The sequence below is a fragment of the Coffea arabica genome, chromosome 9e (genome assembly GCF_036785885.1).
Source record: "Coffea arabica cultivar ET-39 chromosome 9e, Coffea Arabica ET-39 HiFi, whole genome shotgun sequence".
Classification (NCBI taxonomy): Eukaryota; Viridiplantae; Streptophyta; class Magnoliopsida; order Gentianales; family Rubiaceae; genus Coffea; species Coffea arabica.
Genome location: NC_092327.1, coordinates 25,084,888 through 25,156,976, shown reverse-complemented (window position 1 = coordinate 25,156,976; position 72,089 = coordinate 25,084,888).

The following is a 72,089-nucleotide window of genomic DNA, read 5'->3' as shown; positions in this document are numbered from 1 at the left end:
GAATATAGGAAAGTTTCCTAAAATGGATGAGAGATTATAGGAAAGTTTCCTAAAATGGATGAGAGAATATATACAAGTTTCCTAAAATGGATGAGAGAATGCAGGAGAGTGTTCCTAAAATATAGGTGAGAATGTAGGAGAGTGCCCCAAAATATAGGAGAGTGTCCAAGTGAAAACAAAGAAACCCTAGCGCAAATGAAACCCTAGCCGCAAGTAGACACCCTAGCCGCAAGTAGAAAACCCTAGCCGCAAGGAAAACCCTTGCAAGAGAAGGAAACCCTAGCAAGATAAGGAAACCCTAGCAGCCGTCACGTTATTGTTCTTGCTGCCCAAGCGACAACCAATTAACGAGACAGATTTGGGAGCAACGTTGAAACACCAACAAACCAGAATTTTTTTGATGCACAAACGACTCAAACGCAAGAAACAAGTTGTGGACAGAAATTATCAACAAACTAGACACAACACAAAGGAGATAACACACTAACAGATTTTGTGTTCGGATGAACAGTAGCGGTGAACAGTGCCTGATGAACAGTAGTGGTGAACAGTGCCGGATGAACAGTAGCGGTGAACAGTGCCGGATGAACAGTAGCGGTGAACAGTGCCGGATGAAACAGTAGCGGGTGAACAGTGTCGGATGAACAGTGACGTTTTTTTTTTTTTTTTTTTCTATAAAAAAGGCAGCGGAGAAATAAGGAAAACTAGGACAAGACTACGGATATAACGGAAGATACCTCCACCAAAGCTCTGAAGCCAACTGATACGTTCCTCGATCCGACACTGAGTTTTATTGATGTTCGGAGCAGGATTTGTCCTCAAATCTGGATGGAAATGAATGACACGAACAAGGGTTGGTATCATGGCTCCAGTGGCTCCTCTTGTTCGTATCATTCCCCCCCTCTTGAAAGCAATTTGCCCACAAATTGAAGCACGAATGGTGACAAGACGAGTTACATGCCTTCGACTCAATCTTGTTATGATGGCTACAGATGGCATCCAATGCAAAGCCCATGGGCAAAGTTGGAACATAACCCTTGTCGAATCTTGAATCTCACAAACCATCTTCAATGTATGCTCAACTTGATCGTTTGTGGTCATGAGGTAAGGGTCCTCAAAGTGGTATGAAGTGTATCCCATGAAATCGAACTCCGGCTCGAACACACTTGCAAGACACCAAGGCGGATTTGGTGATGTTGGAGCTTCATGTGGACTAAGAGCAAGACGAAAATCATAATGGTCATTGAGGTACTTGTTCTTTAAACGAACCCTTGGTACACAACGATCCCCAAAATGTGGAGTGTTCCCTTCAAGACGAGCTCGAATCAACTCCCCTTTGGTGTGGACTGATTTGAGTTGACATTGTTCCATGAATGGATACCAACGGGGTTTAACTCTTGGAGTGCCAACTCCATGGAGGCTTGCAAAGTCTACAATTGATTTTGGAATGGAACACACCAAGATCAACTCAACTTGCCTTTGCTTGATCTGTATAAAAGTAGAAACACTAAACAAAGCGAAGGTAAGTTCGTTAGGAAAATAATAGGCCTTCACCGGGTTGCTCAAGATCAGCCCACTTTCTCTCTTTTCTTCCTTTTTACCACCCATCTCATTAGATTTTTCCATCTCTTTTTGTTCAACAGCTGACCCTTTCATCTCATTACTTTCAACTCCCTCGGGTTTTACCTCTTCAGGCACAATTCCCTCATCTAGCTTTTTCTCCATTCTATAACGCTCAATCTCACTTTTCATGCATGCTAGATCAATACAAAGTTGGTCATAAGTAAGTGATACAAGTGCAAGACGACGACTATTAAATAAGAAGGAATACTTATTAGTATGTTCGTCATATTTAATTTCTCGCCTCGACATCCATGCTTTGCCCAACAACACATGTGTCACATGAATTGGGACTACATCACACAACACCTCATCCACATATTTGCCGATTTGAATAGGTACAAGTGTGTACTTAGTAACCCAAACATTACCATGAGTGCTCGTCAACTTGTATGGTTGAAGATGATCAATGGTTGGAAGATTTAATTTCTCAACCATGATAGCACTTGCAAGGTTGACTTCACAACTCTCATCAATGGCCAAGCTACAGATTTTATCTTTGACACCACAACGAGTATAAAACCAACCAAGCAACTGAGATTTGACGATGTCCAATTGCTCATCTACACCACGTAATGCCACTTCTTTGACTCCCTTAGGATCAGGAAGCCAATGTGGTGAGCTAACTTTTATGCGTCTTGTACTCGCCATGAATGTATGAGGGAACCTGTTGGGTTAGGTAGTTGAGAAAGGCCGCTCAAGTCCAATAAATGTCACCAACTTCTTCCTCAAGAGTAGTCACGGAGATGTAGGAGAAAGTGTAGGGAAGTGTTCCTAAAAACTAGGAGAAAATATAGGAGAAAGTGTAGGAGAGTGTTCCTAAAATCTAGGAAGAGAATATAGGAGAGTTTCCTAAAATGGATGAGAGAATATAGGAAAGGTCCTAAAAATAGATGAGAGAATTTTAGGTGAGTTTCCTAAAAATGGATGAGAGAATTTAGGAAAGTTTCCAAAAAAAATGGATGAGTGAATTTAGGAAAATTTCCTAAAAATGGATGAGAGAATTTAGGAAAGTTTCCAAAAAAATGGATGAGAGAATTTAGGAAAGTTTCCAAAAAAAAATGGATGAGAGAGTTTGGGAAAGTTTCCTAAAAAGGTAGGAGAGAGAGTGTCCAAGTGAGTACAAAGAAACCCTAGCCGCAAGTAGACATCCTAGCCGCAAGTAGAAAACCCTAGCCGCAAGGATAACCCTAGCAAGATAAGGAAACCCTAGCAGCCGTCACGTTATTGTTCTTGCTGCCCAAGCGACAACCAACTAACGAGACAGATTTGGGAGCAACGTTGAAACACCAACAACCAAAATTTTTGATGCAACAAACGACTCAAACGCAAGAAACAAGTTGTGGACAGAAATTATCAACAAACTAGACACAACACAAAGGAGATAACACACCAACAGATTTTTGTGTTCGGATGAACAGTACGTGAACAGTGTCGGATGAACAGTGTCGGATGAACAGTAGCGATGAACAGTGTCGGATGAACAGTGACGTTTTTTTTTTTTTTTTTTTAAAAACAAGGCAGCGGAGAAATAAGGAAAACTAGGATAAGACTACGGATATAACGGAAGATACCTCCACCAAAGCTCTGAAGCCAACTGATACGTTCCTCGATCAACACGTTTCGAGACACGTAGCACGTTTGCCCAAGGATCTAGCGAGGATGTCCAACGCTTGGAATTGCGGGATCTAGAACCAAACGGACGACACGATTTGATTCAAGACGGTAGACGACACTCCAATGAAGGTGAATACTCCAGGGGAATAGGTCGGTAGAACAATCTAGGACAGGACGCAAGACTGCTCAAAACCCTTGCCAAAGCAAGTAAAGGGGTCGAATCTCTCTCTCAAGAAGAATCGAAAATATGCAAAACTTTATTGATAAAACGTCTCCCTTTATGCTTACAAAGGAAGCCTTTATATAGGCAAAACTAACGAAACCCTAATATCGCAAGGCTAGAGGGTCGGCCACTCTTTGGACAAGGTGGGCCGATCCATGGACTCAATAAAAAGGGCCTAGTGGTTCGGCCATCCTTAGACAAAGGTGGGCCGAATCCATGGCTAACAAAAGGACTAATCTAAACTTAAGACTCCTAACACTAAGGCTTATGGCCCTATTCGGCCAACTCACTTGGAGGCCCACTTGACTCTTCATGGCTTGGATCATGGTGTAGATAACTTGACTCTTCATGGGCTTGGATCATGGTGTAGATAACTTGATTGTCTCCTTCCAAGCCTTCAATATCTCTATGAAAGCCTTGAGTCAGGGCCGCCATCCATCTCGCTATCCATGCACACATCACCAGTCTTGTTTGTTTTGTTTTCTTTCTCACGGTGGTTGAACTGAAGTAAAGAAACAAGAGGAACTAAATTTGGGTTGGTCAACTTTTGCATGCTACTTGGACTTGGTTAAAAATGGAGGCAATGGAGAAATATGTCTCTCTCTGTTGGGAAATTGGAGCAAGACAAGGAAACAAAATCCTGCAGCTTTCCTTAACTTTTTCCACTCTCTTGGCTGGAAAAATGAAGAAGAGATATCTCTCACCTCCCCTCTCTTTAGAACCGGCCAAAGCAAGAGAAAAAGAATGAGGAATAGGGCCGCATGAAGCTTCAATTGGATAGACATAACTCTAGTGTTGGTCAAGATTAGTTGATTAGGTGACAAATAGTAAAATTGCAAGGTAAGTCTATCTTTACTTGTCAAACATATGTGAGTTGTCAAGAGTTATTCTAACAATTACCCCTCACTTCTATATTCTCATGTTATGTTCCTACTAATTTCTTATTCTAGTGTTAATTTCTATAAAGGTTAATCCAACACTAATATAGGGTACATCCAAGTTATTTAATCACAAGAAACAGGTAACAAGTAAACACAACACCCTCAATTCTAAAACAAAAGCATGAAATGCACAACAAATTTCGGGCTCTCACAATAATCTCACGAAAGAACGAGTCATGGCCTTTCCTAGTTCTAGGCAAACCAAGTATAAAATCCATGGATTTCGGCTGATTTGAGGAGATATTTAGGGCTGATTAGCTCAATTAATATCAATAAGATTAAGGTAATAAAGTAGTGTTTAAGTGGTGCACTCAATCGGTAGCAAACGGTGCACGTTAGTTCAACTCTATTTTCCTTAACTCGCACATACTTGTGTTTTTACTTATGGTTCACTAACTTATTATTATCACTTCTAATCACACACTTTTTGTTATCTAAAACTCACTCTTAACCACCAAATGTAGTACACACACCTCACCAAGTAATCACACTACCAAAATGCACCAAAGACACACCAAAAACCCTAGTATGCACAAAAAATCCTAACCTATGCCCTTCCTTTAGAAAAATCATAACTTGAGTTATAAATATCAAAAAGTCATACAACTTGGCCTATTACAAACTAGACTTCAAATGCTAATAGTCTTTAGAAGACACCTCAAAGAGATTCAGTTCATAAGTTGGTTCAAATTGAGCCATAAGCTACTACAACATTCCTATGTTTACTTGTGCAGGGCAGAATTTTCAGTCAACTTTGCCAATTTCCTAAAATTTATAGAGATTGAATCAAACTCTAAATTTTATACCGTAGGAAGCCCTATGAATCTAGTTTCAAATGCAACAAATGAAACCCAATTCCGACTTTCCTATAAAAAGTTATAGCCAATTTCCCAAAGCTGCGCAGAGCCTCCTGCGAAAATTTCTAGATTTTCTAACAATTTGAGATTATGAAACTTTTCTTAACAAAATTCACTCCCTTGGCTCAAATTCAACCATTAAAACAACCAAGAATCTAAGGCAAGTAAGTTCAAATAAGAGCTATAAAGACAAGTAAAATTTTGGGGTCTCACACTCTCTCCCCCTTAAAAGAATTTCGTCCTCGAAATTCGAACCTTTACTCGCACAAAACTTGATGTTACAGGATTTTCCTCCAATTCCTAAGTGGCTTTCTCTTACTCATAGTACTGCCACAAACTTACCTAGAGAGAAAATCTCACCAACGTAATGGCTAAGTTGATATGCTAAGGAAGTTCAATGAAGGCGTCAAATTGTACAAAGCGATATAAATTTAGGAACTTGATGAAAAGGACAATTCGTAACTATGGAACTTGGTTACTACTCTTGCTAAATCGTGAAATAAAACACTATGCATTGATAAATAATCTCCAAAGTACATCTCCTCTCATGACTACAATTAAATCGCTAGACACGTACTACCCTCCATGCCTCTTTTGACAAAAAACAAAAATAGACTATAGAGGTATAAGCAAAATAAAGTAGCTATAAAATTCGGTAAAAACATTTCCAAATCGTAAAGTGAAAATAACAGAACACATTTAAAGTAAAACACTCTCCTTATATATATAGTCACATACCCAATGGGACATTAACCCTAGGTATTGCTCAGACACTACACTTAATCAAAACTTGAAGAAGTACAGCCAGGTATGTACACTTGCATACTAAGGGTCCCAATTCTCACTAATATCTTCAATATATCCCAAGTTTAGACTATTTGCATTCCCCCGTGAGGACCCAAATTTTCTTATTTTTATTTTATTTTATTTTTCTGGTTTATTTAATTATTTACTCACCCATTTTCTCTGAATAATTTATTTCAATCATTTTAAACTTATTTACATGGAATAATGTCTCAATTATATTTTTAACACGTCTCGTTAGTAAAATTAATTTTTCTAGAGCTCGTTTAGTGAGAAATAAGGAGTACACGTTTTTTGAGGCTATGTTTGATCCGAGAGTACATTAGTCTTGAAGAATTAAGAATGACCAGTAGTAGACTAACAAAAGTTAATTGAGAAATTAGATGTGATTGAGTTAAAATTAAGCGTATACCGTGCGCGTGTCAAAAGTTTTTCGAAAGACGCGTTGGTACAAATTAATTGGAGATTTGAGGAATTACTACTAGACTCATGTGAGGACTCATATTTTTATTTCTAAAATAGTTATTTTCATGATTTATTACCTTAGTATTGGTTAGTTATACTATCGTTATAGGAATTTCTTGGAAGTTTCACCGTAACGCGTGCAAATCGAAAGTTCGCGTAGATCGAGCTGGAGCGGTTAATTGGAGATTTAAGGAATTTATTCTAGACTATTAAGAGTGAATAATTATAATGTTTAAGAAAGTGCATTGGAGGTTTAATGCACAAGTGAAACGAACTCGAGAGGAATCGGGCACAAAACGTGCGCGAACGCGCACTATTCCTAGTTGACTTTTGGAGCACTTTTGGGCCACACACTTAAGCTTCCTCAAGAAGTTTTCTCATCAGCACACAACAGTCTCTCTCTTGCTCTTGCTGGCCGAACAACAAGGAGGAAGAACAAGACCAAATTCCTTCATCATCTTGCTTCATTTCTTCATCAAATCACTTCAAAATTTACACACAGCTTGCAAACCACTTGGTGATCAACCTAAGCTAGGAAAGGAGCTTCTTCTCACAATTTTTCTTGAGCTTAAAGTGACCGAAAATTTCTGATCTAGCCATCTAAGGAGGTAAATGATGATCAACCTCTTGAATCTTGGTTTATATAAGTTGTATTGCACTTGTGAGCTCATAAATTCATATGGGTAGCTTTATATTGTTGGAAATCTTGTGAGTGGGCTCTATGAAATCCCACAATGGCTTGATGAACTGATTTGATGAGATTTGATGTTATTTATGTTGAATTAGTGCTTAATCTAGTGAAAATAAGTTGTGTTGTGAAAGAAAACTCAAAGGAAGTGAGATGAGCAAAAGTGACGATTCTGCCCCTATTTTGCTGTGACCCTTAGTGCAGATACGATTTTTCAAAGATTGCTTGTCAAAACTGAAATTTCCGAACTTAAAGGAAATTGAGTTTTTAGAACTCACCTTTTTCCTTCAAGATTGCTTGATTGTTTTACACTTGATTTCAAGATGAAAATCGGATTTTCCTTGTATTATTAAAACCCCACTTCGAGCCTCGATTTGCGAGAAATTAATGCTCATTCTAGGATATCTTCTTAGATTGTACATGAGTGCAATCTTCCTTGGTAATTAGGGGTTTTAAGCGATAATAGGTAATAGTTCATTATTATTTGCTCAGGTGCTCAAGGGGACCTTCAAGAGGAACTCGAAGCCGACGCCTAAACACTTGTTTGAGCACTTACTCACTTGTTTTGAATAGGTGAGTGTTCCATATAGGAGTACGTGATTTGAATAGTTTTATGACATGTTTACTCTATGGTCATTATGTGTTTAACTGTTAAGTGCTACCGATAATTGCTTCTGTGAACTTTTCCACAATTTTAAGGCGAGTGTGTACTTTATCGCACTCGACTTACTAAAATGATAAATGTCTTCAAATTAACCGTGAACTATTACCGTTTATTGTTTACCGTTTACCGTTAACCGTGATTACTTACCGTTTACCGATTTACTTGATTACCTGCTTACTTGATTACTTGATTATCGTAAATTACATGTTCATATGAAATTACCGCATATTGCTTATGTGTTTAAGTGTTAAATGTTAATGATAATTACTCATATGAAATCAGCCACCGTTTTAAGGCGAGTATGTACTTTATCTCACTCGACCTATTAAAATGATAAATTTTTACCGTACACCAATTTACTCGATTACTTGTGCATGTTGTAAGCTCTAAGCTGAACTGGGCCCTGCCCTTGGTTACTAACCTACTCGAGCCAGGACTGGGCTCGGTCGGGTAGGTTGGAACCCTGGGACACCGTTTCGGTATACTCGAGTACTACCACTGGAGGGATAAGGTGATGACCAGACAAACCGAGGGGACAAGGAGTTATAAGGTGAAGTTGATCGAAATGGTTCCACTAGAACACCGTATCCTTCAGTATGTGTTTGTTTCTGTATCATGAAAACTGTCTTATTGTAAATGTGCCAATGTGAAACCTTGAACCATGCTTATGTTATGCTCAAATTACTCGTACAATGATAACTATCTCATGTTAAGGTGCCAAATATGCAACCTTGAACCATACATGTGGTATGCTCAAATTACTTGATTTATTAGAACTGCTAGAGTGTCTTGGAACCTCACTGGGCTGTGTAGCTCATTCCACGTTTTTGTTTTCCTTAACAGGGTTCGCGACCAAGAGTGCTCATGAATGGTACTAGATTGTTTTCTTTTGAAGACCTCATGTCGTATTATAGCAGATGGTTGTAGTACATATTCTCTTGGATTGTATTAAGCTTGAAAGCTAACCAATTGTAAGCATGCAATATTTTGGAGTACTTTAATTATATATTGAAGTTATTTAAAGTATTTCGAGCTTTTGAATTGTGGATTGCAGTGAGTCCTGGCGAGAGCTGGGCAAGCGTTCCACGGATACCCTTTGGTTCACCTTAGGGAAAAGTGGGGGCGTCACACAATCCCCACAGTCCGAGAACCCTCTCCCGACACGAGCTCTGTGAGGACTTGTAAACTTCCTTATATTTTTCTTAAAATTCCCTTTAATTTGGAATTTATTACTTTACAATAACTTTACTACACATTCACTTCTCCAATAGCTACAAATAATCATAGAAACAAGGGTTTCCTTTTTATTTTCATTGTTATGATAAATTAGGGTTTTTACGTCTTTTCGTAGTATGAGTAATCGGTATGGTGTGTGTATTAAATTTAGTGATTAAGAGTGAGTTTTAGATGATATTAAACGTGTGACTAGAAGTGCTAACACTAAGTGTGTGAATCATACATTAAAACACTAGTATACGCGATTTAAGGAAAAACGGTTGGAACCGACGGGTACTGTTCTCTACCGATGGAATACACCACTTGACCACCACTTTATTACCTTAATCTGTGAGGATTTGTAAAATCCCTTAAATTTTTCTTAAAATTTCCTTTTATTTGAAATTTATTACTTTATAATGGCCTTACAACTCATTCACCCCACAATAAGTGCAAACAAACATAGAATCAAGGGTTTTTCCTTTCGTTTTCAAGTTATCGCAGATTTGGACTCCAAACCCGGAGTGATACCCGAACATGACCTATAAAGGCACTACATCTTTTGGTGAGTGCTTTCAAATACAAAATTGAACTTGATACTTGTGTTTAATACGTGATCAATGTGATTACATGTTATATAAGTGGACAGATAGGGCAAGAGTGTACTTTATCGCACTTGCCCTAATGTAATTTTTTCTTGTTCATCGATTTCAATTGAATTGATATACATGCATATGAATTATATATTGTCTGGAATTCCAGAAACCCTGTGGCTAGTCAATCGAGTCGAGCCGGCAAGGACCTGGTCAATTAGATAACGAACCCTGGGTAGTTAGTGATGCCGAGTGGAGTGCTATCTCCTCGACTAATCGGTATACTCGAGTATTACCACCAGTGTTTATCGTGGAGTTCGGGCCCGGTAAGGGGTTTGGTTGGTGGACGGAGATTGGAGTTAGGTGGTGTTCTACTGGACTAGTTACTTTATTTGAAAGTTGACGAAGTGTCAACTACCACTCGATCAAGCTACGGTGGAGCCAATTTACAAGAGCAACTGTATCCTTTTACGTGAAATGCTGAATATTTATTGTTTGGCTATATGAAGTGTTATTGCTCACTTTCTCGACTTGTTATGCTCGCTATTTCACTCTCATGTTATATTTACTGTACTTAATGGGCAATTTGGTATTTGGAACATCACTGAGCTTTAGTTCATTCCACGCCATTTGTTTTCCTTACAGGGGGTACGAGCGAGCGCGTGAGACATGTACAGACTAGCGTAGTCTAGTTGTTTTGAATTTTGTAATTGTACTCGCACGAGTCGCTCGATTAGGGTTGAATGTATTGGGAACTTAAATCTTTTGATGTATTTGGGATTGTATGCATGGTTGAGATAGAAATGAATGTATTTGTATGTTCCAAACTTGGGAACTGTTATTTCGTTTATTATTGAGGTTGTACCCTATTTTATTTGATATGAGTGAGTGAGTCCTGGCGAGAGTTGGGCAGGCGACCCACCGAACCCTGGGGTACGCCGCAGGGGGAGGTGGGGCCGTCACAGATGGTATCAGAGCTCTTATCGAGCTCGTGCCGGGAGAGGGTTCTCGGACTGTGGGGATTGGCTTATTAAGTGTGGAACAAATGTTTATTGTTGGGGGCATTAGATATGTATGTTGGGTAGAAATCTCAAAAGTGTTTAATTTCCTCTTGAACCTGGCCAGTTCGAGTGGTGAATTATCACATTTTTGGATACTTGTACCCGAGTACCAAAGAGTGATTCCTTTCTGATAAGTCGATATCTCGAGTACTATTAGGATAGGTTTGGATGGCGAAAGTCAAGGCACGGCGAATGCGAATAATCTGGACTTGGGATATATTGAAGATATTAGTGAGAATTGGAACCCTTAGCATGCAAGTGTACGTACTTGGTTGTACTTCTTCAAGTTTTAATTAAGTGTAGTGCCTGAGCAATACCTAGAGTTAATGTCCTATAGGATATGTGAATTACTATGATAAGTATATAAAGAAAGTATGTTTTTCTATATGTTTTATGATTTGACAATGCTTTTATCGAACTTTATAGTTAATTTATTTTGCTTATACTTATATAGGCTATTGTTCAAAAGTGGTATGGAGGATAGGCGGAATCAAGGACGTGGAACTACCCGAGGACGCTGTTCTAGCCGTGGCCGTGGGGGTAGACAGGCACAAGAACCAATGCAAGAACCGAGAAGGGAAAGAGGTGAAACGGTTGGACCGCAACTTGGACCCCGGATGGAAGGGGCGGATCAGGTGGCAACCGCAATTCAACAAATGACTAATATTCTGGCCGTTTAGTAGAGCAACAGGGTCAAGCCCCTGTAAATCAACCTAGGAATCCTGAAATGGGGCAAGATAGGGGCCCTAGAAAGATTCCAAAAATTCTCTCCTCCTAATTTCTTGGGAGGACGGGACCCTGAGGGAGCGGAGAGATGGTTAAAAACCATGATCAATATATTCGCCCCTCTAAACTTGCTGAGGATAGACAGGTGCAATTTGCTGTTTTTCAGTTTGAGGGTTCAGCCAGGGCTTGGTGGAATGTAGTTAGAGCTAAGTGGGAGAGAGAGGGAACCGCATGGACCTGGTTGAACTTCGTGCGGGAGTTTAACGAAAAATACCTCTCACCTGTTGTCCAAGAGAAGAGAGAGGACGATTTTATTAAACTCCGTTAGGAAACTTCGAGTGTAGCTGAGTATGAGACTCAGTTTACGAAACTATCCAAATTTGCTCCCGAATTGATAACTATGGAGCAAAGGAGGGTAAGGAGGTTTGTGCAAGGGCTCAATGTAAAGATACAAAAGGCCTTGGCGACGGCCCAGATTAACACTTTTACGGAGGTTTTGGAAAAGGCCCAAAGAATAGAGACTGTCAGGGCACAAGTGAGAAATTTTCATGCAAAAAGGAGAGGTGCGCCTGGTGGAAGTCAAGGGCAGGGACAAAGTGATCTAGATATGCCACCCTCTAAGGTGAGTCGAGGAGCTGGTGGTGTACGAATTTCGGGGACACCCAAGGAAGTTACTTCAAGAGATGCCTCACAATTAGACCAAATCTCAACCCCTCACTTATTTTGTGCATATTGTGGGAAGACTAACCATATCGAGGATAACTGCTGGAGAAAGGCTCGGAAGTGTTTAAGGTGTGGGAGTACGGAGCACCAGATTGCCAATTGCCCACTAATCAGCGATACTCAGTCGGCTGGCAAATCAAACCCGAAACCGACCAATGTAGGAGGGACCAGGTCAAGGGTGCCAGCCAGAGTGTATTCGTTGGACCAGCAATCGGTACCTGAACCGATGGAGGTAGTGGAAGGTACGATTCGTGTTTTCCATTGTTTAGCTAAATTTTGGTTATGGTGAGACCTGGGAGCTAGAAACGAATAGGCAAGGAAAATACCTTGAGTTATTTATGAATACACGTATGAATTTCAAGGTCGAAATTCTCTTAAGGGGGAGAGAGTGTCAGGACTTGTAAACTTCCGTATATTTTTCTTAACTTTACAAATAAGAATTTATTACTTTACAATAACTTTACTACACATTCACTTCCCTAATAGCTACAAATAATCATAGAAACAAGGGTTTCCTTTTTACTTTCATTATTACGATAAATTAGGGTTTTTACATCTTTTCGTAGTATGAGTAATCGGTACAGTGTGTGTATTAAATTTAATGATTAAGAGTGAGTTTTAGATGATATTAAATGTGTGATTAGAAGTGCTAACACTAAGTGTGTGAATCATACATTAAAACACTAGTATACGCGATTTAAGGAAAAATGGTTGGAATCGACGGGTACCGTTCTCTACCGATGGAATACACCACTTGACCACCACTTTATTACCTTAATCTGTGAGGACTTGTAAAATTCCTTAATTTTTTCTTAAAATTTCCTTTTATTTGAAATTTATTACTTTATAATAGCCTTACAACTCATTCACCCCACAATAAGTGCAAACAAACATAGAATCAAGGGTTTTTCCTTTTGTTTTCAAGTTATCGTCAATTAGGGTTTTTACGCCTTTTCGTAGTGTGATTATTCGTTACGGAGTGTGTATCAAATTTAGTGATTAAGAGTGAATTTTAGATGATATTAAGTGTGTGATTAGAAGTGATAATAATAAGTTAGTGAATTATAAAGATAAAACCCTAGTATACGCGATTTAAGGAAAATCGGCGGGTACCGTTCACTACCGATTGAACCCACCATTTGACCACCATTTTTATCAAGTTAATCTCATTGTTATTGGAGTTTAAATATCAGCTCTAAAGCTGATCAAGGGGGCCAAAATATTTGACCTTAAAAACCCAAGGAAAAGAAAAACATTGAGATGTGATCTTGTGTGGACAAGTGGAGACTATCCAAGAACCTTTGACCCAACTATGACTAAGCCTTAAAACCATCTTGGAGCTTCATTCTTCTTCATTTTTTTTCAGCTTGTAGCTGAAACCTTGAGAGAGAAAATACAAGGAAAGGAAACTCCATTATCATCTTGTAGCTTAGTGTTTGTGAGTGAAAAACAAGATTCTAAACCGATTAAATCTTTCTTTGAGCACTTGGAAAGCTTGGTGTGCAAAAGGTTTACAAGGAGAGGTGGTGGATAACTCTTCCAAGCATCTTTGAGAGGTATATTGGCTGCCCATCACATTTATTTACCTTCATCTTGTTTAAGTTGAGTAGTAACTTGTAATCTTGCTTGTGATGCCTAATTCAAGTGATTTTGATGATTGAGGTGATGAATTTTGAGTTAGGGTTTTGAATGGTTCACTTATAATTCTTGTGTTTGGATGGTATATGGTGTATATAATCTTGTATAGGAGGTTGTAGTAGTGATTTAAGCTAGAAAGGTGAAGTTATACCTTGAACTCCTTAAATTCCAGAAATGAAACTCTTCACTGCCCTGTTCTGGCCGGTTCTGTTTGACCATGAGGGAGGCCGAATTAGGCTTAGCGCAAAACATACAAGTTGTAGATAATGATATTTTATAGCTGCCTGTAAAATTTCAGCTGAATCCAAGTCATGTAGCACATGAAAAGACAAAACTACCCTGACTGCCATAGGTAGAGCTTTGTGGCCAGTTTTGACATTTCACCAATCTGACCGCATTTGTTCACCCTGATCCATACTGAATTAGCATTTCACCAAACCACAGAAGTTGTAGTTCTATGTCTTAGCTTTCCAACGGCCCTGAAAATGCCTCAATCGGACTTTGGTAGCCTGAGTTATTGTCGTTTACGCATAGTGCGGTTAACTAGCCTGATTGTGAGATTCTGGTTCTGTAATTTGAAAGTTTGACCTAGATACACTACGAACTGGACTGAGTGGTCTTCATAAAAGTTGTAGCCCTTTATCTTAGCTTCAAAATAGTATAAATTGCACCCCAATCCGATAAGCGTAGCTTTGGTTGTGTCCGATACGCTAAGCGACGTCAAATCTATCTTTTGTTTTATGTCATAAACTTCATTTCCGGACATTTTCCTAGCTTGATTTTGTACTTGTACGATATTGAGCCTATTGAACGGCTATTGAAATGAGATTATTTTGTGTGTGACATTGGGGCTGATTTGAGGAAAATAATGAAGTCATAAATGGCTGGAAAATAGGTAAACACAAGGGGTATGCTGCCCAAATCTTCACTCGCAGGCTAGTTGGATGTACTTATGACTTGAGTGAAAGGTTTTTAGGGTTGTTCAGGTTTTAAGACCAATTGCTACCTTTTTAGTCCAATGTCACATTGTTATTTCTTTGCACTAGTAGTTCACTTGGCTGGGCACATGACTTATAGTCGAGCTTCATTTGTGCATTTCGTTTCCTGGGTTAGTGGATGGGAGAAACCATAATTGTTCTATCTTGGTTGTTGATAGGATGTGACGGTAATCAAAGCCATCCTTTGGGAAAAAATTTTTAAATTATCTTTGCTTGAACTGGTGAGTGTACCACTCCCCTAATTTGTTGGTTATCTGGTTTATCTATCTGGCTTATTTGTACTTGCAACTTGCAATCTGATTATCTGTGACTTTTGTATGCTCTGTATGAAACGAGGTTGTACTTTATCACACTCGTTCTCTCATCTGTCTATTCTGGTTCCTGTATATGTTTTAATTTGTTATCTATATCTGTATCTATATCTATTTGATGTCATTTGGAGGTTTGTATCCAACGACCCTTCTGTGGCCTCTGAGCTCAAAACCTGTGGCTAGTTATTCGAGGCGAGCTGGCAAGGGCCTGGTCGATTAGATAACGAACCACGGTAGTCTGTTTCTGGGAAATCCTTCAGTATTGGAGACTTTGGATTTTCGGTATATTCGAGTATTACCATTTCTGTTCTGTATGTGGTGTTTGGGTCCGGCAAAGGGTATGTTCGGTGGACAGAATTTGTTGACAAGTGGGGTCTACGGTCATGTATGTTCTTTAAACGTTGACGGAGAGTCAACGAGGGTGGATCAAGTACTGCAACGGGAATTTGGCTCCTGAGAGCCACCTGTATCCTTTCTATCTGAGGTGTTTGTTCATTTCCTTATATGTTGTGTATATGTGCCTTAAAAGTGAAATGCCATGATTCTTTACTACTTGTACTTGTAGTACCTCATTGAGCGTAAGTTCACCCCGTTCTTTGAGAGCTATGATTTTGAAGATAAGAGTTGAGCCAGTTCTAGACGTTTCCTTTGATTAGGCTCTTCTGTACTGGCAAACCCTAAATGCAGTTTATATAAGTATGACTACTATGGTTTGTACTTCAAGTTAACTGGTTGAAAACTCCGATGTACATATGTAAATAAGTGTTGATCAAGTGTTTCACGCATATTCATTTGAGATTGTACGTTTCTATAGCGATGTGAACTTTCTTGTATCCATTGGAAAAAAAAAAGAGCGAGTGTGAAGCTTGAACGAGGAAGAAAAATTTTGGTCGGATTTTGACGCAGCTGCGGTCCTTAGCGCTTTCCGATGATTCGTTTTCTTGATGATTTGATCCATAGTCCTGGCGAGAGTTGGGCAGGCAGTTCGCCGACCCTTTGGTTCGCCTTAGGAGGAGGTGGGGCCGTCACATAATCCCCTTGTTTTTACTTGACTAATCAGCCCTAAATTACCTCTTAATCCAGCCATCTTTGTTGACTAAGGAAAAGGAAAGAAAAGAAAAAAAAATGAGATTGAATCCTAAGGTGACAAGTGGCAACCATCCAATGGTTGTTTGACCAGTTAATTTCCTATCATCTTATAACCAAATTAACCTCATTTCTTTACCATTTCTGGCTTGTTGGACGAAATTTTGAGGGGAGAAAAACACGAGAGAAAACTCCAACTCTCACCTTGAATCCATCTTGTTTGAGTGAAAAATCAAGAAACTAAACCGATTAATCCTTTCTTTGAGCACTTGGGAAGTTTGGTGTGCTAAAACTTTACAAGGAAAGGTGGTGGATATCTCTTACAAGCATCTTGGTGAGGTATATTGGCTGTCCATCATCTTTATTTCCCTTAATCTTGCTTAAGTTGCTACACAACTCATATTCTTGGTTAATTGATAGCTATGCAAGTAGTTTTGATGATTATGGAGAATTTGTGAGTTAGGGTTTTGACTTGTTCAGCTATATTTCTTCTTGTTTAGATAGAATTTGATGTGAATAAGCTTAGATAAGGAGGTGAAGTAGTGTTTCAAGCTAGAATTGTGAGGATTAGCACTTGAATGCATGAATTCCAGTTTTTCGATTTTGTATTACCCTGTTCTGACCATGATTAGTCGGCCATGATGGAGGCCGAATCAGCCTTAGGTTAAATCATGCAAGTTGTAGAAAATGATGTTTTATAGCTGCCTGTAAAATTTCAGCTCAATCAAGCACTGTAGCATGTGAAATGACAAAATTACCCTTGCTGCCATAGGTATAGTTTTGTGGACAGTTTTGACATTTCCCCATTCTGGCTGCATTTTTTCACCTTGATCCGTATCAAATTAGCCTTTGACCAAAACATGAAACTTGTAGCCTTATGTTTCAACTTTCCAACGCAACTGAAAACACCTCAAACGGAATTGTGTAGCCTGAATTATTGTCATTTGAATTCAGTACTGACAACCGTACTGACAATGACATTTTGGTCCTGTAATCTGTACTTTTGACCTAGATCAATTGTGAACTGGATTGAGTGGTCTTCATGAAAGTTGTAGCCCTTTGTCTTAGCTTCACAGCGGTATAAAATGCATACCAATCCGATAAACATAACTCTAGTAGTGACTAAAATGTTATAAGCTGTCGAATCTGCCATTTAGTCATTTGCCTTCAAAACTTGATTTCCGATTGGATTATTATACTTGTGTTGTACTTGGATGATTGTGGAGCCTATTGAAGGGCTATGTTGGTGATATTGTTTGTGTGTTTTTTGGGGGCTGAAATGAGAAAAATAATGAAGCCATAAATGGTTGGAAAATAGGTAAACACAAAGGGCGTGCTGCCTAAATTTTCACTCAAAAGATAGGTAGATATACTCACGACTTGAGTAAGGGTTTGAGGACGAATCGAACTTGAATCGTTTAGGGTATTCAAGTTTTGTTTCATAGAAGTCTATAAGTTAGCATTCAGCCGAAACTTGTACCCTTGGAAAACATGAAAGAACGACTACTCGAAACACATTTTCTCTATTCCTTCGACTCAAATGGTATTTCAAAGTATAATTGCTTTAAATTTCCAAAGTTTTAAGAGCGAGCATAAGTTTTACGAATACTCTCTAAATGAGTTTCAATTCTTGATTCATGTTAAACGAAACGTTTAAGTTTCGAACCTTAGTTACTTTTGAAAGCTCTTAAACAATGTTTTATCGCAGATTTGGACTCCAAACCCGGAGTGATACCCGAACGTGACCTATAAAGGCACTACATCTTTTGGTGAGTGTTTCAAATACCAAATTGAACTTGATACTTGTGTTTAATACGTGATCAATGTGATTACATGTTATATAAGTGGACTGATAGGGCAAGAGTGTACTTTATTGCACTTGCCCTACTGTAATTTTTTCTTGTTCATCGATTTCAATTGAATTGATATACATGCATATGAATTATATATTGTCTGGAATTCCAGAAACCCTGTGGCTAGTTAATCGAGTCGAGCCGGCAAGGGTCTGGTCAAATAGATAACGAACCCTGGGTAGTTAGTGATGCCGAGTGGAGTGCTATCTCCTCGACTAATCGGTATACTTGAGTATTACCACCAGTGTTTATCGTGGAGTTCGGGCCCGGTAAGGGGTTTGGTTGGTGGACGGAGATTGGAGTTAGGTGGTGTTCTACTGGGCTAGTTACTTTATTTGAAAGTTGACGGAGTGCCAACTACCACTCGATAAAGCTACGGTGGAGCAATTTACAAGAGCAACTGTATCCTTTTACGTGAAATGCTGAATATTTATTGTTTGGCTATATGAAGTGTTATTGCTCAGTTTCTCGACTTGTTATGCTCGCTATTTCACTCTCATGTTATATTTACTGTACTTAATGGGCAATTTGCTATTTGGAATATCACTGAGTTTTAACTCATTTCACGCCATTTGTTTTCCTTACAGGGGGTACGAGTGAGGCGTGAAACGTGTACAGACTAGCGTAGTCTAGTTGTTTTGAATTTTATAATTGTACTCGCACGAGTCGCTCGATTAGGGTTGAATGTATTGGGAACTTAAATCTTTTGATGTATTTGAGATTGTATGGATGGTTGAGATAGAAATGAATGTATTTGTATGTTCCAAACTTGGGAACTGTTATTTCGTTTATTATTGAGGTTGCACCCTATTTTATTTGATGTGAGTGAGTGAGTCCTGACGAGAGTTAGGCAGGCGACCCGCCAAATCCTGGGGTACGCCCCAGGGGGAGGTGGGGCCATCACAAGCTCAATAAGAGCTCTGATACCATCTGTGACGACCCCACCTCCCCCTAGGGCGTACCCCAGGGTTTAGCGGACCGCCTGCCCATCTCTCGCCAGGACTCACTCATTCACTTCAAATAAAATAGGTTACAACCTCAAGAGTAATGGAAATAACGGTTCCCAAACTTGGAACGTACGTGTACATTCATTTCTATCTCAAACTTCCATACAATCCCAAATATAACAAAAGATTTAAGTTCCAATACTTTCAGCCCTAGTCGAGTACTAGTGCGAGTACAACCGTAAAATTTAAAAAACTAGACTATGCTAGCCTGTACTAGTCTCACGCCCTCGCTCGTACCTCCTATAAGGAAAACAAATGGCGTGGTATAAGCTAAAAGCCCAGTGAGGTTCCAAATAGCAAGTTGACCATTATTCAAAAGTACAAGGATCAACGTAGCAAAATAGCGAGCAGAACAAGTTCATAAAAGTGAACCATAACACTCCAATCGACTGAATCAAGATAAAAGTACAGAGACGGGAATGAGAGGCACCTCCCACTCGGATTGAGTGTGGTACATGCTGCCGCTCCAGCACTTACAAATCAAGCACAAGTATATCAAGTCAATTGCACCAGTAAACAAGTACATATCACATTAGGGCAAGTGCGATAAAGTACACTCTTGCCCGACCATACCAATCAAATATCATTCGATCACATTAGTCAAGTATTGAAAACAAGTGTCAAGTTCAATCAGGTATTTGGAAGCACTCACCAAAGATCTAGTACTTTTCAAAATCACGTTCAGGTCCAACTCCTTGGTTGGAGTCCAAATCTGCGATACAATATCATTTCAGAGTTTAAAATCCACTAGGATTCGAAACATAGGAGTTTCACTTCAAGAAGATCAAGTAAATGAAACTTGTTTAAGTAGTAGTCATATGACTTCTTAAACTCTCGAAAATTCGTGCTCGCTCTTTTAGTTTCGGAAGGAAGCGATTAAAACTTTAGAATTCCCATTTTAGTCGAAAAGACGAGGAAAACGTATTTCTATTTTTCCAAGGGTACAAGTTTCAGCCAAATTCTAGCTTACATACCTCCATGAAAGAGGACTTGAATGACCTAGACAATTCAATCTCAATTCAACCCCAACTCTTCGCTCAAACTACAAGTGCACACGTCTAGTCCTCGAATGAAAATTTGGGCAGCACGTCCTTTGTATTTACCTATTTTCCAACCATTTATGGCTTCATTATTTTTCTCAGATCAGCCCCAAAGTCACACACAAGCAATGTTACCATTATAGCCCTTCTATTAGGCTCCAAAATCATCCAATTATAACACAGGTCTAATAATACAACCGGAAATCAGTTTTGAAGACAAAAGGATAAACAGCAAATTTGACATCTTATAACATTTTGGTCACAACTAGAGCTACGCTTATTGGATTGGGGTACACTTTATATCGTTTTGAAGCTAAGACAAAGGGTTACAACTTTCATGAAGACAAGTCAACCCAATTCACATTTGATCCAGGTCGAATTTGCAGATTACAAAACCAGAATTTCAATGTCAGTTTGGTTGTCAGCACTGGATTTGAATGGCAATAACTCAAACTACAAAATTCCAATTGAGGCGTTTTTAGATGCATTGGATAGCTGAAACATAGGGATAAAATTTTCATGTTTTAACCAAATGCTGATTTAATACGGATCAAAGTGAAAAACGAAGCAAAAAATGTGAAATCTCAAAACTGTCCACAAAACAGTACATTTGGTAGTCAAGGGTATTTATATCATATCACATGCCACAGTTCTCCGATTGAGCTGAAATTTTTCAGGAAACTATATAACACCATTTCCTACAACTTTCATGTTTTGACCTAAGCCTGATTCGGCCTTTAATATGGACGAATTAAACAGATCAGAAACAGGGCAGATTCCACTATCAATGTTGGAAATTTCTCTACTAAAGCTAGAATTTTAGAATTAAAGCTGGAAAACCATATAACAAAGCTTAAAAGTTCACATCAAAGTTAAACCATCTCATAGCAAAACTATCAAGTTCAGCTCATGGCTGGAAAATGCATATCAAAGCTGGACAGTGAACATTAAAGCTGGAAAATGAAACCCTAGGCTGAAATTCCATCAATCTTCACCAATCTAGGTTTATCATCCATAAAACTTCTAAGTTTCAAGTCATCTATCCAATAAAATGTAAGATAAGAGGGAGAAGAAGAGTTTCTTAGCTTAATACCTTCAAATCTCAAGGAAATACACAAAGTCAAGGCTGCCCTTGCAAAATCACTCCACCCAAAGCTTCCTTGTCACCTTGTTGAAGTTTAATCGGTTTAGTTTTTGTGAATTCAACTCAAACAAGGTAAAATATAAGATGAAAATTGAAGCTTTCACTCTCTTTTTCTCCTCACTAGGTTCGACCAACAAGGGAATAAAATGGAGGAAAATGGAGCCAAGAAGAAGATAAGAAAGAAAGAAAAATGCTTGGTCAAAGTTTCCTATATTCCAACAAGTGTCACCACAAGAATAATTCTCATTTTTCTTTCTTTTCCCCTTTCTTTTAGTCAATAATTTTGGCTGATTTGGGGAGATATTTAGGGCTGATTAGCTCAATTAACATCAATAAGATTAAGGTAATAAAGTAGTGTTCAAGTGGTGCACTCAATCGGTAGCAAACGGTGCACGTCAGTTCAAGCCTATTTTCCTTAACTCGCATGTACTTGTGTTTTTACTTATGGTTCACTAACTTATCATTATCACTTCTAATCATACACTTTTTCTTATCTAAAACTCACTCTTAACCACCAAATGCAGTACACTACCAAGTAGTTCACACCTCACCAAGTAATCACACTACCAAAATGCACCAAAGACACACCAAAAACCCTAGTATGCACAAAAAACCCTAACCTATGCTCTTCCTTTAGAAAAATCATAACTTGAGTTATAAATATCAAAAATTCATACAACTTGGCCTGTTACAAACTAGACTTCAAATGCTAATAGTCTTTAGAAGACACCTCAAAGAGATTCAGTTCATAAGTTGGTCCAAATTGAGCCATAAGCTACTACAACATTCCTATGTTTACTTGTGCAGGGCAGAATTTTCAGTCAACTTTGCCAAATTCCTAGAATTATAGAGATTGAATCAAACACTAAATTTTATACCGTAGGAAGCCTTATGAATCTAATTTTAAATGCAACAAACGGAACTCAATTCCGACTTTCCTATAAAAAGTTATAGCCAATGTCCCAAAGCTATTGCAGAGCCTCCTGCGAAAATTTCTAGATTTTCTAACAAATTGAGATTATGAAACTTTTCTTAATAAAATTCACTCCCTTGGCTCAAATTCAACCATTAAAACAACCAAGAATCTAAGGCAAGTAAGTTCAAATAAGAGCTATAAAGACAAGTAAAATTTCGGGGTCTCACAGGAACGCCTGCCCAACTCTCGCCGGGACTCACTACAATTCGAAATTCAAAAGATAGAAATACTTCAAATATTTTCAATATATAATTAAAGTACTCCAAAAAATTTCATACTTAATATAAGTTAACCTTCAAGCTTAAATACAACTCAAAAGAATATGTACTACAGTCATATGCCACAATACAACTTAAGGTCTTCAAAAGAAAATAACCTAGTATTATTCACGGGCACTCTCGGTCTTGAACCCTATTAAGGAAAACAAAAGCGTGGAATGAGCTAAACAGCCCAGTGAGGTTCCAAGACACATTAGCAGTTCTAATAAATCAAGTAAATTGAACATGACACACATACGATTCAAGGTTGCACATTGGCACATTAGAATGAAACAGTTATCATTGTACAGAAATAAACACACATTGAAAGAATACAGTGTTCACTTGGAACGATTTCGATCTACTTCACCTTATAACTCCAGTGATCCCTTCGGTTTGTCTGGTCATCACCTTATTCCTCCAGTGGTAATACTCGAGTATACCGAAATGGTGGCCCAGGGTTCCAACCTACCCGACCGAGCCCAGTCCTGACTCGAGTAGGTTAGTAACCAAGGGCAGGATCCAGTTCAGCAGTAACCAAGGGCAGGATCTAGTTCAGCTTAGAGCTTACAACATGCGCAAGTAATCAAGTAAATCGGTAAACGGTAGTAGTTCACGGTTAACAGTAGAAATTTACGGTTAAACGGTAGAAATTTATCATTTTAGTAGGTCGAGTGAGATAAAATACACACTCACCTTAAAACGGTGGACAGTTACATGGGAGCAATTATAGGGTGCATTTAACACTTAGGCACACAATAACTATGAAGTAAACATGTAGCAAAACTGTTCAAGTCACGTACACCTATAAGGAACACTCACCGAAATCAAGAGTGTAAAACAAGAACGAGGCAAGATCAAACGAGTTCCTCGGGATCGTCTTGATCACCTGAGACATGTACAATTACAATTCACCTAGGTATTCAACCAAGGTCTAGTAGCATTCCCGCTACTCTCACTTAAGAGATAAGGCGTTCAAATCGAATACAAATATCACTTAATAACTTAATCCATGAGTGTAGCATTTGAAAATACCCAAGAATAGATTAATCCAAGTCAAGTCATGTCCAAGATTCTCCAAGTTGAAGATTAAACAGATCTTTAAGTTTTGGCACGAAAGCCAAGAAAGATGGATATATTTACTTGGAAGCTTGGCCAAAGCATTCTGCGCATTACTAATTAAGTTCATAAGAAACCTTTCAAATCATTCTTTTAAAATACTTGTATAATTGCCAAATCTAGTACAATTATCAAGGCCGTAAGAATAGGGGTTGAAGTCCCTAAGTTGAGTACGAAATCATTAACCAAGAGAGTTATATGACCAAGTAAATGCATCAAGAGAGGTTTAACCTTCAAAAACCAAGATTTGAAATAAAAGTTCAAAGTTTCAAAGAGACCTTGTATTAAACCATGGAATCAAACTTAAAACAGTCCAACAATCACAAAGGAAGGTGGAAAGTTCTTAAAGGAGTAATTTGGTTGAAACAGAAATTTTCCAGTTTAGAGTGACACTACTTTAAAAAATCGTATCTCGAGTTTCGTAAGTCCAAAAACAGAAAAATTTATACTGTTGGAAACTAAATTCAGAGTACTAAAAGTTCTCAGAAGACACTTTTCCACGATTCTAAACGGAAGATGATCATTTTTCAGCTCAAAGTGACTGATCTGAACAAGCAAGGCAGTTTCGGTCATGTTTTTTGGCAAAGTTTAGAAATTCGGTAAAATTCACAGAAAGTGAACTAGCCTCTGAAATTTGTAACAAAATAAGAGTTCCTAACAAAGTTTCAAACACAATAAACGGAACTAAATTTGGAGTTTTGAGTATCGAGATACATCAGTTCAAAGTTGGTCGCGTTTTGCAAACTGTTCAGTCATTTTCCAGATTTGAAAAGCTATCTTTGAAGTATCATTGAGCCATCGAAATGGCATTGAAAATACACCAAAATTGGTACAATAAATCTTCCATATGTGAACTATATCTTTACCAAATTTTAGGCAAAAACTCACATGAGAAGACAGTTAACAAAATAGCCAAAGTTTGGGAAAATTTCAAAGCAAATCTGCCGTCCGTGGTTCTCTTTCCTTTTCAACCATTTTGTCCCACACAATCAACCTCAATTAGCTCAAATGTTGAAACTAAGGTTCCATAAACATCCAATGAGCAATTTAGAGGTAATTGACATCAAAGTTTTCGAAACAAAACATTCCAAACAAGTTTGACCATTCGGCCAGCAAGAAGGAAGAAACTTTCCAGTTTCCAGTTTTGCTGCAATTTAAAAATGCCATATCTCACTCTATACAAACTCAAATAAATAATGGTTGGTGGCGTTGAAAACTAGGTTCAAAATGCCACATTTCATCAGAAGAAATCATTTCCAAAATCAGTTCACAAGTAGTTCGAATTCAAGCCACAAGTTACAGCTTCTCATTTCCATTCGAATGAACAGGCTGAACAGAACAGCCGAATTTATCAGTTCACTGCAGTTCACACAAAATGAACTAGACAGTGATTTTTATACCATTGGAAAGTTATGAATGTCTAGTTTCAAATGCCGTAAACGGCACTCAATTTTGACTTTTGTACAGAGAGATATGTTCAATCAAAGATACACTATTCAGGCCTTCGGATGACCATTTCCAGATTTCTTTCAAATTTTGAAAATTCAAGTTTTGCTCAACCAAATCAAATAATTTTGGTACACACTTTCTATACACAATATACAACATATATACATCAGTTTCACAGTTATTTGAGTATAAAAAATTCGAAACATAGGCAAGGCAATAACAGGACAGATTCGGCCAGCTTACTTCCTCTCACGATTTTCTCTTTTTCTTTTTCCTCTTCTAGTTTCTTCTAGTAAAACTCATCACAAACACACTAACACACACATAAACATCATGGCAGCCCTTATATAACCAAGGTAGGAGTTCATAGAGCCCACTTCAACCAACCAAATCCAAGCAACAACAACAATAAGGAAGCTACAAGCTTCAAAACCAAGAAATGAAACAAGAAAGTAAAAAGCTTTGGTGGAGATGTTTATACCCTCAAAACTCAAGATGAAACTCTTGATGAAACCAGAAATTTCTCACCGAAAATCCTCCAAGAAATTCCTCAAGATGATGTCTTTCTCCAAGATGAAACTAATCTCCAAAGTGTTTAGGAGTTGGGTGAAGATTTCTCAAGTGAATGGAAGCAAAATGGAGCAAAAGTTGAAGTTTTCTCTTGTTCCTTTTCTTTCTCCTTGGTCTGGCCAAAAATGAGAGAGTGAGGAGAGAGAGATGAGGGTTTGTTTGTGTGCTAAAACTTGAGAAGAAAGAATGGAATAGTAGTCATAAGTGTTGGGCAAAAAGTCAACCTTCAAGGTACCACCAATTTCTCTCGGGTTTGATACACTCATGCACTAATCCTCCAAGGTACCTCCTTTAATATGGTAATTATTCACCCTTAGTAGTCTAGTATTAATGTGAGAACCCGAAATTTTTCTTAATTTCTAGGCATTATTTTATTTCTTTGCGCGCCTTTTCTATATTTTCTTTTACTATATTAATTTTCTAGATATTTTTATGAGTGAATATAGTTTTTAAATCATTTTTCTAGTATAAGTTAGTTTGTGAGATTTTAGGAGTGTATATTGGACGTGGGACCCGCTAGTGTGTTAAGTGCGATAAATTTCGACGATTAGGTTAAGTTTTCCGTAAAGGGGTTAATTTACTAGGTGTTAGGAGATGATTAGAGGTTACCTAAATGAATTAACCATGGAGAGACAAGAAGATAGGTTCAAACAAAAAAATGTGCCACGTGTCGCTTTTCTATTCGAAGGTGGACTTTTGACCAAGATGATTTACCTTTCTTAAAATCAATTTTGACCTAAAAATCATCTTCATTTCACTCCTTCTTGGCCGAGCTTCATAGAGAGGAAAAGAGAGAAAAACCTTCATCTTGTATCATCCATTTCTTGCTTAAACTTGAGATTCAACCAACCAAACCTCAAATTACTCCATAAAAGTGACTTGCTAAGGAAGACTAAAGAAGGTGGTGGAGTGGTTTTGGCAAAGGAAGCTCTAAGTTGCTACCTTTCTTGAGTTTTATGGTAAGTTGTTAAGGAACTTCCTCTTTGTTTTTAATAATGGTGAATTAGCGGTTTCTAGTGGCCAAAATTGCTATTTTGTGGAAGATTTATGGTTGAGAGTAGAGTTTTGATAAATTTCAGATTTATTGATGATTTTTCTGATTTTATATGGTAGTTATTGGTTAGCCATGGAATGATAGATTTATATGGGGTAAAATGAAGCTTGTGTATGTTAGTTATGATGGTTTGTGGAAAATTTCCGGTTGTAGGGTAAATTTCGGATTTAGGGTTTCCAAATTAGGGTTTCCTATGGTTGGTTATTGAACCCTTGATTGACTAGGATTGAAGGGTATTGTAGCCTTTATAAGGTGTGTTGAGTAGCCTATATTTGGTAGGTGTACTTGTGATTGTTTTGGATGAAGTTTGGTGGTTATTTATAGGATGAGAAAGTAAGAAATTTAAGGGGAAATGCTGTCCAAAATGTGAGGATATTGGGTTCCTTTGAGTTTAGATGGAGATTGGGTAGAAATGAAAGGTTTTGGGGTTGTGTATGCTTTTAACACCAAATGTTTCTTATTTTTCACTTTCTAGTTATATTTGGTTTTGCACTAGTAGTTCGTTGAAGACGTATATGACTCGTATTCGAGTCTCAATTATTGTTTCTTGTTTGTTATAGGACGTGTCGGTGATCCAAGGCTTTCGTCGAATGGAAATCTGTGAATTTACTTTGGTTGAACTAGTGAGTGTACCATTGTATGATTTGATGCTTACATGGTTGTTGTATTTGAATCTTTGGCCTGAATGACTGTGAATTATGTTTTTGAGACGAGAGTGTACTTTATCACTCCCGTTCTCTTATTTGTATAACTGTGCAACTGTACCTGTACATGGTTTGGGGTCGTTTGGAGCATGTGTCCAACGACTTTACTGTGATATCTGAGCTCAAACCTCATTGGTCGTTAATCGAGTCGAGCCGGCAAGGGCCTGGTCGATGAGATAACGTACCATGGGGTACTGTTCGTCGAGTGGAGTGTTATCTCCTCAACTTTATGGTATACTCGAGTGTTACCCTTTCTGATTCTGTGAGGTGTTCGGGCCCGGTAAGGGGAATGTATGGTGGAAGGTAATTGGTGCAAAGTGAAGTCTACGGTCATGTTCGTTTCTTCGAATGTTGGCGGAGTGTCAACAAGTTGAGATCAAGTAATGCAAAGATAGGAAAGTGGCACTTGAGTGCCATCCGTATCCTTTAAATGTGATGTTCCTTGGTATTTAAGTAAGGCTTATGTGATTGTTCAAGTGTACTTCTGTGATTCATGACTATATAACCTGTTGGTACCTCATTGAGCGAAAGCTCACCCCTCGTTAATTTTGTTTTCCTTACAGGATCAACTTTTGGAAACTATAATTTTGGGAGCGAGTTGAACTAGTTAGATATTCTTTTGTTTTGTAAAGCTCCTCGATTGTTGGAAACCCTAAATGTATCTCATTGCGATGGTTCATTTTGATTTGTAAATGTACTCACGGGTGTATATATATAAAAGCGTTTCTTCATGACTCATGGCCTATATATTTGTGAATGTATGATCTCTAGTGACTAGATAAAGTTTATATGTTTTGGTAGGGTTTCAGACGTGTTCGGAATTTAAACGAAGAAAGCAAAATTTTCTGGCGGGCACTGTTCACTAAATCCGGCCGAGAATCCGGCCAGTTTTTGGCCGGATATGCAAGGGAAATTTTTGAAATTTTTGAGCTGGCCACTGCCTCCAATCCGGCAGGGTATCCGGCCAGAAACCGGCCGGATTGTGACAAGGCAGTTACTATTCGTCTTTCGTTTTCATTTTCGTTTTTCCGTTTCGTGGTTGTTGAATCGTTTAAGCACACTAATATATTTTGGAACGTTTTAGCTTGTGTATAACCGTCTTAGTAGTCCTGGCGAGAGTTGGGCAGGCAGTTCGCTAACCCCTTTGGTACGCTTGAGGGGAAGGTGGGGCTGCCACAGTTGGTATCCGAGCCTAGGTTTGAAGTGACTTGGGCAAGTTAGAACTATGTTTCTTAGGACTTGTGAGGATTGTATTAAGGCGCCGTTAAGTGTGATTACCTTGTGTAAGATATAAATCTTTGTTATCCTTGTAGGTTATGGCTGGAACGAGTGGGGAGGGTGGAGGTGAGCCGTCGCTGAGGCGTTTTCGTGTCATCAATTACCAAGAGAGGTCTGGAGGTCCGATCCGGCTTTGGTATACCGCTAGTCGGACGCGACGCTGTAGCCGTTGCCAAAACTATTCGTATATCGACCATGTGGTTGTGGCGGTTTTAGATGAAAGGAGGAGGCTTAGACGTGACACCGCCAGGGATCACACCGAGATGATTAGACTGAGAGGCATCATGAGGATGCAAGCGGATCGAATTGAGGAGCTCCAGGGGGACATAACCATGGAGCAAGAGCGGACGAATGCTCTTAGAGAGCAGTTACAGGTAGCCAATGACCGTCTTACCAACGTGGTCAGGGAAGTTAGAAATCGGTCTGGCGGTATCATTAATGAGTACGAGGCGCTAGTCCAGGGGGTGGTTGGCGCGAGCGTACAAGTGGAGGCTCCGAGTGTTGGGGCACCTGGAGAGGGGAATGCACCTAGTTCTAGCCACGGGGGAGAATCCGTGGGCTCAATCGGGAACTAGGTTAGAGCTTTTTGAGCTGTGTTTCAATCCCATGAGGGAAATAGCTAGGGAAAGCTCTTAGTTAGCTGCTTTTGTGTTTTGACCTAGCCTTGTATATTGTATTTTGGGATGACCCCGCTACTATCATGGGATTACTTTTGTCTGCTATTGTATGACTTGTTTGATACCTCTGTGTGTTGTTATATGTATAAATGCTTCTATTTGGTGCCTATTTTTTGTTATTTGTTTACGTTTATATATTGCTTAATATTATACTTGTGCTTTGACCCTAGATTGGATATTATCGATGGAAGGTACTCGTAGTGGTCGGGGTCGTGGACGTGGAGTTAGGCAACCTGTGACTGAAGGGGGTAGTCGTGAAACCATGCCTGAACTAAATCCTGAGCCTAGAATTGACCCTAACACCTAGGTAGCCACTGCTATTCAGTGAATGACTGACTTGTTGGCCCACGTAGTGGAACACCAGGGCCAACCCCTGTTCATCAACCTGGGAACCCAGGCAACTATATAGAGAATGAGGATCGAGCCCTCGAGAGGTTCCAAAAATTCTCCCCACCAAAGTTTCTAGGAGGGCCAGATCCTGATGTAGCCGAAAGTTGGTTGGAGAAGATGGTGGATATCTTTGCGGCCTTACATTACTCAGAGGAGAGACAGGTTACTTTCGTTGTCTTCTAACTAGAAGGGGTCGCCTGTTCTTGCTGGAATGTGATACGAACCAAGTGGGAGAGAGAGTAGATGCCGAGAACGTGGGTGAACTTCATGAGGGAGTTCAACGCCAAGTACTTTTCGCCCTTGGTCCAGGAAAAGAAGGAGGACAAGTTTATCCGACTTTGCCAAGGAATCCAATCGGTGGTTGAGTACGAGAGCCAGTTTACCCGACTATCCAAATTCGCCCCTGAACTTATTATGACTGAACAAAGGAGGGTGCGACGCTTTATTCAGGGGCTCAATGTGGAAATTCAGAAAGACTTGGCTGTGGCCCAAATAAACACCTTTAGTGACGCGGTGGAGAAAGCTTTGCGAGCTGAGAATGCAAGGCTTCAAGTTAGGAACTTCCAGGTAAGGAAGCGGGGATTCTCTGGAAGTAGCTCTACCCAGGGGGATAAGGGTACCCCTCCCAAGTTTGGAAGGGGAGCCAGAGGAGGAAGGCTACCAGGAACGGCGAGAGGGACTCTGCCAAGAGGTGGTCAAACTGGACAAGGCCAACAGAGGAGTGCCTCACAAGGGAGTTCTGTTACTGTTTCTTGTGGTCCATGTGGATTCTGTGGGAAGCCAAACCACACGGAGGAAACTTGTTAGAGGAAGGAGAGGAAATGCTTACGCTGTGGAAGTGCGGAGCATCAGATAGCCAACTGTCCGGTCCAACCACGAGAGGTGACAGGAACTACACAATCATCGAAGGCTAATTCGGGGCGGTCGAAGGTGGAAGGGACAAAATCGAAGGTGCCTGCTCGGGTGTACTCTCTCGAGCAACGTCCGGTCCCAGATTCTGCGGAAGTGGTGGAAGGTACGATTCCTGTCTTCCACCATCTAGCTAGGATTTTGATAGACCCCGGTGCCACCCATTCCTTTGTTAACCCCGAATTCATGTGTGGAATTGATATAACTCCTGTTAACCTGCCCTATGATTTGGAAGTGAGTACTCCTACGGGGGACCAGTGTTTGGTTACTAGTAAAATGTATGCAAATTGTGAGATTTGGGTAGGAGAGAGGAAGCTATTGGAAAATCTTATCAGTTTGGCTATTAAGGGGTACGATGTGATATTGGGCACGGACTGGTAGCTAGGTATGATGCCCAACTTGACTATAAGAAGAAAGTAGTGGAATTTCGTATACCGAGGGAGGCAACCTTAAGGCTAGATGTGAGGGGTAGTCTAGTCTCATCCGCATTAATTTCGGGTATTCGAGCTAGGAAACTACTGAGTAAAGGGGCACAAGAGTTCCTAGCTTTCCTTGTTAACACTCCCACCGATAAATTGAATATAGAAGATGTACCTGTTGTGGGTGCATATCCAGATATGTTTCCTGACGAATTAGCAAATCTACCTCTGGAGCGAGAGATAGAATTTGAGATTAACCTATTACCGGGGACGTCACCTATCTTTAAAACCCTATATCAAATGGCACCTGCGGAACTTAAGGAGTTGAAATTACAGTTGCAAGATTTATTGGAACTAGGGTTTATCCGTGAGAGTGGATCTCCTTGGGGAGCCCCTGTGTTGTTTGTGAAAAAGAAAGATGGGACCCTGAGGTTGTGTATAGACTATCGGGGGTTAAATAATGTGACCATTAAGAATAAATACCCACTACCCCACATTGATGAGTTGTTTGATCAGTTGCAAGGTGCAGTGGTATTTTCAAACCTAGACCTCCGATAGGGGTACTACCAATTGTTAATCCGGAAGGAAGATGTGCCTAAAACTGCCTTCAATTCTAGGTATGGGCATTTCAAATTTGCCGTTATGCCCTTTGGACTAACCAATGCCCCTGCCGCATTTATGGACTTAATGCATCGGGTTTTCAAACCCTATCTAGACCGATTTGTCATTGTGTTTATCGATAACATTTTGGTCTACTCAAAAACCCGAAAGGAGCATGTACAACACCTAGAGTTGGTCTTACAAACCCTGAGAGATCATCAGTTATATGACAAATGTAGTAAGTGTGAATTTTGGCTGGAGAAGGTTTCTTTCTTGGGGCATGTGATTTCGAAAGAGGGAATTGCGGTAGACCCGGTGAAGGTGGAGGCAGTGACTAAGTGGAAGAGGCCTGAAAGTCCCACCGAGATTCGAAGCTTCTTAGGGTTGGCAGGTTATTACCGTCGGTTTATTAAAGATTTCTCGAAACTTGCCAGTCCTTTAACCGATTTGACAAAGAAAAGTGGTCAATTTCTGTGGGATGCCCGGTGTGAGGATAGTTTTCAGGAATTGAAGCGAAGGTTAACCATGGCCCCTATTCTGGCCTTGCCTAATGGGAAGGACAGTTTCACTATTTATACTGATACTTCGAGGGAAGACTTGGGGTGTGTATTGATGAAAAATAAAAATGTGATAGCCTTTGCCTCTAGGAAATTGAAAATCCACGAGCAAAACTGTGACGACCCCACCTTCCCCTAAGGCGTACCAAAGGGTTCGGCGGACCGCCTGCCCAGCTCTCGCCAGGACTCACTCACTATCTCAATCGAGTCATGTACACACATCCATGAACCATAAATAATATCCGCAATTCAAGCTTATAATTTACATTGATAGAAATCGAGGTACAAAGCCTCAAAACACCAAACTAGTTCAAAATGTATACAATCCAAGTACAACATGTTCCATTCAAGGAATAGCGCGAGTACAAGACCAAAAGTCAAAAGTCAAAACAAAAGGCTACGCTAGTCTTTTACAAGTCTCACGCGTCACTCGTACCCCCTGTAAGGAAAACAAATAACGTGGTATGAGCTAAAAGCCCAGTGAGGTTCCAAATAGTAAATTGACCATATTAAAAGTAGCAAAAGATAGCGAGCTTAACAAGTTCAGGAAGGTGAACACCAACACTTCAAGTAGCAAATTTCCAAATGAACTAGTGTAAAATGCTTTTGGTTTTCAAAAGAAACATCAATCCGATAAGCAATAATCATTTTCAAGTATAAGGATACGGAAGGCTCTCAGGAGCCAAATTCCCATTGCATCTCCAGAGCTTGATCAAGTAACAGTTGACACTCCGTCAACTTTCAAGTAAGTAACCAATCCAGTAGAACACCACTTAAACGACTCTCCGTCCACCGTTCAACCCCCAGCTGGGCCCAAAATCCTCAAGAACACGGGTGGTAATACTCGAGTATACCGATTAGTCGAGGAGATATCACTCCACTCGACAATACAAGAGACCCAGGGTTCGTTACCCAATCGACCAAGCCCTTGCCGGCTCGACTAGAGTAACTTGCCACAGGGTTTCTGGAATTCCAGGAAGTGCGCGCATCATAAACAAGTATATCAAGTCAATTGCAACAATAAACAAGTATATCACGTAAGGGCAAGTGCGATAAAGTACACTCTTGCCCTTACAATTCACGTATATAACATGTACTCATATTGGTCACGTATCAAGTTCAAGTATCTAGTGCAATTCGGTATTTGAAAGCACTCACCAAAAGATATAGTGCCTTTACTGGTCACTTTCAGGTTATACTCCGGGTTCGGAGTCCAAATCTGCGATAAAACTCAGTTTGAGAACTTTGAAACATGATTAAGATTCGAAACTTAGACGTTTCGTTCAATAAAATCAAGAAATTGAAATTCGCTCGGATAGTAGTCGTGAAACACTTGCTCGCTTTTTAAACGGTAAAACTTTGTAACATTTATACTTGAAAATGCCATGCGAGTCGAAAGTACAAGAGAAACATATTCCGAGCAATCATTATTTCATTTCTCCAGGGTACAAGTTCGGCCAAGTCCTTACTTATATACCTCGAAACAAGAAGACTCAAGTACCCTAGATGGTTCAAGCAGTAATCACTCTTAACCCTTACTCAAGTTGCAAATAGTTCTCTAGTCTTCGAGCGTAAATTTGGGCAGCATGCCCTTTGTGTTTACCTAATTTTCCAGCCATTTAGGCTTCATTATTTTTCTTCAACAACAAACCAACATTACACATAAGAGCAATTCAAGCCAAGAGCCGTTCCATAGGCTCACAATATCATAAAAACAAGATTCACAACAATTACAAGTGCAGAAATTTAACTTAGCACAAGACAGATTTGACGTACAAATGCGGAAATAACATATCCGAGGCTACGCTTATCAGATTGAGGCATAACCTATGCCGTTTCGAAGCTAGGACACAGGGCTACAATGTTCATGAAGGTCACTTGGTCCAGTTCCTAATGTAACTTGGTCAAATTCTCAAATTACTAAACCAGAAATCAATTCATCGGCTGTTTAATCGCATTCCACTGTAATGGACATAACTCAGTGTACAAAAGTTCAATTCAGGTGTTCTTATAGGCATTTTAAAGCTACTTCAGAAAACTACAACTTTCATGTTTTGGCCCAGAGCTAAAACAGAATGGATCCTGGTCAAAAAACGTGATAAACTGGACTTACTGATGAAACGGACTGCTGAGAAAATATTTGAAACAGTAAGGGTATTTCGGACTTTTCATGACCTACGTTGCTCCGATTGAGCTGAAATTTTATAGGCATCTACAAAATACCATTCTCTACAACTTTCCTTCTTTGACCTAAGGCCAAATCAGCCTCTAACACATAGATACAAATTCGGACAGAATGTAAGCAGGAATTTCCAGAAATCTGAAATCTTTAGTTTTTAGTGGAACTTTCCTTAATTTCTTGGTCTAATCACTACCAAAACACCTTATGAAACCTCAATTGCAACATATAAGCATCTTACAACAATTTGGGCAGAATTTCCATAAGCCCTAGTTCATCAAATAAATTGGGGAAAAACCTCTAAAACATGCTAATCATCCATGATTCCACCACTATAATCAAACTACTAAACTTAATTTAACAAAATTGAAAGTAAAACTTAGAGAGATAAGCTCTCTTACCTTGAATAGAGATTACAAAGAGCAGCCCAAGCCTTCCCTTTCCAAACTTTCACCACCAAACACTAACTAACCACTCAAGAACAAGATTAATCGGTTTAGTTCTTTGGATTTCTCACTTTGTAGCTTGAATCAAGAAGAAATGAAGAAGTTTTTCTCTTGGTCTTTCTCTCTCTCTCTTATTTCGGTTATGAAGCAAAAAAATGAAGGAAATGGAGCTTAACTTGTCTTATAAGGAAGTAAGAAGATTAAGGCTAATTGTGTCCACAATTTTTGGCCAACACTTGGACTAATCTTGTCCACAAATTTTTCTCTTTCTTCCCTTACATTTCTAGCCTTATAATTTCGGTCAAACCAGCTGCAAATTAGGAAGATATTTTGTGCAAAAGTCAATAAGCTTGTTTGGTAAGAAAAATGGTGGTCAAGCGGTGCGTTCAAACGGTAGTGCGCGGGACCCGCCGGTTCACGCCGTTTTTCTTAAAACTCACGTACTAGGGTTTTTACTTCCCATTCACTAACCTTATATCATTGCTACTACTCACATATTATTTCTCACTTAAAAGTCACTTTTAATCACCCAATTTGGTCCTTGTTCCGTACCGAAAATTCATCCGGCGGAAAATCGCGAAAACCCTAATTTTGCTCAAATCTTGAAACCGAAGTGTAAAACCCTATTTTCCAGGTTCATCTGCACTTATTGTTGAACAATTGGGTAGTAGGGCTTTAATAAATAATAATTTTCAAATAAAAGGAAATTTTTAAGAAAACGTGAGGAATTTTCCAATTCCAGTAATTAAAACTAGGGTTTCAGTTAAAATATGAGAGATTTAGGAAAACCGGTTAGTCGCAAGTAAACTAGGGTTTTTGGCTACAATATTAGGGTTTCTAGTCTTTTTTTTTTTTTTAAAACAAAATTAGGTTTTAAATCAAACCCTAAAGAAATACACTTTAATAGTTTCTTCACAAACAACCTCCTAATATTCGGGATGTTACAATCTCCCCTCCTTAAAAGAATTTCGCCCTCGAAATTCCAACGGGTACTAAGAGTCCTTCAAAGTCAGTCAGGTACTAGAAATCACTCCAATCCCTTATTTATGACCTTATCATTTAGTAAAGAGCTAAGAGATAACCAAATAGAACATGCAAAAAGGGCTCAATTCGCATAACTAGCCCTAAGTTGAAAGAAAAGTCTCAGATATTTGAAAATTTTAAAACATGGCTTAGCCTCAAGTCGAAAATTTTTACCCCTGGCGGTGCTTGGAAACACAACAGGCAAAGCCACACAAATACGAATAAGTTCAAAAGCAAGGTCAAAGCAGGGTTCAACCATCTAAGTTCAAAAGTAGTTCAATTACTTCAAGTTCAAGAAGCACGGGTACAAGTAAGAACTCACTCGACTAGCCTATACCCAGCAATTCACATTCTCAAATAGTCACCGAATTCAAATCCACTCCACATATAGGTCATATTACTTATGTGTAAAATCAAATCAGGTCCATTACATGTACGTAAGAGCACACTCGGAAAAACAAGTTCAAGTCCCAAATGAGCTCATTTTAGTCTGTCTCAGGCAGTTCAAGTATTGCAAACCCCTTTGATCAGTCCAATAACAAGGTTAAATGTTAGAATCATCCACACTTTAACCTTTTCCATCAAAACTCACCTTAAGTGCAATCAAGATACAGACCCTTATTCTAACGCTCTTCACTATGTGATACCCAAGTACAAGAATCCACAATAAGACAATTCACAACTCGAGCCGGCCGGTCCCAAGAGTAAATCATCCATATTAGAGATTCCTACCTGGCATAAGTAACTAAGGTCCCAAACAATAGACAATTGTTCCACACTTAACAAGTCAATTCCCACAGTCCAAGAACCTTCTCCCGGCACGAGCTCAAAAGGAGCTCTGATACCACCTGTGACGACCCCACCTTCCCCTAAGGCGTACCAAAGGGTTCGGCGGACCGCCTGCCCAGCTCTCGCCAGGACTCACTCACTATCTCAATCGAGTCATGTACACACATCCATGAACCATAAATAATATCCGCAATTCAAGCTTATAATTTACATTGATAGAAATCGAGGTACAAAGCCTCAAAACACCAAACTAGTTCAAAATGTATACAATCCAAGTACAACATGTTCCATTCAAGGAATAGCGCGAGTACAAGACCAAAAGTCAAAAGTCAAAACAAAAGGCTACGCTAGTCTTTTACAAGTCTCACGCGTCACTCGTACCCCCTGTAAGGAAAACAAATAACGTGGTATGAGCTAAAAGCCCAGTGAGGTTCCAAATAGTAAATTGACCATATTAAAAGTAGCAAAAGATAGCGAGCTTAACAAGTTCAGGAAGGTGAACACCAACACTTCAAGTAGCAAATTTCCAAATGAACTAGTGTAAAATGCTTTTGGTTTTCAAAAGAAACATCAATCCGATAAGCAATAATCATTTTCAAGTATAAGGATACGGAAGGCTCTCAGGAGCCAAATTCCCATTGCATCTCCAGAGCTTGATCAAGTAACAGTTGACACTCCGTCAACTTTCAAGTAAGTAACCAATCCAGTAGAACACCACTTAAACGACTCTCCGTCCACCGTTCAACCCCCAGCTGGGCCCAAAATCCTCAAGAACACGGGTGGTAATACTCGAGTATACCGATTAGTCGAGGAGATATCACTCCACTCGACAATACAAGAGACCCAGGGTTCGTTACCCAATCGACCAAGCCCTTGCCGGCTCGACTAGAGTAAATTGCCACAGGGTTTCTGGAATTCCAGGAAGTGCGCGCATCATAAACAAGTATATCAAGTCAATTGCAACAATAAACAAGTATATCACGTCAGGGCAAGTGCGATAAAGTACACTCTTGCCCTTACAATTCACGTATATAACATGTACTCATATTGGTCACGTATCAAGTTCAAGTATCTAGTGCAATTCGGTATTTGAAAGCACTCACCAAAAGATATAGTGCCTTTACTGGTCACTTTCAGGTTATACTCCGGGTTCGGAGTCCAAATCTGCGATAAAACTCAGTTTGAGAACTTTGAAACATGATTAAGATTCGAAACTTAGACGTTTCGTTCAATAAAATCAAGAAATTGAAATTCGCTCGGATAGTAGTCGTGAAACACTTGCTCGCTTTTTAAACGGTAAAACTTTGTAACATTTATACTTGAAAATGCCATGCGAGTCGAAAGTACAAGAGAAACATATTCCGAGCAATCATTATTTCATTTCTCCAGGGTACAAGTTCGGCCAAGTCCTTACTTATATACCTCGAAACAAGAAGACTCAAGTACCCTAGATGGTTCAAGCAGTAATCACTCTTAACCCTTACTCAAGTTGCAAATAGTTCTCTAGTCTTCGAGCGTAAATTTGGGCAGCATGCCCTTTGTGTTTACCTAATTTTCCAGCCATTTAGGCTTCATTATTTTTCTTCAACAACAACCCAACATTACACATAAGAGCAATTCAAGCCAAGAGCCGTTCCATAGGCTCACAATATCATAAAAACAAGATTCACAACAATTACAAGTGCAGAAATTTAACTTAGCACAAGACAGATTTGACGTACAAATGCGGAAATAACATATCCGAGGCTACGCTTATCAGATTGAGGCATAACCTATGCCGTTTCGAAGCTAGGACACAGGGCTACAATGTTCATGAAGGTCACTTGGTCCAGTTCCTAATGTAACTTGGTCAAATTCTCAAATTACTAAACCAGAAATCAATTCATCGGCTGTTTAATCGCATTCCACTGTAATGGACATAACTCAGTGTACAAAAGTTCAATTCAGGTGTTCTTATAGGCATTTTAAAGCTACTTCAGAACACTACAACTTTCATGTTTTGGCCCAGAGCTAAAACAGAATGGATCCTGGTCAAAAAACGTGATAAACTGGACTTACTGATGAAACGGACTGCTGAGAAAATATTTGAAACAGTAAGGGTATTTCGGACTTTTCATGACCTACGTTGCTCCGATTGAGCTGAAATTTTATAGGCACCTAAAAAATACCATTCTCTACAACTTTCCTTCTTTGACCTAAGGCCAAATCAGCCTCTAACACATAGATACAAATTCGGACAGAATGTAAGCAGGAATTTCCAGAAATCTGAAATCTTTAGTTTTTAGTGGAACTTTCCTTAATTTCTTGGTCTAATCACTACCAAAACACCTTATGAAACCTCAATTGCAACATATAAGCATCTTACAACAATTTGGGCAGAATTTCCATAAGCCCTAGTTCATCAAATAAATTGGGGAAAAACCTCTAAAACATGCTAATCATCCATGATTCCACCACTATAATCAAACTACTAAACTTAATTTAACAAAATTGAAAGTAAAACTTAGAGAGATAAGCTCTCTTACCTTGAATAGAGATTACAAAGAGCAGCCCAAGCCTTCCCTTTCCAAACTTTCACCACCAAACACTAACTAACCACTCAAGAACAAGATTAATCGGTTTAGTTCTTTGGATTTCTCACTTTGTAGCTTGAATCAAGAAGAAATGAAGAAGTTTTTCTCTTGGTCTTTCTCTCTCTCTCTTATTTCGGTTATGAAGCAAAAAAATGAAGGAAATGGAGCTTAACTTGTCTTATAAGGAAGTAAGAAGATTAAGGCTAATTGTGTCCACAATTTTTGGCCAACACTTGGACTAATCTTGTCCACAAATTTTTCTCTTTCTTCCCTTACATTTCTAGCCTTATAATTTCGGTCAAACCAGCTGCAAATTAGGAAGATATTTTGTGCAAAAGTCAATAAGCTTGTTTGGTAAGAAAAATGGTGGTCAAGCGGTGCGTTCAAACGGTAGTGCGCGGGACCCGCCGGTTCACGCCGTTTTTCTTAAAACTCACGTACTAGGGTTTTTACTTCCCATTCACTAACCTTATATCATTGCTACTACTCACATATTATTTCTCACTTAAAAGTCACTTTTAATCACCCAATTTGGTCCTTGCTCCGTACCGAAAATTCATCCGGCGGAAAATCGCGAAAACCCTAATTTTGCTCAAATCTTGAAACCGAAGTGTAAAACCCTATTTTCCAGGTTCATCTGCACTTATTGTTGAACAATTGGGTAGTAGGGCTTTAATAAATAATAATTTTCAAATAAAAGGAAATTTTTAAGAAAACGTGAGGAATTTTCCAATTCCAGTAATTAAAACTAGGGTTTCAGTTAAAATATGAGAGATTTAGGAAAACCGGTTAGTCGCAAGTAAACTAGGGTTTTTGGCTACAATATTAGGGTTTCTAGTCTTTTTTTTTTTTTTAAAACAAAATTAGGTTTTAAATCAAACCCTAAAGAAATACACTTTAATAGTTTCTTCACAAACAACCTCCTAATATTCGGGATGTTACAAAAACTATCCCACCCATGACTTGGAGCTAGCTGTAGTTGTCTTTGCTCTGAAAAAGTGGAGACACTATCTGTATGCGATAACCTTTGAGGTCTATTCCGACCATAAGAGCCATAAGTACGTCTTCTCCCAAAAGGAGTTGTATATGAGGCAACGCTGATGGATGGAATTCTTAGAAGACTATGACTGCACAATCAACTACCATCCGGGTAAGGCTAACGTAGTAGCTGATGCCCTAAGTCGAAAGGCTCAATATCTGGGTTAATGGTCAAGGAGTGGGAAATGTTAGGAGCCGTTGGTGAGTGGAATCCTAGGTTGGAACATAAGAAGATAACCTTTGGAAATATCCGTGTGACATCCACACTATTGGGTCGAATCAAAGAAGCCCAAACTGAGGATCCGATGGTTCAGAAGTGGGTGAAAAAGGTGGAGAAAGGAGAAATTCCTAATTTTAACTTGAGTTCTGAGGGAGTTTTGAGATTTAAGAATCGAATAGTGGTGCCTAGGGATGAAAATTTGAAAAGGAAGGTTCTGGAGGAAGCCCATCGATCAAAATACACCATCCATTTGGGTAGTAATAAGATGTATCAGGACCTACGACGGTTGTACTGATGGGATAAAATGAAGAGGGAGATTGCTCAATATGTACAAACCTGTGTAATCTGCCAGCAGTTTAAGGCTGAACACCAAAAATCTTCTGGACTACTGCAACCTCTTGAGATACCTGAATGGAAGTGGGAAAATATTACGATGGATTTTGTCTCCGGATTACCAAGGACTCAGAAAGGACATGATGCCGTTTGGGTGATCGTTGATCGGTTAACCAAATCGGCCCATTTCTTACCAGTGAATATGAAGTATTCCATGGACAAGTTGGCTCGGTTGTACATGGATGAAGTTGTGAGGTTACATGGGATCCTAGTGAGTATAGTTTTAGACCGAGATCCTCGTTTTGTGTCGAGATTTTGGCAAAAGTTTCGATAGACCTTGGGAACTAAACTTAACCTTAGTACCACTTATCACCCTCAGACGAATGGACAATCGGAGCGAACAATTCAAACCCTTGAGGATATGTTAAGGACTTGTGAGGACTCGCAAATTTTCTTATTTTAAATCCCTATTTGCTAGCTCATTTAAATATTTAATTGCCCGTTTACTCCGAATATTTTATTTTAACCTTTTTAGATCTAATTGCATGGAACTATGACCTACAAGTATTTTAAAAATGCCTTGACTCGAAATTTTATTTTTGAAAGCTCGTTTAGAGTGAATAGTGGTCGCACGTTTGGAGACAATAATCGAATCGAGGATACAATAAGGATGAAAAATTGGAGACTTGTACATTTGTCTTAAAAAAGATATTTTTATGTTTAAGTGTTCAATTATTAGTTAGTGATACTATCGTTATAAGAATTTCTTAGAATTTCCACTTTACTGCGCACAAATCGAAAATACGTGTTTTCGCATGCGTGATTAATTGAGGAACTTTAGACCTTTATTTTTAGATCATTAAGAGTGAATAACAATAGTATAAATGGAAGTGCATTAGAGGTTTAGTGCACAAGTGAAACAAACCCGAGAGGAATCAAGCACGAAACGCGCGCGTGTGCGCGCGGGGAGAGAGTTGACTTTTGAGGCATTCTTAGCCACACATTTTAGCTTCTCAAGGAAGCTTCATTTTTCATCAAACACACACACTCTCTCTCTCTTGCTCTAAGCTGGCCGACCATCCAAGGGAGAAAAGAACCAAATTTCTTCATCAAGTTCTTCTTCATTTCATCACTAAATCTTCACCAAATCACCTCAAAATTTACATACACTTTGCTAACCACTTGGAGATCACTTCAAGCTAGGAAAAGAGCTTCATCTCACGGTTTTTCTTTAGCTCCAAGGGACCGAAATTTTCTGCCTTGCTCATCAAAAGAGGTAATGAACGATCAACCTCTAAAATCTCAGTTTATGGAAGTTATCTTGCACTTGTGAGCTTATAAATTCATATGGGTAGCTTTGGATGGTTGGAAATTTTCTGTGTGGGCTCTATGAAATCTCACTATGGCTTGATGGACTGATTTGATGAGATTTGATGTTGTTTATGTTGGATTAGTGTTTAATCTTGTGGAAATGAGTTGTATTGTTGAAGAAAGTTCAAAGGAAGTGAAGAGGAAAATTTTACCAGTTCTGCCCTTGCCATTGCTGTGACCCTTAGTGCATTTTTTTGTGGTTCAAATGACTAGATTTTGATGTAAATGTGTAATAAAAGTTGTGTATAAAGTTTTCTCAAAAATTTACGTGATTTGGATGAGTGAATGATGAGATTTCAAAAATTTGCCAAAACTGGAATTGTGTCCCGTATTGCTCTGGCAGTGATTTTGTTTCGGCCATAACTCTTTGTCCAACGTCGAAATGGAGGGCTGTTTGTGGCACTAGAAACTAGACATTCCCAGTTTTCCAATGGTATAAAATTCATGCCTGGATTCCACCTGAGTGAGCCGTACCAACCTTGTAAAGTTGCTTGTTCTGTTACGCGTCTGTACTGGAAGCTCTGTTCTGAGCTGTGATTTGATGCTCAAATATGAGCTAGTTGTGGATAGAATTTTAAAATGATTCCTTCTAAGAAATTGTAGCTTTATGAATGTAGATTTCAATGCCACCAACCATGCTCAATTTCGAGTTGAATTGAGTGAGATGTGGCCAGATTTCAGAACTGTATTCGTGAAAGAAAACCCTAATTCTGGACTGATCTATAGTTAATGGGACTTGTTATTCGAAATCCTTGGTGTTAATCACCTATCAAACATATTTTGGATGTTTCCTAGACTTTGTCCTCATAAATGAAACATGTCTGAGGATTTTTCATTGGCCAAATGTTTGAGAAAAGGAAAACAAAAGTACAAGGCAGATTTGCCTTGGAAATTCTTGAAACTTCAATGGTTTTGTTAACTGACTTCCCATGCAATTTTTTACATGCAAATTTACAGAGGAATAACCCCTATATGGTAGAGTAATACTACCAAATTTGGTGCCATTCCAAGTTCATTTAGATGCTCAACTAAAGTACCAAAGCTCAAGCTTTAAACCTGGAAAACTCCTGTTTGAGGAGGAAATTTCAGTGACTTTGAGCCACTATATCTTGGTGCTCAAAACTCCAATTCTTGTTCTGATTGTTGTGTTGAAAACTTTGATTGTAACTCTAATTGAGTTCCAAATCTCAGAGGCTAGTTCGCATTTTGTGAATTTTGCCAAATTTTCAAAATTGGCCAAAAACCAACCCCGAAACTGTCTCGATGGTCCAAAACAGCAACTTTGAGCTGAATTTTGAATATCTTCCATTTGGAATCATGGAAAGGTATCTTCTAAGAACTTTTAGTACTTTGGAAGTAGTTTCCAATGGTACCAACTTTTCCAAATTTGGACTTATGGAGAGTGAGATACGATTTTTCAAAGATCGCTCGACAAATCTGAAATTTCCGAACTTAAAGAAAATTGAGGGTTTCGAACTCTCCATTTTTCTTCGATTCTGCTAGACCATTTTACACTTGATTTCGGAGATGCAAATCAGATTTCTCTTGTACTTTTAAAACCCTACTTTTGAACCTTGATTTACTAGTAATCCAGACTCGTACTTGTGAAATTTTCTTAGATTGTACTAACGTGCAATCTTTCTTGATACTTAGGGGTTTTAAGTGATATTGAGTGGTGGTTTATTATCAATTACTCAGGCACCCAAAAGGACCTTCAAGAGGATCCCACGGTGAACGTCTGAACCTTCAAGTGGACACACTTCCTTGTTTCTTGTATTGGTGAGTGTCAAGTGTATGAATACTTGATACATGCTTAATTGTTATAACTGATTGGAGTTTTGAAAATGGAGACGAGTGTGTACTTTACCGCACTCGTTCTTATTTGAAATGAATGACTCATGATTGAAATGAAACGAATGAATTATGAATGACCCGATTCAATGAAATGAAATGATTAAATGCTTGAATGAAATGACATGGTATGCTATGGCTGCATACGTCATTGGAGTAAATCTCCTCGACTCACGAATGTACATGGGGGACGCCCAAACTCATAGGCCGACCTTGGGACTCGAGCCGGCATGGGCTTGGTCGGGAACCTCAGTGAGTCATGAGAATTACATGATAAGCTTGATCTATTGGAGAGATCTCGCTTGGCATACTCGTGGAGTATCGTCTTATAAATGTCATGCGAGCCCGGTGCGGAGTACGGTGGACGGACATGAGAAGTAAGTGGAGTTCTACGGATTGGAAATATCGACCCGGTTGACGGAGAGTCATCACGGGAAGATATACGAATGAAATTTGCAAAGCAAGTGGAAATTAGCTCCTGAGAGCTACCATATCCTTGAATTGTTTCTGTTTACATTTCACTGAATTGTTAATTACTCGAATGTTATTGTTTTACTTATTGTTTGGAATTGTTATTTGGACAACGTGCTTGCATGTGTGTTTCTTGGCCTCACGAGCGATTGCTCATCTCGTAGATTTGTTTTCCTTAACAGGAATGGGCATGGAGTAATACTCGAAGAAACCCTCGGGATGTACTTTTGTATTAGGGTTTCAATGTAATTGACTAGACATCTTGGCTGTTGTATATTTTGGGAAATGATGTATCTTTTGAGAACCCGATATAAGGATTGGATGATTGTTATATATTGTTAAGTTCGAACGTTTCCGCATTTGCTTATTTTACATCGTGGTACTGGCTAGTATCGTATTAAGCTTGAATGGAAATTATATCGAGTCCTGACGAGAGCTGGGCAGGCGTCCCGCGGATATCCTTTGGTTCACCTTAGGGGGAAGTGGGGGCGTCACAGTTGGTATCAGAGCGCTAGGCTAGAGATCTATTTGGGAGATATACTAGAAACCTTACCTTTAAGATTTGAGATAGGATGACTAAGTCATACTTTAAGTGATACTTGGGCAAGTTAGTGGCTAAGTTAGTCATGCCTTAAGTGACATTCGTGCGAGCTAGTGCTTAAGTTTCTAACCCGAAAAATGTAATTGTTTTGTAGGGATGGAAAATGGAAATGGGACTCCGGCAGCTAATGGGAATGGCCATGTAGAGCCCCCTAGATCTATTTACTACCGAACTCTTGGTGGAGGGGCTCGAGTGCGCTATTCACCCTCTAATAGATACCCTCGTTGTTCGTGTAGGTTGACTTTTGCCTACCCGAACCACCTCGTGTTAGCCTTGGATGATTAACATCGTCAGTTGGTGAATGCCAAATTAGATTTACAGGCGGAGGTGGACGAGCTGAGACAGATGGTTAGTGCTCAGGGGGAGAGGATAAGGCGGTTTGTACAAGGGCTTAATGTGGAAATCCAGGATGGCTTGGCCGCAGCCCAAATCTCTACATTTACTGAGGCTTTAGAGAAAGCGCAACGGGTTGAAAGTGCGAGAATGTAAGTTAAGGACTTTCATAATAGGAAGAGGAACTTTTTTAGTCGTACTTTTGGACAGACTAGTAAGAGTTCACAGCCTTCCAAAATTGGGAGAGGAATGGGAGGATTAAGGACTACTGGAGCTTCAAGGGGAGCTTTATCTAGAGGTGGTCGTAGTGGGCCGGTTCAAGCTAAGGGAATGCCTTCTAGTGGTTCGGCTGTGACACCTCAAGTTACTTGTGGGTACTGTGGTAAGCCCAACCACTCTGAGAATGATTGTTGGAGAAAGTCTGGGAAGTGTTTGGTTTGCGGAAGTACCGAGCACCAACTCGCGAACTGTCCAAGTAAAATGAAAATAGGAGGTAGCACTCAAAGGACAGAAAAATCAACCTCTAAGCAGACCAGTGCTGGAGGAAGCCGACCAAAGGTACCGGTTAGAGTTTATGCATTGGACCATCAGCAAATACCCGATGCAACTGAGGTGGTTGAAGGTACGCTTCCTATCTTTCACCGCTTAGCTAGGGTTTTAATTGATCCGGGTGCGACACATTCCTTTGTAAACCCTAATTTCATGGACGGAATAGATTTGAAACCAATTAAGTTACCTTATGACTTAGAAGTTAGAACGCCTACTGGGGACCAAAGTCTAATTGCTAATTTGGTATATAGAAATTATGAGATCTGGGTTGGAGAACGTAAATTACTAGTCGATTTGATAGGTTTAGCAATTAAAGGGTATGATGTGATCCTAGGAATGGACTGGTTAGCTCGTTACAATGCCCAGTTGAATTGTAAGACGAAAATAGTAGAATTGTGCATTCCGAGAGAGGCAACCTTGAAATTGGATGTAAGGGGTAGATTAGCCTCATCTACACTTATCTCAGGAATCCGAGTTAGGAAAATGTTAAGTAAGGGAGCTTAGGGATATTTGGTTTTTCTAATCAACACTCCTAGTGATAAAGTGAGATTGGAGGATATGCCTGTAGTGAAAGAGTTTCCAGATGTCTTTCCTGAAGAGTTAGAGTCTTTACCCCCGGAAAGGGAAATAACTTTTAAGATTGATGTGATTCCAGGAGTAGCACCTATCTCTACGACGCCATATCGGATGGCTCCCGCTGAACTGAAGAAATTGAAATTACAACTGCAAGACTTGTTGGAATGGGGTTTTATAAAAGCGAGTGATTCACCGTGGGGAGCCCCGGTCCTGTTTGTTAAAAAGAAAGATGGGAGTCTAAGGTTGTGTATAGACTACCGAGGCTTGAATGATGTCACCATTAAGAATAAGTACCCGTTGCCCCACATCGATGAATTGTTTGACCAATTGCAAGGGGCGGTGGTATTCTCCAAGTTGGATTTGAGATAGGGTTATTATCAATTGAGGATTTTGGAGAAAGATGTACCCAAGACTGCTTTTAACTCGAGCTATGGGCACTTTGAGTTTGCCGTAATGCCATTTGGGTTAACGAATGCACCTGCTGCTTTTATGGATTTGATGCATAAGGTCTTTAAGCCTTATCTGGACCAATTTGTGGTGGTCTTTATTAATGATATCTTGGTGTACTCTAAGAATGTGGAGGATCATGAGAGGCACTTGAGGATTGTTTTGCAAACCCTGAGGGAACACCAATTGTATGCTAAGTTCAGTAACTGTGAATTTTAGTTGAAAGAAGTGACATTCTTGGGGCACATAATTTCTAAGAATGGGATAAAAGTGGATCCAGCCAAAGTTGAAACTGTTTCAAAGTGGAAACGATCGGAAAATCCTACTGAGGTTTGAAGTTTTATAGGATTAACAGGGTATTACCGGAGATTCATTAAGGATTTGATACGTTCCTCGATCAACACGTTTCGAGACACGTAGCACGTTTGCCCAAGGATCTAACGAGGTTGTCCTACGCTTGGTTTGCGGAACCTAGAATCAAACGGACGACACGTTTTGATTAAAGGCGGTGGAACGACGACTCCGATGAAGGTGATTACTCCAAGGGATAGGTCGGTAGAACAATCAAGGACAAGACGCAAGATTGCTCAAAAACCCTTGCCAGAGCAAGTAAGGTGCTCGAAAATTCTCACAAGAAGAATAAACGAAAATAAGCAAAGTTTATTGATAAAACGTCTACCGAAACCTTACAAAGCAAGCCTATTTATAGGCTAAAGTTACTAAAACCCTAAAGGGACTAGGAAAGGGAAAAGTCGGCCCATGCTCTTGGAACAAGATGGGCCAGCCCATGCTCTTACTTCAACACTAATCAATTGCTAAACAAATACTAGGGCCTAAGGCCTTATTCGGCCAACTCTCTTGGCGGCCCATTTGACTCTTCATGGGCTTGGATCATGGTGTAAGTGACTTGATTGTCTCTCTCCAAGCCCTCAATATCTTTGTGGACTCCATGCTGGTCTTGGACAACTCTAACAAGGGCTTGGAGTGATTCTTTGAAAAGCTTGGCTCGTGCATGTGTGACTGGGCCCAATGGAACTCGGACTGGGTCATTACGTGGGCCAAGATCTGTGCACACATCAATCCCCTCCTCTTGAGAAGGATTTACCCTCAAATCTGGATCCTCCTCGTCAAGAAAAGGGCTCAGGTCCGCGACATTGAATGTCGCACTAACATTGTACTCCCCAGGTAGCTCCAGTTTGTATGCGTTGTCATTGACTCGTTGGAGCACTTGAAATGGTCCATCACCTCTTGGGGATAATTTGCTTTGACGTTGCTTGGGGAATCGCTCTTTCCTCAAGTGTAGCCAAACCCAATCTCCAGGCTCAAAAATCATCTTGCGACGGTGCTTGTTGCTTGCTGGATGTATTGCTGTGTACGCCTCTCAATGTTCGCTCGCACGGCTTCATGTAACCTGCGCACAAAATCAGCTTTCTTTTTCCCATCTAAGCTTGTGTGCTCAGAGGAAGGTAAGGGCACCAAATCAAGGGGGGTCACGGGGTTGAAGCCATAAACAATCTTAAAGGGGGAGTATTGTGTGGCACTATGCACAGTTCGATTGTAGGCAAATTGAACATGAGGGAGACACTCTTCCCAAGTCTTCAGATTCTTTTTAATCAAGGCCCGAAGTAGAGTGCCAAGTGTGCGATTGACAACTTCAGTTTGTCCATCGCTTTGTGGATGACTAGTGGTGGAGAATAATAACCTAGTGCCAAGTTTGGACCACAAAGTCTTCCAAAAGTAACTCAAGAACTTCATATCTCTATCACTAACAATAGTCTTAGGCATGCCATGCAGACGGACAATTTCTTTGAAGAACAGATTAGCAATATGAGATGCATCGTCAGTTTTGTGACAAGGGATAAAATGAGCCATCTTAGAGAATCTATCAACCACAACAAAGATGGAGTCATTACCCCTAGGTGATCTAGGCAATCCTAATACAAAGTCCATAGACAAGTCAACCCAAGGATGGTGAGGGATAGGTAATGGGGTATACAAGCCATATGGATTTGTCTTAGACTTTGCCTTGTGACAAGTAGCACACCTACCAACCATGCGTTCACATCTCTACGCATATGAGGCCAGTAAAAGTGCTCTTGCAACATGGCCAGAGTCTTGGTAATGCCAAAGTGGCCCATGAGACCACCACTATGTGCCTCTCGAATCAAAAGATCATGAATGGAAGAATTAGGCACACAGTTTATCTACATGGAAGAGAAATCCATCATGCAAAAAGTACTTTCCATGCGGGTTCTTCACACAAGTAGCATAGATCTCACCAAAATCATGATCATTTGTGTAGAGTTCTTTAATCATATCGAACCCTAATAACTTAGCATCAAGAAAGATAAGCAAGGAATATCTACGTGACAAGGCATCGGCTACCACATTCGTTTTGCCAGTCTTATGCTTAATGACATAAGAAAAGGTGTCAATGAAGCTTACCCATTTGGCATGTCTCTTACTCAACTTCGATTGCCCTTTGAGGTACTTCAATGACTCGTGATCAGTGTGTATCACGAACTCCCGAGGGCGAAGGTAGTGTTGCCAGGTCTCCAAGGCCCTCACCAACGTGTACAACTCCTTGTCGTACGTGGGGTAGTTTAATGCAACTCCTCCCAACTTCTCGCTAAAGAAGGCACAAGGCCTCTTGTCTTGCATGAGGACTGCTCCAATACCTACACCAGAAGCATCACATGCAATTTCAAAAGTCTTGTGAAAGTTTGGCAATGCCAAAACAGGTGCATGTGTGAGTTTGTTTTTGAGGGTAAGGAATGCTTGTTCTTGGGCTTCCCCCCAATAGAACTTGTCGTTTTTCTTGGTCACGGCAGTCACTAGGGCAACAATGGTGCTGAAATCCTTGACAAAGCGCCGATAGAAACCCGTCAATCCAAGAAAGCTGCGCACCTCAGGGACGGATGTGGGCGTTGGCCATTGCTCGATGGCCTCAATCTTGGACTTGTCTACTTTGATACCCTGCGAACTCACTACATAGCCCAGAAACACAAGTTTATTAGTACAAAAGGTGCACTTCTTAAGGTTAGCGTATAAACGCGCCTTTCGAAGTGTTTCAAGAACTAGTCTCACATGCTCCAAGTGCTCCTGTTCACTGCGACTATAGATCAGAATATCATCAAAGTAAACTATGACATATTTGCCAATAAACTGTCTCAAGACATGGTTCATTAATCGCATGAAGGTGCTAGGGGCGTTAGTCAACCCAAAAGGCATGACTAGCCACTCATAGAGACCATGCTTGGTTTTGAAGGCCGTTTTCCACTCATCGCCTTCTTTCATCCTAATTTGATGATAGCCACTCCTTAGATCGATTTTGGTGAATATGACAGCACCATCGAGTTCATCAAGCATATCATCTAATCTAGGGATGTGATGACGATACTTAATAGTAATGGCATTGACGGCCCTACAGTCAGTGCACATTCGCCAAGTACCATCCTTTTTAGGGACGAGTACTACAGGCACAGTACAAGGACTGAGACTCTCTTTTACCCAACCCTTACTTAATAGGCCATCAACTTGCCTTTGAAGCTCTTTTGTCTCCTCAGGACCCATGCGATAAGCAGGTTTGTTGGGTAGTGGTGCTCCAGGAATGAGGTCGATTTGATGTTCAATCCCTCGAATGGGTGGTAAACCATCAGGGACCTCGTCAGGGAATACATCCTCGAATTCCTACAAAAGAGCAACCATACTCGAAGGCAATGCCTTATCGAGTTCAGCAACATCTAAAAGCACGTGCTTGCAAATCATGAGAAGTACAGGCTGATCAGAATTGACAACTTTTCTAACGTCCTTAGCCTTAATAATCATGTTTTGCTTCCTAGTGGTAGGTGTAGTGGGTGATTTGTCATGGGTAACACTAGGTGTGCTTACTTGACCCTTGGTCGATGGCTCACTTGCAGAAATGGAGCCTTTGCCAGGGTCGACCGCCTTTTGTTTCCTTCTTTGACGGTCTTGTTCACACTCTCTTTGCAACTTAAGTTGGTCCTCATACACTTGTGCAGGTGTGAGTGGTGTGAGGACCTTGCGTTTGCCATCATGCAAGAGTGTGTACTTGTTGGCCCTTCCGTCGAATGTGACGTGTTTGTCAAATTGCCAAGGTCTCCCCAAGATGACATGGGTAGCATGCATTGGCACGACGTCACAAACAACTTCATCAGTGTAAGTTCCAATGGAAAAGGGAACGCGTACCTGTTTGAAGACACGTACCTTTCCATCCTCACTCAGCCATTGGAGGCGATAAGGGTGTGGATGTCTAGTAGTTGGGAGCCCTAAGCTCTCAACCATGAGTAAGCTTGCCACGTTTGTGCAACTCCCACAGTCGATGATGAGGCTACATACCTTGTCACCCACCTTACAACGGGTGTAAAATAAGTTCTCCCGTTGTAGTTGCTCGTCTTCCTTAACTCGGGCGGTTAGCACTCGTCGTGCTACCAAGCACCCTACTTCCCCTTGTGTAGGCGAGCAATCTTCCTCAGCAGAGTCTTCATCCAGGCAATCGCCTTTGGTCAATTCGGGTGTCTCCTCACAGTCATCATCATTGGACACGATCTCGCCATTGTGAGTGATTAGCATGACCCGTTGGTTCGGACATTGAGATTGAATATGTCCAAACCCTTGGCACTTAAAGCATTTGATGTCCCTACTCCTAGTCTTAGGAGTCTCATGTGGTGGGTTGGAAGTAGACCTGGATATATCGGTAACTTTGTTAGGAGTGGAATTGGAATTTCGGTTAGGCACATTACCTTGTATTCGGCTTGAAGAGGTTGGTGTGGTCGAATATCCAGCTTCGTGGGTCGCCCTCCGTGGTTGGTTGCCCTTCCATGAGGTCGAGTTTGAAGGCTGGAAGGTACGGGCTCCTCGCCTTAGTTTCTTTCCCCTCTCGGCCTTGATAGCGAGTTTAAGAAGGTCATGCATGTCCACATAGTGTTGAAGCTCCAAGGCTTCTTGAAGGTCTGGGTTGAGACCTCGAAAGAATCTAGCCATGGTTGCTTCGCTATCTTCTTAAAGGTTTGCCCTCATCATGGCCATCTCGATCTCTTTGTAGTAGTCCTCCACACTCATGTTGCCTTGAGTGAGGGTTTGCAATTTGGAGTGGAGATCTCGGTTGTAGTAGTTTGGAACGAATCGCTTACGCATCAATGCCTTGAACTCTCGCCAAGTTCGGACTCGCGGTTCCCCCATTCTCCTCCTATGGGTCCTCACTTGGTCCCACCAAACTAGGGCGTAGTCGGTGAACTCGACGGTGGCAACTTTAACCTTTTGTTCCTCGCTATAGTCGTAGCAGTCGAAGACCATCTCGATGCGGCCTTCGCACTCCAAGTAAGTTTCGGGATCACTCTTGCCTTTGAACATGGGTACGTGAATCTTAAACCCTTTGAGTTCGTTCTTAGATGTGTCCCTTCGAGGCCTCTCGGGTTGCTCCTCATCCTCACTAGCGGAGTACTCTTCGCTATTCGCCTCTTTGGTGCCATGGTTATTCCGGTTGTGGGATCTCGTACGAGAGCCTCGTTTGAGACTCTTAGATAACTCGTCGAAACGAGTGTGCAACTCCTCCATTTGTTGCTCACTGACGCGTCTAAGCTCATTCTTCATGGCAGTGAACATCAATGAGTAGTCAATGGTGGGAGGCTGTTGCTCCATGTCCTGCAAAGGTTAGTAACAAGAACAATGCAAATATATATCTCACTTCACTCCCTGAGTATACACTCACGTTCGTTTATAGCACTCAAAACACTCAATTAAACTTACCAAGCACCTTTACCTGTGGGTTAGGTAGTTTGAGAAATGTGGCTTGAGTCCACAATCGTTACCAACTTTCCCGTAAGAGTAACCAAGAGTGTATGACACAGATGGGGATGGAAAATGAAGTGAAATGGATAGAATTGGGGAAGAAAGGAAAAAAGGAAACCCTAGCTCTCTAAAGTGTAGGAGTAGTTTCCTAGAATGGATGAGAGAGTATAGGAAAGTTTCCTAAAATGGGTGAGAGAATATAGGGAAGTCTCCTAAAGTGGATGAGAAAATATAGGAGAATTCCCTAAAGTGGATGAGAAAATATAGGAAAGTTTCCTAAAGTGGATGAGAAAATATAGGAAGAGTTATCCAAGTGTTGTACTTAGTTTCCTAAATTGATTTGGAAAACAAGTTAGTGTTGGAAACCGTTTAGAAAATCTTTCCTTGAACAACTTTAATTAGTTTCCAAATCCCAATCTAATGTGGATTACCAAATCAGATTTGGTTTCCTAAAAATTACAGATTTCCTCCTTCCTAAACTCCTCTCCAAAGTCGGCTAATCCCCTATAATTAACCCCCTCTCACAGCCGCACCCTTTCTTCAAGAAATTCGGCTTGATCCTCCAAGAGACAACACAATTTGGCTCCCTCCTCTCAAGACACAACTGACGGCCAGCCTTGGTTCTTGTCTCAAGACAATGGCTTCCCAAGACAACGTGAGCAATATTATTACCCAAGGTTCACCCAAACGGTCAGCCCAAGAAACCCCCAAGAAATTTATTCCTAAGCCAAGAAAGCCCCGTATGGATGCACGAACGTTCAAGAAACTGTTTATTCGAAGGGAGGTGCAAGTGTTCAAGGCTCAAGATGATCAAGAACCTCAAGAATCGCAAAGGGTGATACAAGTGATCAAGGCTCAAGGTGATCAAGATTTTCAAGAAGAGGTAGGCCAAAACTTTTGAGTTCCTTTCTTTGTGCGATTTTCTGTTTTGGGTAGGAACTTGATGTAAGAAACTGATTTGGAAATAAGACACGCCTCTCCTTGCGGGATTTCCCTTGTTCTTGCCAATCGGCCCTCTCTCTTTTCTTTTGTTTTCCGTTTCTGTTTTCTCTTTTTTTTTTTCTTTTTTTTTTACTTAAAGAACAACTAAACGACAACTTGACCGAACTTGGAGTTGAATTCCAGAATTGATTCAGTCCTCAATGCACACGTACAAGCCTCCAAGAATTTCCCACGCAAGTTTCAAGAACTCCAACTTGTATTTCTGTTTTTTTTTTCCCTTAACAAGCGGCACAAGCCACTTGGCTGAATGTATCTAGATCAAAATCTGGTCAGCCCCTCTACTCGCAATAATGTACAACCCAACTCTCTCAATATACTTTCAAGAATTTCAAGAACTTCTAGGTAGTGACCAAGAACTTCAAGAAACCCTAAAAATCTCGTAGGTTCACTTTAGGATTCCCAACCCCAACAAGTTTTAACCCAAAAGTCAGTTTAGGAAATTAATAACAACTCGGACAACACATGTAGCTACTTCGACAAATTTGAGCACAAGAAGAAACCCTAGCCGCACTCAAGAAACCCTAGTTGCAGCTGCTATGTTTTCTTGTTGTTTCGGCTTGGACTCTCTATTTGGACAGAATTGGGATGCAACAAGGACACAAGCTATGGTCAGATTATCAACGACAACATCAACGCATGCATGGACAGATTTAGACGTAACAATGGAGCAACAAACTTCGACGAACAGAATTTTTTTTTGACTAACAATGGCGCAACAAGAACAACAACTACGACCAGAATTTTATGACAAGGGACACGACTTGGAAGAAGAAATTACACGGTCAGATTTGTTTTTTTTTTTGTGTAAAACAAGGCACAAACGGACAAATTTGGACTCGACTTCAACAACAAAACAACGACCAGAATTTTTTTTTTTGAGACAATTGCAGCGGACACAAAGGAAACTAACGATAAACAAGGACAAACAACGGATATAACGAAAGATATCTCAACCAAAGCTCTGAAGCCAACTGATACGTTCCTCGATCAACACGTTTCGAGACACGTAGCACGTTTGCCCAAGGATCTAGCGAGGTTGTCCTACGCTTGGTTTGCGGAACCTAGAATCAAACGGACGATACGTTTTGATTAAAGGCGGTGGAACGACGACTCCGATGAAGGTGATTACTCCAAGGGATAGGTCGGTAGAACAATCAAGGATAAGACGCAAGATTGCTCAAAAACCCTTGCCAGAGCAAGTAAGGTGCTCGAAAATGCTCACAAGAAGAATAAACGAAAATAAGCAAAGTTCATTGATAAAACGTCTACCAAAACCTTACAAAGCAAGCCTATTTATAGGCTAAAGTTACTAAAACCCTAAAGGGACTAGGAAAGGGAAAAATCGGCCCATGCTCTTGGAACAAGATGGGCCGACCCATGCTCTTACTTCAACACTAATCAATTGCTAAATAAATACTAGGGCCTAAGGCCTTATTCGGCCAACTCTCTTGGCAGCCCATTTGACTTTTCATGGGTTTGGATCATGGTGTAAGTGACTTGATTGTCTCTCTCCAAGCCCTCAATATCTTTGTGGACTCCATGCTGGTTTTGGACAACTCTAACAAGGGTTTGGAGTGATTCTTTGAAAAGCTTGGCTCGTGCACGTGTGACTGGGCCCAATGGAACTTGGACTGGGTCATTACATTGGCCGAGTTACATTGGTCATTGGTCATTACACTGTTACATTGGTCATTACATTGGCCGAGTTACATTGGTCATTACACTGTTACATTGGCTCGTGCATACATCAGGATTTTTCTAGAATTGCTGGACCCATGACTGAGTTGACCAAGAAAAGTGGGAAGTTTATATGGAATCCTAAGTGTGAGGAGAGTTTCCAGGAATTGAAGAGACGATTGACGAGAGCGCCTGTGTTAACTCTACCGAATGGGAAAGATAGCTTTATGGTCTACACAGATGCTTCCAAGGAAGGCTTGGGATGTGTTTTAATGCAAAATGAGAAAGTGATAGCGTATGCCTCTAGGAAGTTGAAACCTCATGAAAGAAACTACCCGACTCATGATTTGGAGTTGGCAGCGGTAGTGTTCGCTTTAAAAAAGTGGAGACATTATTTGTATGGAGTAACATTTGAGGTTTTTACTAATCATAAAAGCCTTATGATGTGTGCACGGATGGTGGCCTTGACTCTAAGCTTTTAGAGAGATATTGAAGGCTTGGAAGAAGACAATCAAGTTATCTATACCATGATCCGAGCCCATGAAGAACCAAGTGGGCCTCCAAGTGAGTTGGCTGAATAGGGCCTTAGGCCTTAGTGTTTAATAAAATTGGATTAGCTTGCTTTAGTAGAGCATGGGCCGGCCCGTCGTTGGCCCCAAGATGGCCGGATTTCCTTTTCCTGTCTTCCTTAGGTTTTTAGTAACCCTTAGCCTATAAAAGGGCTTGCTTTGTAAGGTTTAAGAGATACAAGTTTGATGAATAAAATTCTTAGTATTTTCGATTTCCTCTTAAGAGAGAGTTCGAGCCTTTAACTTGCTTTGGCAAGGGTTATTGAGCAATCTTGCGTCTTGTCCATGATTGTTCACCCAACCTATCCCTTGGAGTAATCACCTTCAACGGAGTCGTCGTTCTACCGCTTTAAACCAACTCATGTCGTCCGTGTTGATTTAAAGTCCCGCAAACCAAGCGTAGGACAACCACGCTAGATCCTTGGGCAAACGTGCTACGTGTCTCGAAACGTGTTGATCGAGAAACGTATCAGTTGGCTTCAGAGTTTTGGTAGAGGTATCCTTCGTTATATCCATATTTTTCGTAGTTGTGTCGTAGAATTCTTAGTACTTTCAGCTGCCTTGTTCAAAAAAAAAAAAATACTGTTCATCGTACTGTTTCATTGTACTGTTCACCGACACTGTTCATAGTTACTGTTCATCCGAATACAAATCTGTCCAGCCTTGTTGTTTGTGTTATCCAACTTGTTTACTTGGTTTTCAAATCTAGATTTTGGCAAAACTTGTTGGAATTTTGTGAATCTTGAAGAGAACTTACAATAATCTTGAGCTTCTTGAATTCTTGACCACAATCTTGAAATTTCTGAAGTTCCTGACAACTTCCTTGAAAGTTCTTGAAAGATCTTGGAGTTCTTGGTAGTTATTATTTGTGGACTTCCTTGTTTTGTGTCGTGGTTGATAGTTGTAGTCAAGAAAAAAAAAACAGAAAACAAAAACGAAAAAAAAGAAAGAAAAGAGGAATCGGTTGGCAAGAGAAAAAAAAAAAGGAAAGGAAAGAAAGGGGCAACCGAATTGTTTTGGATAGGGAACCAAATCTGATTTGTGCAATCTTTCTTGGAGTAGAATTTGGAAGTTACCAAAAGTTGTTTCAAGAAGACTACCAAAGGTTGTTTCAAGAAGGTTACCAAAAGTTGTTTCAAGAAGGTTACCAAAAGTTGTTCAAGAGGAAAAGGATTTTCAAAAGGTTTCCAAAAACTAACTTGTTTCCAAAATCAATTAGGAAACTAAGTAAAGCACTTGGATAACTCTTTGTACTCACTTGGACACTCTCTCTCCTACCTTTTTAGGAAACTTTCCCAAACTCTCTCATCCATTTTTTTTTGGAAACTTTCCTAAATTCTCTCATCCATTTTTAGGAAATTTTCCTAAACTCTCTCATCTATTTTTTGGAAACTTTCCTAAATTCTCTCATCCATTTTCAGGAAACTCTCCTAAAATTCTCTCATCCATTTTTAGGACTTTTCCTATATTTTCTCATCCACTTTAGGAAACTCTCCTATATTCTCTTCCTCATTTTAGGAAACTCTCCTATATTCTCTCATCCATTTTAGGACACTCTCCTATTTTCTCTAATCCATTCTAGGAAACTCTCATATATTCTCTCATCCACTTTAGGAAGCTCTTCTATATTCTCTCATCCACTTTAGGAAGCTCTCCTATATTCTCTCTTCCACTTTAGAAAGCTCTCCTGTATTCTCTCATCCACTTTAGAAAACTTTCCTATATTCTCTCATTCACTTTGGAAAACTCTCCTATATTCTCTCATCCACTTTGGGAAACTCTTCTATATTCTCTTATCCACTTTAGGAAACTACTCCTACATTTTAGGAAGTTAGGGTTTTCTTTCTTTTGTGTTCCCATTGGCGCATTTGTCATTGCTATCCGCCGCCATCTCCTTCCAAAGTTGATCATTACTACTTCATTTCCATCCATATTCGTGTCTTACCGTCTTGATTATTCTTGTGGAAAAAGTTGGTGACAATTTGTGGACTTGTATGGCATTTCTCAATCTATCAGAGCGGGCCAGGTAAGGAATTTTGGTAAGATCATTAGAGTGTAAATTCGAGTGATACATGAGGGATGAGCACATACACGTGAGCTTGTGTGTCGTGAGAAATCTCTTTTTCTTTGCTAACCATTTTGGCAGGTCACCCACTCATGCCTAGAGGAGTTGCATCTTACTCATACAACCAAGAATTCTTGGAGAATGAGCCTTTCAAGAGGAGGGGTCCCAAGCGAACTATTTCCAAGTACTCTAGTTCCGGGCAATCCAATTCACAACATGAGTATCATTCACTCTGGGAGGAAATGCAACGTGACCGTGCTTTATGTGTATATGAATGATATAAACGAGATTGTGATGAGTATGAGGAGGAGCAAAGAAGTTTGCGCAGAGCATCTAAATCACGGTCAACCTCAAGCAAATGCGATTCAGCTAAGAAGTACCTTGAAGATCAAGACAAGGAGTTTGAGAATTCTCAAATTGAGTCAAAGCTTCGTGAATCAAGTAATGATTTCCGAAGTCGGACTAAAGCATTGGTTGATTCTATGATGGAAAGAATTAGCCAAGTGCTGGATTTACACTTGGAGCAACTTAATCATGTGTCAACTGGTGCTAACAAAGAAAAATTTCATTCTAGTCCCTCGTTGATTGAAGAGGCATATATGAATGAGTTGCAGCCGACCCATGAACATGATGAGCTAGGCAATGAAAATCCAAACTCAAGTGCAATGAATGAACAATGGTCCGAGAAGAATGGAGTGGGAAAAGGCAAGAATAATTTGGCCTTATTAACGAGTAAAGAGGAGGAGTTGGCCATGTTTGCAAAAGTTGAAAGTGTGGACGTTTTGTTTTCTAACAAGCTAACATGTGTGTTGTTTAGTACCTCTTCTTTTGTGCAGATTAAACAAAGTCAAGTAGAGTTGGTCATGGCGTGCTCTATTCCCAAGTCACTTGGACACTTTGCGAGTTTCCATGGAGTTTGTCTTCTAGGAGCTAAATCTCTTTGGTCTCAATTCATGGAACCGTGTTAACTCAAACCTGTCCACACCATTGGAGGATTGATTCGAGCTCATCTTAAAGGGGGAATTCCATATTTCACTTCTTCTTCTTTACCTATGGGTCGTTCATCATTTTTGCCATATTTTGAGCATATTACTAGCCCCAACTCTTGTTGTTCTTGTATAGATTTTGATGAGAAGTGTAAAGGACTAATACTGGAACCTCAAGTTGAATCAATTGGTAGAAGGAATATTAAAGTGTCAAAGGGAGTTTTCACTTTTAATCTTGTTCTACACCCTCTTACCATTTAGTTAATAATGTTCCATTAGTTCTTTATCCAATTTCTGAATTATTTCAAGTTGACAGTTATTTTTTTTTGTAGGGTGTAAAGCTATCCAAAATTTCCCAACTATGACTAAAGAGTTGTAACCTGACTTCATGCTTGTTCCAGCTGCATGTCGCGCAAATGCATGTGATTCGTATGGAGTGAACTTCACTTCATTCCTGCCACGTATGTTGGGTGATGCATGCAAGGGTGTCAATCAAGATCCGAGTGCTGTTCTTACCTCACTGGGTCGTGTTTCTACGGATATGCCACACGGATGGCCCAGTATCCCATCTCCAGAGTGGCAAGTTGTGCCGATTCAGTGCCTAGGGCCGAATTACACCACCTTGCACAACCAGGTTCGAGGCTTTTCTAGTTTCAATGAACATCGTTATGAAGTGCATGTGAATGTCCACGCTCGAAGGCCAATTAGAGAGCTTTGGGCTGCAACCTGGAACGTTCACAAGCCTTATACACGTTCCTTCCTACCCTGGCGAATGTCCTTGTTTGAGAACCCCTTGAAACTGACCAAGCGACATGTGCACCGAATTATCTTAATCATAACATATGCAAGTATCATTCAATCTGAGAGGGCCAATATGTGGAGACTTGAGGTGTCACACTACCCACTCTCATTAGTATCATTCATTTCCATCCAGATTTGAGGACAAACCCTTCTCAAGTGGAGGGGACTGATGTGTGCATGGATGGTGGCCTTGTGATGCGGTTGAGCACGAGGCCCAAAGTGTACAAGTAGACCCTGTGAAAGTGCCCCAAGGCCCAGTGACACGAGCACGAGCTAAGAGATTCAAGGAGTCCCTCCAAGCCTTGGTACGTACCATCCAAACCCAAGAGAAACCGGGCATTGAAGGAATGGAGTTGGAACATCCTTGCACGACTACTAAAATGCTGCTTACAATTGAAGATGCGAGTGTTCAAGCTCCAAACGGCGGGCTGAGCCGCAGTTAAGTACCCTCGCTGAGCCGTACGGGGGTCTCGCTTATGATCTATAGTTAGTTGGGCTAGCTTTCGGTCAAGTGAAGGCCCAAGGGGCTGGCCGAACTTTCCTTGTTATTTTTCCAGTTTATTAGGTCTTAGTCACGGCTATTAATAGCCTCAAGCCGCATGTTACATTCAGTTTTTGAGAGTATTGAATAAAATTTCCAGAATTTCGTCCATTCCTTGTGGCAAATTCCCTTAGCTTGTGAAAGCTAAGTTGAACATCCTAGAGTTGATCCTAGGCTGTTCTTGACTTATCAATCAAACACACACACTTGATTGTGGCGTCCTCTACCGTTAAATCTGTTCTTGAGTGGTCCAAGTTCGGGTTCAACTCCATCAAATCTTCATCGTGTTCCTCTAGATCCGAAGTAGCTTCCGCGTCTCGCATCAGCTGGCATCAGAGCTGGTTAGAGGTATCACGAATATCCCTTTTTATTGTTTTTAGATCTATTTTAGTCTTCTAAATTCGTAGCTCAAGTGCTCGGGTTTGTCAAGTCCGAAATCTGTCTTGGTTGTTTCCTTGTCAGAAATCTGTCTTTGTTGTTTAGTTGTTGTCCGAAATTTTCTGTCCAGTTTTGTCTTGTGTTTATGTTCTGTTTAAATCCAAAAAAAAAAAATCTATTGTGATGCATACCTTATTGTCATTCCCTTGAGTCGTTGCTGGAATTAATTTGCTGGGATGCCGAATCTGTTTGCACTTGTTTCTTGAACCTTTGTATTGTTGCTTTGCAAAACTCGAACATCAAAACCTTATTGGGGAAGTCTTGAGCTTCTTGGATCAAAGAGGTTAATCTTGGCAGTCTTGAAACCTGAAATAAACCTTCAACCGTGTTCTTGTTTTCATGGAACTTTGATCTTGAAACCAAATCTGTCCAAGTTGTTTACGTTAATTGCTGTGAAATTGTGGTCTAAACTAGCTGGCTATTGTGTGAAAACACCCCAACAGAAGTCAAAAAAAAATTTTCAAGAAAGACGTCTCTAGTTTCCAATTCTTGACCAGCCTTCAAGTTTTACCAAATCTGATTCAAACTTGGACTTTCAAATCTGAACAGCCCTAGTCTTGGTCAGCCTTCAAGCCACCAAATCTGATTCAAACTTGGACTTCCAAATCTGAACAACATCCAATTCTTGACAGCCTACAAGTTTACCAAATTTGGTGCAAAATCTGACTTCCAAATCTGACCAGCCCCAAAAGTTCGAATTTGGACCACTTGGGACTCCCAAATCTGACCAAACTCCAAGGTTTCTAATCTTGGCAACCCCAAGTGTCCAAATTAGATCACGGACCAAAAAGACCACGGACCAGCAGCTCAACACATTCCAGAAATTTGGGTTTCGGGTAGAGTTTTCTAGGATTTTCAAAATTTCAGTATTCAAGTTAATTGTCTTACTTTCTTTTGAGTCGTTAGTTATTGTCCAGCTATATTCTGAGTCTTGAGTCGTGTCTAGGTCTTCAGTCATTCACCTCCATTTATTGCTACTAGCTTGTGTGTCACTTGTTGACTAGTCAAGAACGTACACTGCGGTGACGCCTAGTTTGTTCAACTCGAGCAACTAGCAAGCCAAGGAATTGGTTGGTAAGATTATTAGAGAGTGATACACTTGAGTGAAACACGAGTGTGAGTGACCTATACATCGTATTAAAAAAAAAAAAAGAGAGAGGAACTCGTTTTTGTTTATTTGTTTTGCAGGTGAACTAAATATGTCTAGTGGAGTGGGTAGCCAAACCATGGACATCAAACTACAGTTGGAAGCCATGATGGGGGAGTTCAAGCGATTGCTCAAGAATGAAATTGAGCCATTGCATGACCTGATTGATCAGTTGGAGAACTCAAGACCTCCACCTACCCCGAGTAAAGGCAAAGAATCGGCATACTCAAACGATGAAGAGGAAGCGTTTGAGGGAAGGTACCAAAATGATCAAAGGTTCCAACGTCGAGGAGACGACACCATTAAAGGTGTCAAACTCAAGATTCCCTCATTCCAAGGCAAGTCGGACCCCGAGGCGTACTTGGAATGGGAACGGAAAATTGAGTTAGTCTATGAATGCCACACCTATACGGAGGAGCAAAAGGTGAAACTAGCAGCCGTAGAATTCACTGACTACGCCTCCATTTGGTGGGACCAACTTAGACTAAGCCGAAGGAGAAATCGTGAGAGACTTGTGGAAACTTGGGAGGAAATGAGGAGTCTGATGAGAAAAAGGTTTGTTCCGAGCTACTATAGTCGAGATCTACACCGTCGGCTACAAGCTCTCAACCAAGGGTCCATGTCAGTTGAGGATTATTACAAGGAGATGGAAATGGCCATCATGAAGGCGGATTTGCGTGAAGATGGAGAGGCCACTATGGCTCGTTTTCTACATGGATTGAGGCCCGAGATTGCCGAAGTAGTGGAACTTCAACACTACCTCGACATGAATGAAATGCTCGAGAAGGCGGTTACAATTGAACGGCGCCTCAAGAGGAGGGGTACTGCGCGACAAAGCACTACTTATCAAGCTGGAAATTGGCGCACTTCTCAACCAAAAAGGGAGGAGAAGGCCGCAGCTTCTTCTTACCCTCCAAGGCCGAATGGCCTCCCTTCCAAGGTAACGCCCAAGCCTGACTTTAAGGCTAATAATGCAGCTACCAAACCGCGTGGTCGAGACACCAAGTGTTTTAAGTGTCAAGGATTTGGCCACATCGCTTCTCAATGCCCCAGCCAAAGGACCATGCTGATGTTGCCAAATGGGGAAATTGTATCAGATGAGGAAGAGGAGTATGAGGGGATACCGCCTCTAGAAGAGGAAGAGAATGAATCGAGTGAGGAGATACCTACGCATGAGGAGATTGGATGCCTAGTGGTTCGAAAGGTCCTCACTACCCGCGCCAAAGAGGAGGAAATGGAGGTACAACGGGACAACCTTTTCTACACAAGGTGTCATATCAAGGATAAGGTGTGTAGTGTTGTTATTGATAGTGGGAGTTGTGCCAATGTCGCTAGTCTACTCATGGTAGAAATGCTAGGGCTCCAAGTTATCAAACATCCAAGACCTTATTGCCTTCAATGGTTGAACAATGAAGGGGAAGTCCGTGTGTTTAGACAAGTAAAAGTGCCATTCCGAATTGGCAAGTATGAAGACGAGGTTACTTGTGACGTCGTGCCAATGCAAGCAAGTCACCTCATTCTTGGACGGCCTTGGCAATATGATCGCGATGTCGAATTCAAGGGAAGAGCTAATAAATATGTCTTTACTCATTGCAATAGAAAGGTGACACTTGTACCTCTCACCCCAAAACAAGTGTATGAAGATCAAATGAGGCTCCAAAAGGAGTATGAGCTAGAACTTGAGAGGAAAAAGCGAGAGAAAAGTGAGGAAGGAAAAGGAGAGAGTAGGGCAGAAACCCTAGGGAAGAAAAAGGCAACAAGTGGGTCGGCTATGAGAGAAGAAAATAAGGTGAAGCTAAGCTTGCTAGCAAAAGCCAAAGATGAATTTGAGGACATATTTCCTGAGGATGTACCTGATGGACTACCACCGCTAAGGGGAATCGAGCACCAAATCGATCTCATTCCTGGAGCACCATTGCCTAACAAACCAGCCTATAGAATGGGTCCTGAGGAAACAAAGGAATTGCAAAGGCAAGTGGAGGAATTGCTAAGGAAAGGTTGGGCTAGAGAAAGTCTAAGTCCATGCGCTGTACCAGTGATTCTCGTGCCAAAGAAAGATGGAGTGTGGAGAATGTGCACCGACTGTCGAGCAGTCCATGCAATCACGGTTCGTACCAACATCGAGAGGAGGACGGCCCAATATGTCCAACAAGCTAATAAGCACAGGCGCAAGCTTGTCTTTGAACCAGGTGATTGGGTCTGGTTACATTTGCGCAAGGAGAGGTTTCCAAAACAACGGCAAAGCAAGCTGTCAACAAGAGGAGATGGGCCTTTTCAAGTTATTGAGCGCATCAACGACAATGCATACCGCTTAGATCTGCCTGGTGAGTATACTGTTAGTGCTACATTCAATGTTGCTGATCTAAGTCCATTTATTGCAGGGGACGAGTACGATTTGAGGGCAAATCCTTTTCAAGAGGAGGGGAATGATGCGGTTGAGCACGAGGCCCAAAGTGTACAAGTAGACCCTGTGAAAGTGCCCCAAGGCCCAGTGACACGAGCACGAGCTAAGAGATTCAAGGAGTCCCTCCAAGCCTTGGTACGTACCATCCAAACCCAAGAGAAACCGGGCATTGAAGGAATGGAGTTGGAACATCCTTGCACGACTACTAAAATGCTGCTTACAATTGAAGATGTGAGTGTTCAAGCTCCAAACGGCGGGCTGAGCCGCAGTTAAGTACCCTTGCTGAGCCGTACGGGGGTCTCGCTTATGATCTATAGTTAGTTGGGCTAGCTTTCGGTCAAGTGAAGGCCCAAGGGGCTGGCCGAACTTTCCTTGTTATTTTTCCAGTTTATTAGGTCTTAGTCACGGCTATTAATAGCCTCAAGCCGCATGTTACATTCAGTTTTTGAGAGTATTGAATAAAATTTCCAGAATTTCGTCCATTCCTTGTGGCAAATTCCCTTAGCTTGTGAAAGCTAAGTTGAACATCCTAGAGTTGATCCTAGGCTGTTCTTGACTTATCAATCAAACACACACACTTGATTGTGGCGTCCTCTACCGTTAAATCTGTTCTTGAGTGGTCCAAGTTCGGGTTCAACTCCATCAAATCTTCATCGTGTTCCTCTAGATCCGAAGTAGCTTCCGCGTCTCGCATCACCTTGACTCTAAGCTTTTAGAGAGATATTGACAGCTTGGAAGAAGACAATCAAGTTATCTACACCATGATCCGAACCCATGAAGAACCAAGTGGGCCTCCAAGTGAGTTGGCCGAATAGGGCCTTAGGCCTTAGTGTTTAATAAAATTGGATTAGCTTGCTTTAGTAGAGCATGGGCCGGCCCGTCGTTGGCCCCAAGATGGCCGGATTTCCTTTTCCTGTCTTACTTAGGTTTTTAGTAACCCTTAGCCTATAAAAGGGCTTGCTTTGTAAGGTTTAAGAGATACAAGTTTGATGAATAAAATTCTTAGTATTTTCGATTTCCTCTTAAGAGAGAGTTCGAGCCTTTAACTTGCTTTGGCAAGGGTTATTGAGCAATCTTGCATCTTGTCTATGATTGTTCACCCGACCTATCCCTTGGAGTAATCACCTTCAACGGAGTCGTCGTTCTACCGCTTTAAACCAACTCGTGTCGTCTGTGTTGATTTAAAGTCCCGCAAACCAAGCGTAGGACAACCTCGCTAGATCCTTGGGCAAACGTGCTACGTGTCTCGAAACACGTTGATCGAGGAACGTATCACCTTAAGTATTTGTTTTCTCAAAAGGAGCCGAATTTAAGGCAACGTAGGTGGATGAAATTTCTAGAAGATTATGATTGCATGATAAAGTACCATCCAGGGAAGGCCAATGTAATGGCCGATGCCTTGAGTCGTCAAGTGCAAGTGGCTTGATTGATGATTAAGGAATTACACCTGTTAGAAGAAGTTAGTTATTGGAATCCCAGACTTGAGCTGAGAAAAGTAATTCTTGGGAATATCGTAGTGAATTCCACTTTGTTGGAACGTATTAAAGAGACTCAGGAAAAGGACCTTGAAGTGCAAAAATGGGTGGAGAAAGTCAAAAAGGGAGAGAAGTCGGATTTTAACTTGGGATCCAATGGTATTTTGAAGTTTTGGAATCGGATAGTAGTGCCAAAGGATGAAGGGTTTAAGAAGGAAATCTTAGAAGAGGCACACCGATCGAAGTTTACGGTACACCCTGGAGGGAATAAAATATACCAAGACTTAAAAAGTTTGTTTTAGTGGGAGAGCATAAAAAGGGAAATTGCCCAATTTGTCCAGACCTGTTTAATTTGTCAACAGGTTAAGGCTGAACATCAGAAACCGTCTGGACTTTTGCAACCTCTGGAGATACCTGAGTGGAAATGGGAAAATATCACTATGGATTTTGTATCAGGATTACCCAGGACACAAAGAGGTCGTGATGCTATTTGGGTAATAGTGGATCGACTGACCAAATCAGCTCATTTTCTGCCGATTAATATGAAGTACCCATTGGAGAAGTTGGCTAAGTTGTACTTGGATGAGATTATCAGGTTGCATGGAATACCGGTAAGTATTGTGTCAGATAGAGATCCAAGATTTGTTTCGAGATTTTGGCAAAAGATGCAGGAAGTGTTGGGGACTAAATTGAATTTTAGTACTACTTACCATCCCCAGACCGATGGATAGTCTAAGAGAACCATTCAAACCCTTGAGGACATGTTGAGGACTTGTGTATTGGATTTTAGGGAGAGTTGGAGTAAATTTTTAACACTAGTGGAATTTGCTATAACAATAGCTTCCACTCTTCTATTCAAATGGCTCCGTATGAAGCACTTTATGGTCGGAAGTATAGATCTCTGATTTGTTGGGAGGAAATAGGTGAACGAAAAATTTTAGACCCGACTACAGTGCCTTGGATTGAAGAAGCAAATGAAAAAGGGAAATTAGTACGCCAGAGGATTCAGACCGTACAAAGTCGTCAAAAGAGTTATGCAGATAATCGGAGGAATGACTTAGAATTTGCAGTTGGAGATCTAGTGTTTCTTAAGATTACACCTCTAAAAGCAAGTTTAATGTCTGGAAAAAGAAAGAAGTTACAACCGAGATTCGTAGGACCGTACAAGATTATCCAACGTGTGGGAAATGTGGCCTATAAGTTGGAATTGCCATCAAGTTTATCTCGGATTCACAACGTTTTCCACGTGTCTATACTTAAGAAATATCATCCAGACCCTTCTCACATTCTGCAACCGGAAAGTATTGAGATTGATGAGACATTGACCTATGAGGAGAAACCGATAAAGCTTTTAGATAGTAAGGTGAAGAACTGAGGAACAAGCGGATTCCTTTGGTGAAAGTTCTTTGGAGGAACCATGAGCTAGAGGAAGCGACTTGGGAAGTTGAAGAAGCAATTCGAGAAAAATATCCAGACCTGTTCACAAATCAAGGTATAATTTCGAGGACGAAATTGTCTTAAGGGGGAGAGGATGCGAGGACTCGCAAATTTTCTTATTTTAAATTCCAATTTGCTAGCTCATTTAAATATTTAATTGCCCATTTACTCCGAATATTTTATTTTAACCTTTTTAGATCTAATTGCATGGAACTATGACCTACAAGTATTTTAAAAATGCATTGACTCGAAAATTTATTTTTGAAAGCTCGTTTAGAGTGAATAGTAGTCGCACGTTTGGAGACAATAATCGAATCGAGGAAACAATAAACTTGGAAAATTGGAGACTTGTACATTAGTCTTGAAAAAGGTATTTTTATGTTTAAGTGTTCAATTATTAGTTAGTGATACTATCGTTATAAGAATTTCTTGGAATTTCCACTTTATCACGCACAAATCGGAAATACGTGTTTTCGCGTGCGCGATTAACTGAGGGACTTTAGACCATTAAGAGTGAATAATAATAGTATGAATGGAAGTGCATTAGAGGTTTAGTGCACAAGTGAAACAAACCCGAGAGGAATCGAGCACGAAACACGCGCGTGTGCGCGCGGGGAGAGAGTTGACTTTGAGGCATTCTTAGCCACACATTTTAGCTTCTCAAGGAAGCTTCATTTTTCATCAAACACTCTCTCTCTCTTGCTTTAAGCTGGCCGGCCATCCAAGGGAGAAAAGAACCAAATTTCTTCATCAAGTTCTTCTTCATTTCATCACTAAATCTTCACCAAATCACCTCAAAATTTACATACACTTTGCTAACCACTTGGAGATCACCTCAAGCTAGGAAAAGAGCTTCATCTCACAGTTTTTCTTTAGCTCCAAGGGACCGAAATTTTCTGCCTTGCTCATCCAAAGAGGTAATGAACGATCAACCTCTAAAATTTTAGTTTATGGAAGTTATCTTGCACTTGTGAGCTTATAAATTCATATGGGTAGCTTTGGATGGTTGGAAATTTTGTGTGTGGGCTCTATGAAATCTCACTATGAATTGATGGACTGATTTGATGAGGTTTGATGTTGTTTATGTTGGATTAGTGTTTAATCTTGTGAAAATGAGTTGTATTGTTGAAGAAAGTTCAAAGGAAGTGAAGAGGAAAATTTTACCCATTCTACCCTTGCTATTGCCGTGACCCTTAGTGCATTTTTTTGTGGTTCAAATGACTGGATTTTGATGTAAATGTGTAATATAAGTTGTGTATAAAGTTTCCTAAAAAATTTACGTGATTTGGATGAGTGAATGATGAGATTTCGAAAATTTGCCAAAACTGGAATTGTGTCCCGTATTGCTCTGGCAGTGATTTTGTTTCAGCCATAACTCTTTGCTCCGATGTCAAAATCGAGTGCCGTTTATGGAACTAGAAAATAGACATTCCCAGTTTTCCAATGGTATAAAATTCATGCCCTGATTCCACCTGAGTGAGCCGTACCAACCTTGTAAAGTTGCCTGTTCTGTTTCGCGTCTGTACTGGAAGCTCTGTTCTGAGCTGCGACTTGATGCTCAAATATGAGCTAGTTGTCGACATAATTTTAAAATGATTCCTTCTAAGAAATTGTAGCCTTATGAATGTAGTTTTCAATGCCACCAATCATGCTCAATTCCGAGTTTAATTGAGTGAGATGTGGCCAGATTTCAGAACTGTATTTGTGGAAGAAAACGCTAATTCTGGACTGATCTATAGTTAATGGGACTTGTTATTCGAAATCCTTGGTGTTAATTACCTATCAAATGTATTTTGGATGTTTCCTATACTTTTTCCTCATAAATGAATCATGTTTGAGGATTTTTCGTTGGCCAAATGTTTGAGAAAAGGAAAACAAAAGTACAAGGCAGATTTGCCTTGGAAATTCTTGAAACTTCAATGGTTTTGTTAACTGACTTCCCGTGAGAGTTTTTTCATGAAACTTTACAGAGGAATAGCCCCTATATGGTAGAGTAATACTACCAAATTTGGCTCCATTCCAAGTTCATTTAGATGCTCAACTAAAGTACCAAGCTCAAGCTTTAAACCTGGAAAACCCCAGTTTTAGGAGGAAATTTCAGTGACTTTGAGCCACTATATCTTGGTGCTCACAACTCCAATTCTTGTTCTAATTGTTGTGTTGAAAACTTTGATTGTAACTCTAATTGAGTTCCAAATCTCAGAGGCTAGTTCGCATTTTATGAATTTTACCGAATTTTCAAAGTTGGCCAAAAACCAACCCCGAAACTGTCTCGATGGTCCAAAACAGCAAATTTGAGCCGAATTTTGAATATCTTCCATTTGGAATCATGGAAAGGTATCTTTTTGGAACTTTTAGTACTTTGGAAGTAGTTTCCAATGGTACCAAGTTTTCCAATTTTGGACTTACGGAGAGTGAGATACGATTTTTCAAAAATCGCTCGACAAATCTGAAATTTCCGAACTTAAAGAAAATTGAGGGTTTCGAACTCTCCATTTTTCTTCGATTCTGCTAGACCATTTTACACTTGATTTCGGAGATGTAAATCAGATTTCTCTTGTACATTTAAAACCCCACTTTTGAACCTCGATTTACGAGTAATCCAGACTCGTACTTGTGAAATTTTCTTAGATTGTACTAACGTGCAATCTTTCTTGATACTTAGTGATTTTGAGTGATATTGAGTGGTGGTTTATTATCAATTACTCAGGCACCCAAAAGGACCTTCAAGAGGATCCCACGGTGAACGTCTGAACCTTCAAGTGGACACACTTCCTTGTTTCTTGTATTGGTGAGTGTCAAGTGTATGAATACTTGATACATGCTTAATTGTTATAACTGATTGGAGATTTTGAAAATGGAGATGAGTGTGTACTTTACCGCACTCGTTCTTTTTTGAAATGAATGACTCATGATTGAAATGAAACGAATGAATTATGAATGACCTGATTGAATGAAATGAAATGATTAAATGCTTGAATGAAATGAAATGGTATGCTATCGCTACATATGTCGTTGGAGTGAATCTCCTCGACTCTCAAATGTACTTGGGGGACGCCCAAACTCATAGGTCGACCTTGGGACTCGAACCGGCATGGGCTTGGTAGGGAACCTCGGTGAGCCATGAGAATTACATGATAAGCTTGATTTATTGGAAAGATCTCGCTTGGCATACTCGTGGAGTATCGCCTTATAAATGTCGTACAGGCCCGGTGCGGTGTACGGTGGACGGACATGAGAAGTAAGTGGAGTTCTACGGATTGGAAATATCGACCCGGTTGAAAGAGTCATCACTGGTAGATATACGAATGAAATTTGCAAAGCAAGTGGAAATTAGCTCCTGAGAGCCACCATATCCTTGAATTGTTTCTGTTTACATTTCACTGAATTGTTAATTACTCGAATGTTATGTTTTACTTATTGTTTAGAATTGTTATTTGGACAACATGCTTGCATGTGTGTTTCTTGGCCTCACGAGCGATTGCTCATCCCGTAGATTTGTTTTCCTTAACAGGAATGGGCATGGAGTAAGACTCGAAGAAACCCTTGGGATGTATTTTTGTATTAGGGTTTCAATGTAATTGACTAGACATCTTGGCTGTTGTATATTTTGGGAAATGATGTATCTTTTGAGAACCCGATATAAGGATTGGATGATTGTTATATATTGTTAAGTTCGAACGTTTCCGCATTTGCTTAATTTACATCGTGGTAATGGCTAGTATCATATTAAGCTTGAATGGAAATTGTATCGAGTCCTGGCAAGAGTTGGGCAGGCATCCCGCGGATACCCTTTGGTTCACCTTAGGGAGAAGTGGAGGTGTCACAGGACTTGCATTCTGGACTTTGGGGGTAGTTGGGGCCACATATGACTCTAGTAGAATTTGCCTATAATAACAGTTACCATTCATCCATTCAAATGGCACTGTATGAGACTCTCTATGGACGGAAGTGTCGTTCACCTATATATTGGGATGAAGTAGGAGAAAAGAAGGTCTTGGACCCAACAGTCATTCCATGGATAGAGGATGCTCAAGAAAAGGTTAAGTTGATACGTCAGAGACTCCAAACAGCTCAAAGTCGCCAAAAGAGCTACGCGGACAACCGAAGGAAAGATTTGGAGTTCGAAGCTGGAGACTGTGTCTTCCTTAAGATCACACCCTTACGAAGTGTCACACCGGGTAGAGGAAAGAAACTTCAACCACGATTCGTAGGACCCTTCAAAATTCTCCAAAGAGTTGGAAAAGTAGCGTATCGACTTGAGCTACCATCGAGTTTATCCAGGATTCACGACGTTTTTCATGTCTTGATCCTCAAAAAGTATAATCCCGATCCAACTCACATTTTACAATCGGATGAGATTGAGATAGTGAGTCACTCACCTATGAGGAGAAACCTATGCAGTTACTCGACCGAAAGGTTAAGGAGCTAAGAAACAAGCAAATTCCATAAGTAAAGATCTCGTGGAGAAACCACGGGTAGAAGAGGCAACCTGGGAGTTGGAAGAAGAGATGTAAAAGAAATACCCTGAGTTATTTGTGAATCAAGGTGAGAAATTTCGAGGACGAAATTATTTAAGGGGGAAAGAGTGTGAGAACCCGAAATTTTTCTTAATTTCTAGGCATTATTTTATTTCTTTGTGCGCCTTTTCTATATTTTCTTTTACTATATTAATTTTTTAGATATTTTTATGAGTGAATATA